At 55.5% G+C, this 70,116-nt stretch overlaps 1 protein-coding gene and 1 long non-coding RNA gene across 3 annotated transcripts in view; one reads left to right on the top strand and one right to left on the bottom strand.

Annotated features, from left to right (window-relative positions):
* The window catches only part of LOC135978396 (fibrinogen-like protein 1-like protein), a 14,561-nt gene extending 9,774 nt beyond the window's left edge, over nt 1-4,787 (top strand). The window contains exons 3-5 of one of the 2 annotated variants that reach the window (XR_010595796.1): nt 1-438; nt 3,408-3,503; nt 4,674-4,787. The exon at nt 1-438 is cut by the window's left edge and continues 2,852 nt beyond it. The gene's annotated coding sequence lies outside the window, so the exon portion shown is untranslated. Of the gene's footprint in view, nt 682-3,407; nt 3,504-4,673 lie in introns of those variants that run through there. The other variant, XM_065579341.1, reaches the window with a different exon arrangement.
* A 32,263-nt stretch (nt 4,788-37,050) lies between these two features.
* LOC135978395 (uncharacterized) lies at nt 37,051-67,564 on the bottom strand. The gene is made up of 3 exons (XR_010595795.1): nt 67,386-67,564; nt 56,251-56,405; nt 37,051-37,248 (listed from the first exon to the last, which is right to left on the bottom strand). It is a non-coding gene; the product is annotated as an uncharacterized LOC135978395 (long non-coding RNA).
* Nucleotides 67,565-70,116: the final 2,552 nt, after the last annotated feature.

Below are 70,116 nucleotides of genomic sequence, written 5' to 3'. Positions count from 1 at the left end.
ACCAAACTGCTCTCCATGTCGCCCTCCCACCCCCACCCCCCAGGGCCAGGCTGGCGCTCTCTGGGGCTGGACCCCGGCTGTGACTGGGGTTTCAGCACTCCTGCTTCACAGATGTATACAGAGCACTGTATAACCAGAGTTGTCATAACTATAAAGGGAAGGGTAACAGCTCTGCTGTGTACAGTACTATAAAATCCCTCCTGGCCAGAGACTCCAAAATCCTTTTACCTGTAAAGGGTTAAGAAGCTCGGATAACCTGGCTGACACCTGACCCAAAGGACCAATAAGGGGACAAGATACTTTCAAATCTTGGTGGGGGGGAAGGCTTTTGTTTGTGCTCTTTGTTTGGGAAGTTATTCGCTCTTGGGACTGAGAGGGACCAGACATCAATCCAGGTTCTCCACGTCTTTCTGAACAAGTCTCTCAGATTTCAGACTTGTAAGTAAACAGCCAGGCAAGGCGTGTTAGTTTTTACTTTGTTTTCTCAACATGTAAATGTACCTTTTACTAGAGTGTTTACCTCTGTTTGCTGTACTTTGAATCCGATTTCTAACGCAGCGTTTTGCTCTGGCCTATTGCTCTTTAAGTTTGATTACCCTGTAAAGTTATTTTCCATCCTGATTTTACAGAGATTTTTTTACCTTTTTTCTTTAATTAAAAGCCTTCTTTTTAAGAACCTGATTGATTTCTCCTTGTTTTAAGATCCAAGAGGTTTGGAACTTGATCCACCAGGAGTTGGTGGGAGGAAGGAGGGGGATGGTTAATTTCTCCTTGTTTTTAGATCCAAGGGGGTTGGATCTGTATTCACCAGGGAATTGGTGAAAGGTTTCTCAAGGCTTCCCAGGGAAGGGAATCCACTTGGGAATGGTGGCAGTGGACCAGATCTAAGCTGGTAGTTAAGCTTAGCAGTTTTCATGCAGGCCCCCACATTTGTACCCTAAAGTTCAGAGTGGGGAAGCAGCCTTGACAAGAGTCTAGTGACTCTCTCACCCTGGGCTCTCCCCAGTATAGACTCTTGTTCACACTAGTCAAATGATGTTCAAATGCTGAGAAGGAGCAGGGAAGAGGCACAGAAATGACTTGTGGCCTGGCCAGCCACCTTCGAGCAGGCAACCCGAGGGGCTGCAGCTAGTCAGCTTGACGAAGCAGTTCCGAGCTCTGTCATTAAGGTCTATAGTCACCCAGCAGGAGGAGGTAGCTGCATTTCAGGTTTTTGCTCTAGCAGACAAAGGTGTAAGGAGAGCTGGCAAAGCTGATGTTAGAAACATTGACACTGGAAATCCATGTAAGTGTAGAAGAGTGACGGAACCAATCGTGCGGGGACGTGGGAATTCACTCTCACCTGGCCTCTGGGGATGGAGGCAGCACGTGGCTGGCACTTCTCGCTCCTGCCGTACGAGGGGCAGGTGCTGCTACCGACTGCTCCCCCTAACCCCGCCCTGCTGCGCTCTGGGGATGCTGCCCTGCTGTGGAGCTCTCAGGTGTCTTGAACTGGAATTTGTTTGGAGAGAAACTGCTAAGGAGCCTTATCAGCCCCGAGCAGAGAGTACCTGGGAGCCTGCCTGGGTCGGGCGGGTCTGGTACAGCCTCCCCCCAGATAAGGCTCTTCCCTGGACCTGCCACCCATTGGAATCTGGAACGATTCCCTCCGAGGTAACACCCGGGGCAGCCAGGGCAGGGCAGGGCACGGCCTGCTCCCCGGGAGCGTTAGGGCTTTCAGGAGTCAGAGGTGTCAGCGGAGCAGGTTGTACGTTAAAGCAGCGAAGGCAGTTGGGGGGCAGAGGAATTGGGTGCTTTGCCATTGCACTTGATCAGCTCAATTGGAAAATTCTTTCAAAGGAAATCCAGATGTATACATCTGACTGGGGTACATGTACACACATACACACGCACACTCACATGTGCACACACTCATGTGCACATACACGTACACACATACATAAACACATGTACACATACACATATATACAGACATACACATACACGCACACACGCTGTCCCTGGAGCGCCCCAGGATGCGACTGACGGGGTGGCTGGCTATTATGGAGGCAGAAGGGGGTTGGGAGAAAATAATCAAGAAGAACTTTTGCTGAAAATGCAAACCTAAGCTGGAAATCTGTGCAGGGCTGGGCTCAGCGAAAATGATCTTTTGAGCTGCTCTTATTAACCGTGGTCCTGTACTTCCTGGTTTGCGTCGGACCCAGGCAGGAGACTGGGCTGCTCTCAGCTGTAGAAGCCATTGGAATGAGCCAGGTCGGAATGAGCCAGGCCCTCAGAGCCTTCTGCCACCAATCGCCCCAGCAGTCACTGATCCACACCAAACCACGTCCTTCCAGTCAGGCAGTTTCATATGCACACGTCAAACCCTTGGTTTGCCACTCAGACACCACGGTGATGGGCACAGTAAGGACCGAGAGACGCTAAACAGGCAGACAGACAAGGAAATAGTGGCCCTGCCTACAGGTGTGTGTGTGGTGCAAACGGATGAACACCAGTTGCTGGCTGAAGGCACAACCTTAATACCTGCATCTCCTGTCTGTCAGCTATCGTTCGCTTGGCAGCCTGAGCTCCGATTTCTAACGCAGCGTTTTGCTCTGGCCTATTGTGGTTCTCATGTCGGGGGGCGCCTTGGCCCCTGGTATCAGGAGCGGTGCTAAGGAGACTGCTTTTCAAAGGTCCTTAGGTAGGGTTGTCAACTTTCTACTTGCACAAAACCAAACGCCCTTGACCCAACCCCTTTCATGCCCTTCCCCAAGGCCCCACCCCCACTCACTCCAGCCCAGCCCACCTCCCTCAGTCGCTCGCTCTCACACCCTCACTCACTTTCACTGGGCTGGGGCTGGGGGATGGAGTGCAGGGAGGGGTGAGGGCTCCGGTGGGGATGCGGGCTCTGGGATTGGGCTGGAGATTAGGGGTTTGGGGTGCCAGAGGGGGATCCGGGCTGGGGCAGAGGGTTGGGGTGCGGACTCTGGGGGGAGTTTGGGTGCGGGAGGGGGCTCAGGGCTGGGGTAGGGGATTGGGGTGCGGGTGGGGGTGTGGGGTCTGGGAGGGATTAGGGTACAGGAGGGGGTTCCGACCTGGGGCAGGGGGTTGGGGTGCCGGGTGTGAGGTCTAGGAGGGAATTTGGGTGTGGGAGGGGGTTCCGACCTGGGGCAGGGGGTTGGGGTGCCAGGTGTGAGGTCTGGGAGGGAATTTGGGTGCGGGAGGGGGTTCCGACCTGGGGCAGGGGGTTGGGGTTCCGGGTGTGAGGTCTGGGAGGGAATTTGGGTGTGGGAGGGGGTTCCGACCTGGGGCAGGGTTTCTGGGTGCGAGCTCCGGCCAGGCAGCGCTTATCTCAGCCAGCTCCTGGACAATGGCACACCGGTGCTAATGCAGGCTCCTGACCCCTGGTCTCCCTCCGCTGGCAGGCTCTGAGCAAGGCCTGCCCAGAGAACATGGATGACGAGCTCTCGATCCTGCTGACAGCACCCCCCAGCACAGACAAACTCCAGCACATCTTGGAGGTGAGCAGAATGGGGAGGGGCAGCAGGGATTTTACCGTAGCCCTGGGGACTCCTAGAAAGAAGAGACTGGAAAATCCATGTTTCTATTGGATCCTTCCGAGTATGCATTTGTGATATAAACTCACTGGGTGACCTTGGGGTAACTCACTTCCCCCTTACGGCATCAGTCTTCTCCACTATCAAATCTACACTGGGGAAGAAGGACAGAAGCCCCGACAATCACCGTCACCTCTGGGTGTCTGGTCCTGGGAGCCGAAACCAACTGGACTATCTGCCCCATCTCCTAAACTGCCCTGTCTTTCCCTCCTAGGGCCTAGTCCTTAGTGCTCAGCCTGGCCCCTTCCCAGCTTGTCCCTGACCTTTAAAGGACGCTCCAAGCCCCTCCCATGCCTGCTTCCCTTGGGGTCTCTCTCCTGGCTGAGCACAGGCTGCCCTTCTATCTCTCAGCAGGCCTGGGTCCTAGTCACAGGCTGCGTCTTGTCACGTGACCCCCACACTTATTCCCTTCACCCTAGGGAGCTGCATCACCTGGGCCAGGTGCAGTTGAGCTCCAACCCCTTTCCTGGCCATCTCACCCAGGCACAGGTTGAAACTGGTAACCTGTGGGTAACAGTAACTGGTTGCTCCCAAAGGTGCTGAAGACACAATGGAAGAGGAAATCCTTTGGCCTGGATTGAAATTATTCCGACTGAAAGTGAATGAGAGAAAATAGGTCCAGAGTTCTCTTCCTAGCAGCAGAAAATGTAGCGATTGATAGAGGTTCAGGTTAGAAAAGACCATTATGTGCATCTAGTCGCCCCTCCTGTATAACTCAGGGCCTAGAATGTGACCAAGTGGTTCCTTCAGCCAACCATAGCATGGGACTGAGCCAGAGCACGTCTTTTGGAACGACATCCACATGCAGGAGAGCCAGCTGGCTACCAGAAAATCTCTCTTCTGCAGTGACGTGGGATTAAGGGACATGGGGGAAAAGACATGGAGGCTGTGACTAAACTTAGAGCAGCAAGGTCAGGAAAACCAGGGTTAGGTCCCAGGCCTGGCTATCAGATCTGCTGTTTTCTATTCCTGGCTTTGGGACCATGAGCGAGTCTCTGCACCGCTGTGTGCCTCGGTTTCCCCAGCTATCAAATGGAGCTAATCAAGGTTTTGTTTGTTCTCCCCATTTTACAGGGTGCGAAACCGAGACACAGTTGGGACCTGTCTACACTACAGGTCTGTCGTGCGTTTGTAATCTGCTGACCCCCACATGTTGTTCAGAGCCTATGGACAACACAGCTCCTAAAGGTACGTTTGTTCTGTGCTTATCCCCTATGTACCAGCAGGGCTGGACAGCATTTCTCACTGTGATGTGGGGAGCAGGTACTAAGGGTCTGAAGAAGCTCTCAAGGACTAATTTTTTAAAATAATTGTTATCAATGACTTGGGAGAAAACATACAATCACTGCGGATAAGATTGGGGGGTGACAAAATACAGGCAGAGTGGTAATTCCTGATGGGGAGAGGGCAGTGATACAGAGCGATCTGGCTCATTCGGCCAGCTGGACCCATTCAAAGAAAACAAGTTTGAGCAGAGCCCAATGCAAGGTCCTATACGTAGCCACAAGACACGCCGGCCACACCTCCAGAATGGGGACGTGTATCCAGGAAAGCAGTGACTCTGAAAAGGATTTAGGGGCCAGAGTGGAGAAGCCACTCAACATGAGCTCCCAGTGTGATGCTGTGGTGAACAGGGCTAAAGCCATCATTAGACGAAGGAGCAGAGCCGTGAGTAGGATAGGGAGTTGACACAGAAGCAGTGAGACTGCTATTGGAATCCTTCCTCCGGTCTTGGTGTCCTCCTTTGAAAAAGATGGTCCTAGAAATTGGAGCTGGGGCAGCAAAGAGCCACCAAATGTTCTGAGGGCTGGAGAAAAATGCCTTCTAGTGAGCTATTGAAAGAGCTCAACCTGTTTAGCTTATCAAAAGAAGATTGAAGGGGACTTCACTGAAGTGTTGAAGTGCCTTAATGGAGAGAAAATACTGGGTATTAAAGGGCTCTCTAGTCTAGCAGAGAAAGGCAGAACGAGACCCAGTGGCTGGAAGGTGAAAAGAGACAAATTCCTATGACAAATAAGGCACAAATATTCAACAGCGAGGATGATTGACCACAGGAAGAAGCTACCAAGGAAAGTGGTGGATTCTCCATCTCTTGATGTCATTAATCAAGACTAGATGCCTTTCCGGAATGTGTTTGCCCCAAAAGTAGCTATTGTGGTAGACAGGAGGCCTGTGATATGCAGGGGGTCAGATTAGATGCTCTAACTGTCTCTTCTGGCCATAAAGTCTACTCATTTCTGAGAAACCAAGTGTAGCATTGGGAGCAGCTTGTGATGTTTTACTGTCTGGCCGGCTTGCTTCCTAGAATGAACACTCATTGACCGGGGTGATCCACAGGGACTAACTCAAACCTCCAAAGTGTCTGGCCTGTGGCAGGACATTAGCACTGCAGGGGAGGGGTGGGTGTGGCAGTGACATCACAAAGGCTTTTTGCAGGACCTCAGCCTATTGGCCAAAGGTGCAGGGGAGGTGGTGACCTCACAGAGAGATGCTGACATCAGCCAGGCAGGACAGGGGCGCAGGGCCAGGGAAACCTCAGAGACCCCTGTGGCTTTGCTTCAGCAAGTCTCCTTCTCGAGGTCTCTCTTTGAGGTCTGAGAGAGTATTTGGGTTCATATATGTGAGCACCAGGAGGAACCTCTTTTGAGTTTTCTCCTTTCTTTTTCCTGATTTCACTAGAAAACTGACGTCCCTGTTTAGAAGGTAAGAGCCTCCGAGAGGTTTGGAACCTGTTCAGTCTGCTGCATCTGGCGCCAGCTGAATTTTAGGCATGGAAAACACTAGCTTAAGGTGGTCAAATTTTATTCCCCACCTGGGATTTTGTCCCTTAGAATCTCTGAGGACATTAAGGTTTGTCCTTTTTCTTTTACCTTTTCCTCCATCCCTCCCTCCTTTCTTTTCATCTCTTACTTCTTTCGTCCTTTCCCCGTTCCCCTCCCACCACCAGGAGGGGGGTGTGTGTGTCGTGGGGGATGCTCTACAACTCCCATTGTGGGAGGTCCACCGAAAAATGTGGGGCTGAAATAGTGCTCAGACAGTGATCCCCAGCGATGACCTGGGCCATCCTTTGGGCTCTCTGGTGAGAACCCTCATCCTCCCGCCCCTCGGTCTATACCCTGATTGGCTGAGCAGGGGGTTATTGACAGGGAGGAGACTCAGGTCCCTGTTGTTTTCTTTTAAGACCAAGTAAATAGTCATAACCAGTCATATGTTCGACAAATTTTGCTGCTTCTCTGCAGTTCATTATTTTCTCTACCATTCCAGTTCTCCTAAAATACTTGCTGAATAATTACTATGAACTCTTGCTGGTCTGGAACTCACTTGAGAGCACTTTATTCAGGTCATTCAATGTCTGAAATTCAAGATCCAATGGTTAGTTTGAAAATCGGGGCTCTTGGGTCCTATTCCCAACTCTGCCACGGACTGGCTGTGTGACCTAAGAGAAGTTAATTCTCCTTTCTCAGCCTTAGCTTCTCCCTCTTTCAAGTAGGGATAACAATCCGCCCCTACCTACCTCCCGGCCGGTGGAGGATGGGGATCTATTGGAGAGTGTCACTAGGAGCAGTGCATAAGATGAGGTGTCCTATCATGTTTACGCAGATCAGATTATGACATAATAGAATGGCTGAAATAGTCTATTTTATTTGTATTTTATTATGTTGCAATTGTTAAGAGCAGCAACTACTTAGCTCAGACTGAAACATCTCATCTAATTTTTGAGATCTAAGTGTCTCCTCTTTGTGTAGCTCAAACCTCCAAAGTGTCTGCCCTGTGGCAGGACATTAGCACTGCAGGGGAGGAGTGGGTGTGACAGTGACATCACAAAGGCCTTTTTCAGGACCTCAGCCTATTGGTCAAAGGTGCTGGGGAGGTGGTGACCTCACAGAGAGATGCTGACATCAGCCAGGCAGCACAGGGGCGCAGGGCCAGGGAAACCTCAGAGTCACCTGTAGCTTTGCTTCAGCAAGTCTCCTTCTCGAGGTCTGTCTTTGAGGACTGAGAGAGTATTTAGGTTCATGTACATGAGCGCCAGGAGGAACCTCTTTTGAGTTTTATCTTTTCTTTTTCCTGATTTTATTAGAAAACAGACGTCCCTGTTCAGAAGGTAAGAGCCTCCGAGAGGTTTGGAACCTGTTCAGTCTGATCCATCTGGCGCCAGCTGAATTTTAGGTATGGAAAACAAAAGCTTAAGGTGGCCAAATTTTATTCCCCACCTGGGATTTTGTCCCTTAGAATCACTGGGGACATTAGGGTTTGTCCTTTTTGTTTTACCTTTTCCTCCATCCCTCCCTCCTTTCTCTTCATCTCTTACGTCTTCTGTCCTTTCCTCTCTTCCCCTCCCACCACCAGGAGGACTCTGTGTGTGTGTCGTGGGGGGTGCTCTGCAGTGGGAACAGGGACAATTCTCCAACTTTGGGCCGTCGAGAGCCTGGGTGAGATAAGGGGCGTTAAAGCCCTTTGTTAAGGAGAAAGGGGAGTTTCACGGTGTTCAGCACCAAGGAATTCTAAACTTTGCTAAAACATCTAGTCTGCAGAAACCAGAAATGGTCGGGGCGAAGAGACGGGAGAAATTCGGAGAGTGGTCACTATTGGGCAGGAATCGGAGGAGCGGGAGGCAGGTGGGGGGATCCTGCTGGCTGTGTGGGGCCCTGGCTGTGTAATCTCCTCACTGGGAAGTGTCAGTGTGGCCCGAATCTCACACGCTCCTTTGTCTCCTTTGGGTCTCACAGGAGCTCATTGAGGAGCTGCCTGATAACTCTCCACCCGGCGCCGTCCTCGCTAACTCCCTGATTGCTGTGGGCAACCTCAGGTACCGAGACCCTCCGGCCCGGTTCCCCTAACCACAGTGCTGCTCAGGCCCAGGGCGGGGAGTCACTGCCCCTCCCACTCCCAGGTCACCGCCCAAGGGTGGCTCCTCTGGCAGAGGTGCGGGGAAGGGTCACTCTCTCCTGGCTTGGCTGTTCTTTTCACTCCAGTAACATTGCAACGGCTTTGGGAGAGGCTCACTCCCAGGATCAGATACAGGAGGGGCAGCAGGGTCCAGGGAACAGGGGCTATTCCTGCCCTGCCACTGTCTGTCTGAGAAACCTTGGCCTTGTCATTCCCTGGCTCGGTGCCTCAGTTTCCATTCTTGCCAGCCTGTGCCCATTTCGCGGCAGTTTCACCTGCGTGATGGTGCCAGTCCCATCCCTGCACTGCACAGTCTAATGCCGGCTCCTTTCTCTTGCCAGCACCATGACGCCTGCCCTGGAGCCAGAGCTGGAGACCCACCTCCTCCGAGCTGCCCTGCACGCCGTCTTCACCCTGGGCATGGAGAAGGACACCACCCAAGTGCAGGTAGATCATGCTAAAGTCATGGATTGAAGAGCCAGCTGTCATCCTGCCATGAATCCTTGCTAATTGCCTGCAGTGGAACGTGAATGAGAGAGGCCAGGAAATGTGTTTGGGGTCTCACCAGTGCTTCCCAGAGACCCCACTTCCCATCCTGTGGCAGATGTAGCCCCAGTTTCCCTAACTCTGACCCATGGCTCTCCCTTGCTTTCAGGATCTGCCTAGTGTCTTGCCAGACCTCCTGGACGCCATGCTGGGGAACCTGCTGGCAGAGTCCCCAGACACCGACAGGCTCCAGTACATCTTGGAGGTGAGCCCGATGAGAGGGGTGGGGGCAATTTTACCTTCACTCTTAGATCCATTTTCCAGTCTGTCCTCCTAGCCGGGTCCCCAGTGGGCATCCTTGGTCAGGGCAGTCAGTGCAATGTCTCCTTTCCCCACAGCACATTAACTACTGGATCGTGTCCAGGGTGCCGCGAGAGAGAGCCAGGGCCGTTAAGAGCAGCACGGCCCTGCTCAGATCCACCATCACCCTCCCTGAGTTTGACGTAAGTGACCTCTGACCCCAGCTTCCTGACTCCAGGGGTAGGTGGGCTGGCTCCGACGGGCTGTAGGATCTGCTGCTGCAGGGGCTGTGGGTTAGGAGTGTTCCTCTTGGGGAGGCAGAGTCAGAGCAGAGAGTGAGCCTGGCTTGAGTCAAGTTCTTCTTGTCTAGTTAAGTGGTGACTCTGGGCTTTTAAGGGGACTGTGCTCCAGGTTCATGCCTCCCTGTCATCCTGGAGCAGCTGGGGAAGCAAGTCCTCATGGAGGGCCCTGCCCACAGCCCTGTGCTCCAGGCTTCCTTGGGGGCAGAGGAAATTAAGGGTCTGGCTCTAGCTCCTATCCTCTAGCATCTCCTGCAGAGGGGCTGAGGGGAAGGAGAGTCCTGGCCCGGGGGGGACGGGGAGCTGACAGGAAAATGCTGATGGAGTCCCCTCTCTCTCTCCCGTCCATTAGAACTCAGCGGAATTCCCCAGGATGGGTCACCACATGGCACAGCTGGCTCTGTCCGTCAGTGACCCAGCCAAGGACATCAGCCGGCAGGCCAGGGAGGGGGTTTACCGGCTCTACCAGCTGCTGCTGCACCAGAGGGGTAAGGAACCCAGCTGGGAAATGGCACCTGCTAGAAGAGTGAGACTGGGACCCCAGCCAATTTCTCTCAGACTGACCCCGGCTGGAGGATGAGTCTCTCTATCTCTTTCTGTCTTCCACACCACGCCCTGCAATTCTGTTGGGCCGGGCACGCAGCGAGGACTCTGCCCACTGTGCAGCCACCAATGGGATTGGAAGGACACAAGCCCTGCAACCAGAAGGACAAATGTGTGTGTGTCTCTCTCCCTGTCACCTACTCCCTCCTGGGGGAAACCCAGCAGCTGATGGGGGACAAGGTGAGCAGCTGCATTAGACTCAGGAGATTGGGGCGGGGCCCAGGCCTCATTCCCATCCTGTGGCCATTCGCTGGCCTGGCACAAGGAGCCTGGTGGGGAATGAAAGGGAGAGCAGGTGCTCCTGGGAAGGGAGATGAATTCATCTCCATGAGCAGGAGCGAGCCAGCTTGTCCCCGGAGCAGCTCCACCCAGCTCTTTAGCCAGGCTAATTAATGACAAGCTTTGCCTCATCCCAGACTTATGTTCTCAGGACACGGTGCTATCGCTCTTGGGAAAGGCAGGAGAGTCCCCCAAGTGCCCTCTGCGAGACTCTCCTGTCCCACAGGGCCGCACCCAATTCCTAGTGGTCTGGTGTCTGTGTCACCCGAGCCACCACCCAGAGTTGCTCCCATCACTGGCAGACTGGGAGGCCAAGGACTGACGGGTGATGGCGTCTGACCAGGCAGGGCTGAGGCACATGGGCAGGGGACGCTTGTCCTGCTGCTGGCAAGGCTGGACCCGTTCTGGAGAGAACAGGAGGATTCAGTCAGCAGTCGGGTTACCATGTCTAATAAATAAAAAAAGAGGACCCTCCACGGGCCCTGGCCCCGCCCATTTCCCCTCCCCCGGCCCCGCCCCAACTCCACCCCTTCCCCCGCCCTAACTCCGCCCCCTCCTCCCTCCCACTCCCAGCCATGGGGAAAGGGCTGCCCCAGCGCTACCGGCTTCACGGTTTGCCGGGCAGCCCCCAGACCCTGCGCCCCCGGCCGGCGCTTCCCCAGCGCAGCTGGAACCTTAAAGTCTGAGAGGGGAGGAGCGGAGCAGCTCAGCTGGAGCCGGGGAGGAGAAGTGCCTGGCCCGTGGCTCGGGGTCCAGAGGCGGGGGGGCTGCCTGAAGCCAGTAGCGCTGGCTCGGGCAGCTCGGCTCTTAAAGTCTGAGAGGGGAGGAGCGGAGCAGAGCAGCCACGGGAGGGGAAGTGCCTGGCCGGCATTTTCCCGGACATGTTTGGCTTTTCGGCAATTCCCCCCGGACCGGGGTTTGATTGCCGAAAAGCAGGACATGTCCGGGAAAAACCGGACATATGGTAACCCTAGTCAGCAGGGGCTGCCGATCCGTCCCATTCACCAGGGCTGCCATCCTGCGGCTTCCGCATTAGTGGCTGGGGAAAGGGAAATGGGATGGGGGTGACTTGGGGAAAGGTCTCAACCTCCCCACATCCCACTTCACTGCTGCCAGAATCCCTCCTGCCCACCCCCCCGCTACAGTCCCCTCCCTACCCAACCTGGGTGGGGCTGGAGGAGAGGGGTCTGAGAACTTGAGCTGTGGATTGGAGGTGGAACAGCTGTCAGGGGCACTGAGGGGGACGTGGCAGGAGCTCCCCGTACAAGGAGGGGGGTTGCCACTGGAGGTCACTAGGAAGGACCAGAAGACTCCATCCTCGGAGTCAGGAGGGGGAATCCATCCCTCAGAGGTGGGCAGGGGCTGGGTGGAAATGCTGCTGGTTCCAGGGGCCGTTAATCCCCCCTGATTCCTCGGAGGCATCTGAGTCTCAGACAGGTTCTCGTTCCCTTGCAGCAGGAGGATCACGGCCAATGTGATGCGCCAGCTCCGTATCATGCGGCACTTGCGCCAGGTGCCCGAGGCGCTGCAGAGCCTGTGCCTCTGAGGCCACCAGCAACTCCCGCTCCCTGCTGCAGGTACTGCTCTGGCTCTCTGTAAATGGGGAGCTAGTGGAAGGGGAAGTGGAGCCCCCTGGCACTCACAGAAACCCTCTCCCCTCTCTGTGGAGCAGGGTCCTTTCCTCTGCCCCCAAATTCCTTCATCTGGGACAGGAGCTCTTTCCCTCACACCCATTCCCCTCTCCCCTTTCCTTGATCTACCCCCATCCCATTCCCCTTGCGCCCAGGCAGAGCTCTGATTGCCCCATATGGTGCAGAAAGGCCTGTGATATGCAGGGGGTCAGATTAGATGCTCTAACTGACTCTTCTGCCCATAAAGTCTACTCATTTCTGAGAAACCGAGTGTAGCATTGGGAGCAGCCTCTGCTGTTTTACTGTCTAGCCGGCTTGCTTCCTAGAATGAACACTCATTGAGCGGGGTGATCGACAGGGAGTAGCTCAAACCTCCAAAGGGTCTGGCCTGCGGCAGGACATTAGCACTGCAGGGTTGGGGTGGGTGTGACAGTGACATCACAAAGGCCTTTTGCAGAACCTGAGCCCATTGGTCAAAGGTGCTGGGGAGGTGGTGACCTCACTGAGAGGTGCTGACATCAGCGAGGCAGGACAGGGGCGCAGGGCCAGGGAAACCTCTGAGTCCCCTGTAGCTTTCCTTCAGCAAGTCTCCTTCTCGAGGTCTCTCTTTGAGGACTGAGAGAGTATTAGGGGTCACGTACATGAGCGCCAGGAGGAATCTCTTTTGAGTTTTCTCCTTTCTTTTTCCTGATTTTACTAGAAAACAGATGTCCCTGTTTAGAAGGTAGGAGCCTCCGAGAGGTTTGGAACCTGTTCAGTCTGATCCATCTGTTCCACAAGTCCTTCAGTCCAATCCACTTCCCTAACTAATTTCCTTAATTTTTTAAAGTTAGCCCTTTTGAAAAAAAAAAACCCTAGTCACAGATCTATTTTTGTTTACCCTTCCATTTAGTTTAAACTGAATTAGCTCATGGTCGCTCAAACCAAGGCTGTCCACTACAACCATTTCTTCTAAGAGATCCTCACTACTCACCAAAACCAAATCTAAAATGGCATCCCCTCTTGTTGGTTCAGCAACTACTTGGTGAAGGAATCCATCAGCTATCACATCTAGGAAAATCTGAGCCCTATTATATTACTAGCACTTGTCCTCCACTCTATATCTGGGAAGTTAAAGTCTCCCATGATCACACAATTCCCATTAGTATTTACTTCATTAAAAACATTGAAGAGGTCTCTATCCCTATCCAAATCAGACTCCTGTTCTAACAGACAGCAACACCCCCCCCACACACACCCCGAAAGGCAGAGATAGAGCCCAGGAATCGAGATGGTGGGGAAATTTTATTGAAACCGTTTCTGACCGAAAATCCTATTCAAACTAAACCAGTTTGTTTCTTGAAATCATAACAAGTGGCAATGAAAATTCTTTGTCACAATGTGTTAAATTGTCTCGTCGCACTCAAAGAGGAGACACTTAGATCTCAAAAATTAGATAAGATGCTTCAGTCTGAGTTAAGTAGTTGCTGCTCTTAACAATTGCAAAATAATACAATACAAATAAAATAAACTATTTCAGCCATTCTATTATGTCCTAATCTGATCTGAGTAAACATGATAGGACACCTCATCTTATACACTGCTCCTAGTGACACTCTCCAATAGACCCAGCAGTCCTTATTTCCAGGCCCCTTCACTAACCACTGCTGCACACTCCCTCCCACAGCTGGCAATTACAACCAGGCCCTCATGTCCGGTCCCCCTGCTTTGAGAGGGAGTGTGCTCCTCTGGAGTGATTGGAGGAGGGAACTGGGAGTCAGGACTCCTGGGTTCCATTGCTGGTTTCCTATTGACCTGTGGGACTTGGGGTAAGTTGCTGCCCCCTCTAGGCTCTGTCCACAGCAGTCAAATGGGGATTTCATACTTTCCCACTATTGGAAAGTGCTGGGAGAATCCCCCAGCAAAAGCTGCTCTGACAGTGCTAAGCAGCATCTGTTTGCTTGTGAGAATGTCCTATGGGACTGTGTCAAAAGCCTTATTAACACCAAGATAGATCACATCTACTGTTTACCCACCTCCACTAGGCCCCTAACCCTGCCAAAGAAGGAGCTAGGATTGGTCTGGAATGATTTGTTCTTGACAAGTCCATGCTCACTAGTCCTAACAACCAAATTGTCCTGCAGGTGCTGACAAACTGATTGTTTAAAAAACAGAGGCTGCTCCCAATGCTACACTCGGTTTCTCAGAAATGAGTAGACTTTATGGGCAGCAGAGACCGTTAGAGCATCTAATCTGACCCCCTGCATATCACAGGCCTCCTGTCTACCACAATAGCTACTTTTGGGGCAAACACATTCCGGAAAGGCATCTAGTCTTTATTAACTGACATCAAGAGATGGAAAATCCACCACTTTCCATGGTAGCTTCTTCCTGGGTTCAATCATCCTCGCTGTTGAATATTTGTGCCTTATTTGTCATAGGAATTTGTCTCTTTTCACCTTCCAGCCATTGGGTCTTGTTCTGCCTTTCTCTGCTCGATTAAAGAGCCCTTTAATACCCAATATTTTCTCTCCATTAAGGCATTTCAACACTTCAGTGAAGTCACCTTTCAATCTTCTTTTGATAAGCTAAACAGGTTAAGCTCTTTCAATAGCTCACTAGAAGGCATTTTTCTCCAGCCCTCGGAACATTTGGTGGCTCTTTGCTGCCCCAGCTCCAATTTCTAGGACCATCTTTTTCAAAGGAGGACACCAAGACTGGAGGCAGTATTCCAATAGCAGTCTCACTGCTGCTGTGTCACCTCCCTATCCTACTCACGGCTCTGCTCCTTCGTCTAATGATGGCTTTAGCCCTGTTCACCACAGCATCACACTGGGAGCTCATGTTGAGTGGCTTCTCCACTATGGCCCCTAAATCCTTTTCAGAGTCACTGCTTTCCTGGATACACGTCCCCATTCTCGAGGTGTGGCCGACGTGCCTTGTTGCCACGCATAGGACCTTGCATTGGGAGAAATGCCGTCCAGGCCTGCTGGTACATAGGGGATAAGCACAGAACAAACGTACCTTTAGGAGCCGTGTTGTCCATAGGCTCTGAACAACATGTGGGGGTCAGCAGATTACAAATGCACGACAGACCTGTAGTGTAGACAGGTCCCAACTGCGTCTCCGTTTCCCACCCTGCTCTAAGTTTAGTCACAGCCGCCATGTCTTTTCCCCCACGTCCCTTAACCCCACGTCACTGCAGAAGAGAGATTTTCTGGTAGCCAGCTGGCTCTCCTGCATGTGGATGTCGTTCCAAAAGACGTGCTCTCTTTATGCCCGAGGGGCCGGAGCCTCCTACTGGAAACGCTCTCAGGAGTCCAGGTTCGAGGACGTCTCTGGGGAGCCTCTTCCTAGGAATAAAACCAGGGTGGCACGATGATGGAGGCGTCTCTCTCCCAGAGCTGGGAGCCAGGGACAGGGGAAGCTCCCAGCCAGGCTGTGCATCGAGGATCCCATTTCTCCCCCAAGAGACCCACACGCCCCAAGGAGTAAATGGCTCTTACCTCCATGAGAGAGCAGGGTCTCCCATCTAAGCCTCTCTGACACCCAGCATTGCTTGCTTGGATGGGACGAGGTGACCTGTCCCCACTGCTCCCTGACGGGGCTCAGCTGCAGGCTGTGCCCGTCTGGGAGGCTGTGCCAGATCCCAGGGCCTGGCAGACAGCTGGGAATGAGGCTCCAATTCCTGTCACGCCCAGAGACCCCATAGAAGGGCCAAGGGGAGAATAAAGGGCAGGAGGTGAAACTAGCCCTGAGCCTCTGTCCCACCCCCACCTCCTCAAAAGTGGAGCTTTCCGAGCTTCAGTGGGGCTAGGGGTGGGGCCTGACACAACGGCCTTTCTGCACCATATGGGGCAGGCAGAGCTCTGCCTGGGCGCAGGGGGAATGGGATGGGGGTAGATCAAGGAAAGGGGGGAGGGGAATGGGTGTGAGGGAAAGAGCTCCTGTCCCAGATGAAGGAATTTGGGGGCAGAGGAAAGGACCCTGCTCCACAGAGAGGGGAGAGGGTTTCTGTGAGTGCCAGGGGGCTCCATTTCCCCTTCCACTAGCTCCCCATTTACAGAGAGCCAGAGCAGTACCTGCAGCAGGGAGCAGGAGTTGCTGGTGGCCTCAGAGGCACAGGCCCTGCAGCGCCTCGGGCACCTGGCGAAAGTGCCGCATGATACGGAGCTGGCGCATCACATTGGCCGTGACTTCCTCCTGCTGCAAGGGAACGAGAACCTGTCTGAGACTCAGACGCCTCCGAGGAATCGGGGAGATTAACGGCCCCTGGAAACAGCAGCATTTCCACCCAGCCCCTGCCCACCTCTGAGGGATGGATTCCCCCTCCTGACCCCCATTTTGGAGTCTTGTAGTCCTTCCTAGTGACCTCCAGTGGCAACCCCCCTCCTTGTACGGGGAGCTCCTGCCACGTCCCCCTCAGTGCCCCTGACAGCTGTTCCACCTCCAATCCACAGCTCAAGTTCTCAGACCCCTCTCCTCCAGCCCCACCCAGGTTGGGTAGGGAGGGGACTGTAGCGGGGGGGAGGAGGGATTCTGGCAGCAGTGAAGTGGGATGTGGGGAGGTTGAGACCTTTCCCCAAGTCACCCCAGCCACTAATGCGGAAGCCGCAGGATGGCAGCCCTGGTGAATGGGACGGATCGGCAGCCCCTGCTGACTGAATCCTCCTGTTCTCTCCAGCAGGGCCGGCTTTAGGAAGGGCGGGGCCCAATTTGAACATTTTTGGCGGGGCCCCGGCAGGGATGACTAACAAAAAAAATAATGTAAAAAAAAGCCTTTCATTTCTTCCATGTATTATTTACTTTCCATAACTATATAAATAATAAAATTATATATTATGTACATTGCATCATATATGCTGTTGATCGGTTATTAATGAGCTCCGCTTCACGTGTGTGGGTCCCCGCCACTCCCTGGGGGTGTGCTAGGGTGACCAGATGTCCTGATTTTATAGGGACAGTCCCGATTTTTGGGTCTTTTTCTTATAGGATCCTATTATCCCCTACCCCCTGTCCCGATTTTTCACACTTGCTGTCTGGTCACCCTAGTGGTGTGCACATGTGTGGGTCCCAGCTGCTCCCTGCCCCCCTCATTGAAGCAGGTGTGCAGGGTTACTGCCCTGGGAACTGCAGGGCACCAGTGGACATGGGACTAGCTGGAGGCAGGGCAGGGGCTCACTGGAGGTAGGGTCTGGCTGCAGGCAGGGCAAGGGGTGCGGGGCTGGCTGGAGACAGGGGTGTGTGGGGCTGGCTGGCTTTGGGCAGGGCCGTAGGGGGGTGCGGCTGGGATTGCCTGGAGACAGGGCAGGGGGTGCGGCAGAGGCTGGCTGTGGGCAGGGGGTGCAGGGCTGGCTGCAGGCAGGGCAGGGGGGCGGGGCTGGTGCGGGCAGAACACGGGGGGCGGGGCTGGAGGTAGGGCAGGGGTACAGCAGGGGCTGGCTGCGGACAGGGGGTGCAGGGCTGGCTGGAGACAGGGGCTGGCTGCGGGTAGAGCAGGGGGTGCGGGGCTGGTGCGGGGACGGGGTGCAGCAGAGGCAGCTGGAGCCCCGGCCCTTTAAATAGCCCCCGAGCCCCCCGCTATCCCAGGGCTCTGGGGGCTATTTAAAGGGCCCAGGGCTCCCCTGCTTCTACCGCCCCGGCCCTTTAAATAGCCGCGAGAGCCCTGGGGAAGCAGCGGGGCTCCAGTGGCTATTTAAAGGGCCGGGGCGGTAGAGGCAGCGGGAGCCCCAGACTTTTTAAATAGCCCCCAGAGCCCCGCAGCCCTACCCCAGGGCTCCAGCAGTGGGGGTCTGGTGGCAATTTAAAGGGCCTGGGGCTCCGGCCCCTGCTGGGAGCCCTAGGTCCTTTAAATTGCCCCCTGGGGAAGCCGGGCCACCCTGGTACAGCGCACCGGCTCTTGCCGGTACACCGTACCGGGGCTTGGGCCCGGGGCCCGATTCAGGGGAATTGGTTGAATTGGCCTAAAGCCGGCCCTGGTGGGGGGATGGCCACAGAGCCGCAGGGAGGGGAACCCTGAGGTGTGGGGGCTGGGTGGGTACTGGGAGTTCCTCCTGAAGGGACAGGGGTTGGCCAAGGTCACTCAGCCCCGGGGTGTGGGAGGGGGACTGGCTGAGGGCACTCAGAGCCCCAGGAAGTGGGGGGGGCTGAGGGGAGGGACTGGCCAGGGGCACTAAGAGCCCTGGGGGGGGGAGCTATCCCGGGGGGGGCACTCAGAGCCCCAGGAAGTGGGGGGGGGGCTGAGGGGAGGGACTGGCCAGGGGCACTCAGAGCTCGGGGGGGGGGCTGTCCAGGGGGGGCACTCACAGCCCCAGGAGGTGGGTGGGGGAGGGGCACACAGGATTTCAGGAATTCCCTGGCAGTGAAGAGCTGCTGGCGGCAGGGAGGAGCCAGCCGTGACAATCCCCACTTGGGATCCCTGGCTGGGCTAGTGGCTATGGGGGCCCGTGGCCAAGCTGCAGCGGAAGGTGACCTGAAGGAAATGCCTCGGCCTCGGCCTCCGGCTAGGAAGGGCTTGGGCCAGACAATGACCCACCGCGCAGTGTCCCAGCTCCCTGCCCCACACCTGCGGGGCACGGCCCCTCCTCTGTAGGGAGGTTGGCATGTACCTTAGTGCTGCTTCCTCCATCCCCAAAGGCCTCTCCCAGCCAGTCTCTGGCAACCCTGCCGTTCAATACGCACATTACCCTGCTGTGACATACCGGGGGGGGACACCTCGGGGATGGGGGGGCTGTCACACAGCTGGGCAATTTAAGCCGGCTGGGCCGGGGTGTCTGTCTCCCTGGAGCTGGGGTCTCAGCCCAGGTGTCTCTTTGCCCTTACCCACAGTCGCCCCCGGGCGAGGTGGGAGCGCCCCACGTTGCGTTCCAGCCCCACATTCGCACCCACAAGTGCTGGTGGGTTTCAATCCCAGCTGAACACGCCCACCTGGCCCTAGTGCAGAGCAGAAGGGCCCAGCGCTGCCCCACAGACCCTCTGGCTCTCCGAGCCCGCTCTTACCCATCACCGCAGCACGTCTGGCCCAGGCTGAATGCTGCTGCTCTGTCCAGAGAGGCTGGCACTTCTCGCTCCTGCCGTACGAGGGGCAGGTGCTGCTACTGACTGCTCCCCCTAACCCCCGCCCTGCTGCGCTCTGGGGATGCTGCCCTGCTGTGGAGCTCTCAGGTGTCTTGAACTGGAATTTGTTTGGAGAGAAACTGCTAAGGAGCCTTATCAGCCCCGAGCAGAGAGTACCTGGGAGCCTGCCTGGGTCGGGCGGGTCTGGTACAGCCTCCCCCCAGATAAGGCTCTTCCCTGGACCTGCCACCCATTGGAATCTGGAACGATTCCCTCCGAGGTAACACCCGGGACAGCCAGGGCAGGGCAGAACTCGGGGCTGGTAGTGCCCGGGCCAGGCCAAGGCCCTATCATTCAACCATTATTCCTGCCAATGTGTGACACGAACAGGCCAAATGGGTGCCACACGCCTGCAAACAGCTGGGCTTTGGTGCTCCCCCTGCCGTAGCTGACGGGTACTAACGGGCTGAAGGATGTTCTCTTGCTGGGTGCTTTAAATAAACAAAACTAGAGCTGCACATTCCAGCCCACAGAGGTGCCACTGCCCATCCCCTATGGCCTGCAGACCCCAGAAGTTGTGTTACAAGCCCTACGCAGTCAGGCCCCAGCGGGAGCCACGGTCTCCCAGCACCCTGCATGCTTTGGGCCAGGTCCCTACTGCAGATGCACCCTGCCACCGCCAGCTTCCCCGGGCCCCCGTTTCTCTGCCTGGCCCACAGCTGACCCCCACATGGTCAGGAAAAGCCATCAAGTGCCCCAGACACATTCAGGCTTCTTCTCACCAATGAGTCCCAGAGATGGGGCACCGGCTGATTCATCACCTGCCTGAGAGCAGGCAAACGTGCGAGATTTGTGTGTCCTGGTGACATTAAAGCTCACAGTGTAACGTGCCTCTGCTTGGCAACTCCCTCCCCTCTCGGTCAGAGATGGGTCGCCCTTCCCGGCCCTTTGCGAAGCCCCTCTATATGCGCAGCGTTCGGGGAGGGCTGAGGCAGGAGCGGGGGTGCTTGGCGGAGTCTATTTTGGGAGATTAGGGGTGGCAGAGTTGTGCTTTATTTGCAGTTTTCTTTCTTTCTTCCACTGCCTGGGGACTGTAGCAGGGAAGGCAGTATCAGATACTAGGGTGGTGGGCACCCTGATCAAAGCCTGGACAGACAGACAGACAGACGTGCTGCAGTTCCGTATTTACCTGGGTTTGGTGTTGGAGTTGAAGGCCAGAGCGCCTAGAGTCTGGGATCGACGTCCTAGCCTGGCTCACGGTTGCAGTCCAGATAACCACTGCAGCCGGTCCTTGGACCGTTCATCTGAGCCTCTCGTGGCATTTGTGCAGAACTCCTCACCCCCAGGAACACCGCCAGGCTCAATAAGGGATCGGATATTTGTGTGCCCAGCCAGAACCTCCAGGGTTGGACGCGTTACTGCTGCACATCCTGGAAGGGACATTGACCCTCCAGCTCCGGGGCGTTAGCTGGTCTCTGGCTAGGACCTCCCTGTACCTTCCTATGCAGCATCCGGCCGTTGTCAGACACCAGAAGGATCCCAGCTCAGCTGTGGTCTGGCGTTTCCCCTGCTCCTCCTGGGTCAGGGCATTACCCAGCTCTAACTAAAGGGCCTGAGATGGGGCAGATCATCCCACATCTGTTCCTGTGGGGTTCTCACCCCTTCCGGTGCAGCAACCAGTGCTGGTTGCTGTCTGAGAAGGTCACTGGCCCAGGTGGACTTTGGGTCACAGCCAGGCTGGCAATTGCCACATCTCTACGTGTGCTTTTCTGGGAAAACCCCTTTCCTTGTACGCTTGGGATGCGCTGCCCGATGGGGGAGGTGGCATGTGGGAGGGAAAGTAGCCTGGGCCCAGATGCTGCCAGGAGCTCAGGGTGGGCACTGGGGATCCCATACTGCTGCCTGCAGTGACAGCCTGACCCCTAGTGGCTGCAGTTCATTGCTGCAGCGTGTGCTGAGAGTGGGAGACAGGCGCACCCAAAGCATGAGGCAGGAGAGGAGAGGAGTCGGGGAAGGGGCAGCCTTTCCCAGCTCTGGTTCTGCTGATCGCTGTGGCTATCATCCCAGCAGAGGACAAAGTGGCCAGTTTAGTCCCTTTGGGACTTGGTTCATTGCTTACTGGTAAGGGACTTGCGTGAGTCTCACTGCTCCAGCCCAAATTTGAGCTTCTGTTTGCATTGCTCCTTTGTGTCTGTGGCATAATTTTATTCTTTCTTTGCTCTTGTGTTCTCATTAGCTCACGGGCTGAACTCTGGTGCTGTTGACGGGACCAGTATCATTTATCTGAAATATTTATCAGCTACTTCTCTCACTGTTGGAAATTGTCATTGGAATCAACAACACTAGAATTTGTTTTTTCTGTTCTGAAAATGAAACAAGTTATGTTTAAACAAATTTTAAAATATCCAAATATCGGTAAGTCATTTCCCATAGTACAGCCGTTGGCTATGAAGTGGTTTTAAATTCAATGTTTAAGACGCAGGACATTTTAATACAGGACATATCAGTATGCAATATTTAAAGAGTGAAAGCTGCATATGGTCAATCATTTAATTTTGCCATAACAAGAAATAACAACTGTTTTGTTACCACAGATATACACAAACATATAGACTGAATCTTGAATATGTTCCTTTTTTATTTTCCAGAATTTAGACCTTGGGTGCAGAATTGGTAGAATGAAAAGAGATGCAAAAAAATTATGTTAAGAGGAAACAGACACAGTTTAATGAAAGTTAATCATAAAAAGACCCTTCTTGCCCATGTCAAAGTTAGAATCAGGACTCACAATTTTGTCAAGACCACTCTGTTTATTAGCACAGCGCTCTGCTAATACATTCAGATAATGTGAGCCCCCATGCAAGACCCAAACGGTCTTATTTATACAGATAAAAGGGTGCGAACTAAACAAAGGGACAGAGAGAGCAAAATTGTAAAATTTGTATGGGGCACAATATGCATATCCTGTTTCCTTATTAACTCTTATCGATCTAAGGCTAATGCTTCACCAATTGCCCTTACGTGGGGCAATTCATTAAGCAGTTAATGTCTGCTTTCCTGCTCCCTGGCTTGCAGCATTTCTCATTTCTACTTAAAGGTACATACAGCATTCTTTAATTCTATTTCTTTAATAGAATTCATTTCACTTTCACAATCCCTCCTTTTGGTCAAGTTTACGCAAAGACCAACAATTACTGGGTTCCACATATTAATCATTCTTTATCTCTTCGTTCATCAGTGATATTTAACATCATCATATTAGCACTCTATTTTGGGGCCATCACCTGGGTGGCATACCTTACACAATTCTGGATGCAAACAGGAGATTAACTGAAAACATACAAAAATCATTAGGATTCCAAACAGGATAGTCAGGGCTCCCTGAAACAACCAGTTTCCTATGCCAGAGACATTGAACAGGTTACTTAGCCACTTCCATAAAGAATTCAGCTCTTCATGGGGAAGATATGCGATTTGTTCTAAGTGACTAGCGCGATCTATTACCTCATTAGTGTCATCAGGTATGAATCATAGAATCATAGAATATCAGGGTTGGAAGGGACCTCAGGAGGTCATCTAGTCCAACCCCCTGCTCAAAGCAGGACCAATTCCCAGCTAAATCATCCCAGCCAGGGCTTTGTCAAGCCTGACCTTAAAAACCTCTAAGGAAGGAGCAACAGAGGGTCCTGTGGCACCTTTGAGATTAACAGAAGTATTGGGAGCATAAGCTTTCGTGGGTAAGAACCTCACTTCTTCAGATGCAAGTAATGGAAATCTCCAGAGGCAGGTATAAATCAGTGTGGAGATAAGGAGGTTAGTTCAATCAGGGAGGGTGAGGTGCTCTGCTAGCAGTTGAGGTGTGAACACCAAGGGAGGAGAAACTGCTTCTGTAGTTGGATAGCCATTCACAGTCTTTGTTTAATCCTGATCTGATGGTGTCAAATTTGCAAATGAACTGGAGCTCAGCAGTTTCTCTTTGGAGTCTGGTCCTGAAGTTTTTTTGCTGTAAGATGGCTACCTTTACATCTGCTATTGTGTGGCCAGGGAGGTTGAAGTGTTCTCCTACAGGTTTTTGGCGTACGTCAGCAGCAGATGCCAACACCTGACAATATGCAATCAGTTCAGAAAGAACTCGGAGTTTTATGGATCTGTCAACATTTCTTCCACGCCTCGGATATGTACGTGAGCCCGAGATGACTACGGGACAAAGCTGCAGGCTGGACATGGGCGCTTTAGCATGATGTAGCCTGCAACGTATCAAGGAGCAGGTGACCAACTATCCCACCCTGAAATACTAGGATGTGAATGGAGAGACAGCCTGACAGTGGGATGGGGCTGAAGGCTGAGAGTTTACACAAATCCCCTTTTGCCAGCAGCCGGCTCTCCTGCCAGCAGCTCCCGCCCTGCCCCAGCTCAGGGCTCCTGTCCTGCAGCTTCTCTGTTTTCTTTCCAAATTTCCCAGGCTGCCCCACACCATTCGTTCAACCTCCCAGGGTCAGAGTTAATGCTGTGTGTTTGAGTGGTACTCCCCCAGCCAATCAGGTTTTTTCAGTGTAGCCTGGGGGGCGGGAGCGCTCTCCCAGCTTCACACCAGAAAGTGTCTACACACCAGCTGGTGGCCCCCAAGGGCCTGCCCTACATGCGGCTGATACCGCGATGCCACAGCTCTTAGCCATCAGCTATGAGAAAGGGGCTGGGATGTGCATCACTGACTTCTTACCCAGAGCATTTATTCTGGCACTTTCCGCTCAGAACCACCTCCATTCCCTGCAGCCTGGCTGGGGGGGGTGGGGGAGGAAGGAGGAGAACAGCTGCACTGCACTGCACAGCTGGAAAGGCACCCCCTGGTGGGTGCCTGGGGCAAGGCCCCTCCAGCTAGAAGACCTGCTCTTCACCAGAGGAAGCTGGGTTGGGATCCCTCCCACAGCTCTGCCCCAGGGGCCTTGGCAGGTCTCTGACTTACAACAGGTCTGGATGGGAACTGCAAGGAGACAATCTCCCCAGAGGAAAAGATTCAGTGTTAACGTCCCAGAGACTGGGGAGACCTTGGTGCCTCTGTCGGCGATGGGGCCATCCATGGGCCAGAGTGCCCAGGGCTGGGGAGCTCAGGGACAGGGGGGCAAGTGTATCGGGCTGGGAGGACCCACTGGTGGACATCACACTTCTGAACAGGGGTTCGGGTCCCTTGGGACCGGAATTGGAGGTGGGGTTGGGTGCAGGTGGCACAGTTACGCGGCATTGGCTGGGGTTGGCATGAGTTACGCCTTGAGAGGCTTTTGTTGATTTGGTGTCTCTTTAGGGGACAGCTAGATCCTGGTGGGAGTCTCAGAGGCCTCCGGGGGGAGGAAGAAAAGCAGCCAGGAGCCACCATCAGACACTCCTGACTAGGGTACACTTGCCCCCCATCTCTTCCTCCCCACATGGAGCCTGCAGCTCTATTTGTGGGGTCAGGGTGGGGTGAATGGTGGCACAGCAAGGAGGCCTGCCTGGGGCACGTGGGCAGCGGGGAGTGGTGGTTTGGAGGATTAAAACGGGCTGGGGAAGGCATCTCAAAGGAGCTCTGTGCTGGGGCTGGGCTGTGTACGGTGTGCTGGGTTCAGACTCCTGTCTATTTCTGTTTGTCTGTTTAGACTGGCAGCCCTTCTGGGTGTGGGCAGCACCCAGCAATGGCCCTGGTCCTGACTGGGCCTCTTGGCGCTACCGTAACCCAAATCAACAGGAATATGAATGGTCCTGCTCGTCAGTCTGTGCCAGCACAAAGCCAGAGGCTATGGCTCCACCCTCCCTGATCGGACCCCGGATGGGCCCGCCCGGGCCTTGTGCAGCATAGACCCAGCTGAGTGGTTTGGCTGGGACCTCATGAACTCGGCCCTCCATGGACGGGACACGAGGAGGGTCGGCTGGACCCGAGAGCAGCTCGCACAGAACTGAGCAGTGTCATCCCAGCCGGCAATGACCTCACCCAGCTCAGAACTTCTGAGCCGTTTGGATCCAAACAGCCTGATGCCGTTGGGACCAGAACATTCCAGGACGATTTAAACCACAACCGTCTGGTGCCACTTGGATCAAACCCTTGGCTCAGGTCAATCGTGATCCTGTCTCTGCTGCCTGCACTGTGAGATCTGGGGATTTAGCTGAAGAATTGGACCAGAACCACCATCCCTTCCCCAGCAGAGACCCGGACCTTCGGGCTGGTGCTGGGACAGAGAATCCAGGAGGTTTCGAGGACTGTGACAGGCACCAGCCTTGACCCCAGTCCCCAGAGCCAGGACCATGGCGCACAGCCAGGGGCTTCCTGCTGACGCCCCAGAGACGAATCCTGGAGCTGCCCAGGAGGGGTCAGGTGAGCAGGACGTTCCCTGGGGCCACAGGACACTCGGGGGAGAGGCTGGCAGGGGTCCTAGGTCAAGGATGAACTCAAATTCTCTCTCTGCCTGGCCCAGGGAGGTCTCAGAGGGGGAGGGGGAGAGAAACAGAGACTCCACCAGGGCACAGTGGGGGAAACAGACTCCAAGTGGGGAGAGACAGAGCCCTCCAAATGGTTAAATGGAAAAGAGGAAGGGGGAGACACAGACACCCGCCCCCCCAGGGGTGAAGGAGACACCAGGAAGAGGAGATATCTGGGGGCACAAAATGGCTCTTCCATGTAGAGACGCCAGTGCAGAGTCCTGGGCCCTTGGGGTAAGAGCCTAAGCCAGGGGCCTTGGAGATGGGCACAGCCAGGTCTCAGGCTGCTCTTGGTAACCTTGCCAGGGTCAGATGTCAGGGCTGGGGCAGACCAATGGGGCAGAGTGTCCATCTCCCCCAGGCCAGGGCAGCATCGGCACCGACAGGACGTTGTCTAGGGCTCTGTCCAACCTAGTTGCCAGTGTGTCAAGCGAGGGGGATGTGGCCCTTCCCTGGGCACAGCGTGTCAGATCCCTGACTGGTCCCTCCCCTGATATTCGTACTCAGTGAGTCCCCTTCCCGACCCCCTCCCCCTGCCCACGGGGGGCCCTTTGGGCCTGGGACACAGGGCTGGGAGCCGGAGGGGGATGTGCCGCTGGGGGCGATGGCCGCAGGAGTTGCGCTTTCATTCTGCTTTCAGAGTCACAGAGATCAGGAGAGTCGCCCCCTCGTCAGGGGGTCTCTGCCGGGAGCCCCGTTCCTGAGGAAATGGCGGAGCAGAGGGTCTCTGCCTCTGCAGGCCCCAGGGACCCAAGCCAGCAGACCACCACGGCCACATCCGTCACCAGCCACCCCTCCGCCCGCGGTGTGCAGCCTACGGCCTCCAACCGCCTGTGTGCGCAGCCCCCAGATCCACCCGGCGCCGGAATGAAGAGAAAGCGCTCGGCACGTGTCAGAGAGGCTGAGGGTGAGGGAGAAGAAAAGACCCTTTTTTACATGCAGGTCAGGGTCGTGAACGGCGTCTCGGTGGCCTGGGAGACGGGGGCCGGCTTTGCAGCCATTAGGAAGCGCCCCCGCATCTTTAAGGCCAATTACAGCGGAGGAGAAAGCTTTGCCGGGTCGGACCTGAGCAGCTCCCACACCAGGTCCGACCTGGGGGACGTGGACCCCGAGGCGGGGGACGTGGACCCCGAGGCAGAGAGCGACGCTGGGGGACCAGCGGAGGAGGCTCCGAAGCAGCCGATGGGAGCGCCCCCTGAGTGGCTCCTCACCCCCGAGCAGGGCCTGCGCTGCCTGGCCTGCTGCCGAGTCTTCCCCAGCCTGGAGGCCCTGACCCAGCATGTCAAGCAGGGGCTGCGCGAAGGCTTCAGCTGCCGCGTCTACTACCGGGTGCTGGGGCAGCTCAGGGCGGGAGAGCCGCCCCGGAAGAGACGGCGACGTGGGGGCCGGGAGTGCAGCAAGTGTGGGGGAGAGATACGGCGCCCACACAAGGCTGCCAGATAGGCCTGGCAAGGACGCACCAGGGGAGCCAGCTGCTGGCTGAGACCAGAGACGACTCTGCCAGGAGAGCCCTGAATACACAGAGTGGCGACCACAGCCAGCAGCGGGTCCGGGCACACACGCCAGTCGCTGCCCCCGGCTAGGAAGCCCTGCCCGCTGCCGGCTTGCCAGCCAGACGCGATCTCCACGTGAGGCCAGGACAACGAGCTCTGGGACTCGCCGTGATACGCCCGGGCCCCTGCTTGGGAAACGCCAGCCCTACGAGCATCAGGGCTGAGAACTGGCAGCTCCAGCAGTGCCAGGCCAACGGCATCCCAGCCCAGCGCGCCAGATCCGCACCAGGCTCCCCCCCGGGGCCAACAGGCCGAACCGGAGCTGCCAGGCTCCCTCCCCTCCCCCAGCCCGGCCGGAGGAGCAACCTGCAGCTCCCGCAGCAAGGCCCTGCCGGATGCCAGCAGAGCCCCAGACAGCAACGCCGAGCCCCACCCCTCCATAGGGCCGTGGCCGCACCCGACCCAGCCACCAGGGACGGGGAAAGAACTGACGACATCAGCCAGCCTTCTCCCTGCCTGGACCCACCTAAAGCCTTGGCCACTGCCCAGAGGGCTGGAGGTTAGGTAGCAGAGACACATCCTTAGAGACGCACACGGACTCCGGCCCATCGACGGGAGGCAGGTGATGAGAAGACGTCTCTCTGCAGCATCCCCAGAGACGGACGCACAGGGCGGCTACGACACACATCCCCTGAAGGCTGAGCCGTGGCCTCTGCCGCCACGGAGCAAGGAGCTGGGAGCGCGCCACGCCGGCACAGACATCAGCTAAGTGACTTACTGCAGGGTTCTCGTCGGGGCGGGGGGGTGGGGGGGGGCCTAGGTTCCCGGAGAGACTCAGGGGCTTGTGAGCTAGGGCAGGTAGCTAAAGGGTCTGGGCAGGGGGCTGGAGGTCAGGAAGGCAGATGGGGGCAAGGGCTGGGTGAGAAAAAGGGGGGGGTGGGCGGGGGGCAAGGATGTGAGGAAGGGGGTGTGGGCGGGGGCAAGGATGGGAGGAAGGGGTGTGTGGGCGGGGGCCACACCTCGACCAGCCACAAGGGAGCTAAAGCTCTTACCTGTATCTTCACTAGGAGCAGGTTTAGCTGACCCACAGTAGATCCACCTGACCTAAACCCCAGCCCGTGTCTTAGTCCAGGCAAAGGGCCGGTGTCCTCCTCAGCGCCTGGCCCAGCTCGGTCAGGTGCTAAATTGAGCGAGAGGGACATAAAAATCTGCTAGGAGGCTTTGACATGCTCAGGCTGGCGCTCAGATCCCAGCTGTAAAGCAGGGGAAACATTCTGTGCTCCCACGTGCACCAAACGCCACAGCCGCCCGCCCGCCCTTCAGCTGAGGGGACGAAAGGCTTTCACCAACATTCATTAATGAAGCTTCACGCCCCTTGGCAGGAGTGGTAGCATCCAGAGCCTTGTGCTGCTGACCGGGAAACTGAGGCACAAAGAGGCAAAATGACTCAACCGAGATCACACAGTGACTCTGGGAATCTGACATTTCTTTGTGCCAGACAAAGGCAGAACCCCTTCCATGCAAAACAGCAACTAACCTGGGAAGGGAAGCAGCGTGTGTGACCATCAGAGCATCCCCCGTTTAGTTTGGCTACTAAGGAGCACAGCCCTAAAGTCACCATATAACCCCCTGTTCATATGTTACATTCCATGCAGCTATCCATTCTTATCAAGGGCACGAAGCCCTGTCGGAGGCAGTGGGGGCTGCCCGGCAAACCCTGAAGCCGGTAGCGCTTGGGCAGCTGTTTCGTGTGGCTGGGAGGGAGGAGGGGGAATGCGGGGCGCTCAAGGGAGGGGGCGGAGTTGGGGGCGGGGACTTTGCGGGAGGGGCGGAGTTGGGGCAGGGCCGGGGCAGGGAAGGGGCGGAGTTGGGGCGGGGACTTTGGGGGAGGAGAGGGGTTGGAGCAGGGCCGGGGCGGGGCAGGGAAGGGGCGGAGTTGGGGCGGGGACTTTGGGGGAGGGGTGGAGTTTGTACAAAGGGGACACTGACCTGCACTGTAAAGAGCTTAGCGATCTATGGATGAAAAGTGCTATATCACAGCGAGGGATTAGTATTAATTCCTTTTCTCTTCCTCCCCGTTGTGAGCCCCAGCTACTGCCATGAAGACCCCTGTGTTCCAGAAAGAACGTCAACCAGATGCTTCCCGAGTGACCTACTCAGGCTGCCACTTGCCCCCATCCGGCCAGGAGGTAAATATCAGAGTGTGGCCGACCTACCGGGTTGACCAAAACAATCGCTTGCCCTTTAGCCACAAACCTGATGATTCTCAGACCCAGTTTTTGGTCTCCACCAACCGTCCCGCTTGGTAGCAGAGTTTTAGTAGCAGAGGCTGTAGTGAGGACTCGCAGGGCTAAGATCATGCTAAAAACACTGTGGAACATTCATATATCAACCTAAAGGAACAGAATGCATTGTGGGATATGTTGGCCTTGCCTATTTTTATCATGTGTGCAACTTGCTGGGGGATAGGGTGACCAGACAGCAAATGTGAAACATCGGGACTGTCCCTATAAACCTATGTAAGAAAAAGACCCCAAAATTGGGACTGTCCCTATAAAATCGGGACAACTGGTCACCCTACTGGGGGAGGGAGCGGGGGTTGTTTGCAAATTAGCAAATAACCAAACAACATTAGTCACTCCCCGAATTAACGAGGTTTGGCTAGACAGTTACTAAGGGGCAGATGGCGCTAGGTGCTGCTGTTGGCTAATGGTGATATCTGTAGCAGTGAGACGTTTCTGTACTTCCACAGGGCTGGGCTAGCAAGGACTTGGCCCTGCAGGCAGCAGGCAGGTGCTTTGGCAGAGCTGGGGCCGGGAGGAGGGAGCAGAATTGGACTGCCAGGGGATACTCCAACCTCGGACAGCAGTGCATTGGCAGAGCGGGTGGGAGCTGTGCTGGAGTGGCTGGGAGCGTGGCAGGCCATGCTCATGGTGTATGGACCGGTCCGTGTGGGGGGACCACAGATTGCAATAGCACAAGATGTTGCAGGTCCGATTGAGGTGTGTTGTCAGAGCTGGGGGAGGCAAGTGCCCACAGCAGCAGCCCCGCAGCATCGTGCCTGGGCCCAGGCAGCTCTGTCAGCCTCCTGCGTTCAAGAGACCCGATTTCACTCCAAAGAGGAGAGCATTTCCAGAACAAGCGCCTTCGTTCCCAGCCCGCTCACAGTAACTGCCCCGGCCGCATGGCTGCCTGCCATGAGCAGAGTCTGGGTGTGACGCTGCATTTCTTAAGGGAACCTGCCTCACAGCTCTCTCTCTGTTTACAGAGTGACACTCGCACAGGGGAAGGGCCCGGAAGGAAGTCTGCCTTGATACGGTTTGCGTCCAGGTTGCGGGGCAGACACATCAGGAGCTGACCACATCCCCAGCTTAACACTCCCCATTCTTATAGCAGCGCCGGGTCCTTTGTTAAGGTCAGACGTCGGCAGCCGAAAAGGAGCTTTACATCTTCTATCACCAGAATCTCATTCAAAAAGGAAAACAACCAAAGGCAGAAGGCCTAGAGGCCAGCCAGGCCTGGACTCCAACAGACAGAGCTAGTGTCTTCCTAGATGCCAACCACACATGCCCATGGGCTGAAATCAGAGCACATGGAAAAAGCTAACGTTAGCGTGGTATCAAAGCATCACTCCAACTGGTAGAGACATTGTCTACACCCAGTGGTCTCTGGTACCCATTTGTGATACACTGCATGCACAGAAGGGAAGAAGGGAGGTTAGTTCTGTGGGACAGTGAAGAACAGAGGAGATATGTGGATTTTTTTCATGAATTGTCTCTTTGATTGCAATCATGAAATCTGCCACATGGATGCAAGGAGTTAACTCAGTCCTAGGTGGCTTTGTTGTGCGGGGGGTCCTCACAGTGTTTTTGTTTCGTTTTCTTGTTCGGCTGGGCAGCGCTCGAGGGTTTGGGGTTTTTTGTTTTTATGTTGTTGTTGTTGTTTCGGCCGGGCAGCGCGGGGGCGTTTTCGGCGGCACGACACTGGGGGGGTTGGGGCTTTCGGTGGCCCGGCCCAGTGCTCCGGAGGTTTGGGCGGCCTGGCCCGGCCCTGCGCCCCAGGGGTTTGGGCAGCCTGGCGCAACGGTAGGGGGCGGGGGTTGGGGCGGCCCGGCATGGCGCTCAGGGGCGGGCGGGGGTTTGGGCGGCGTGGCGCTGTCGGGTGGGCGGGGGTTTGAGCGGCCCGGTGCGGCGCCAGGGGGGGGGGGCGCGGGGGTTTCAGCAAACCAGCGAGGTGCTTGGGGGGGACGGGGGTTTGGGCGGCCCGGTGCAATGCTCGGGGGGGTGGGGGGTTGTGCGGCGAGCTGCTCGGGGGGGGCGGGGGGTTGAGCGGCCCGGTGCAGAGGCTGGGGGCGGGGCAGGGGGTTTGGGCGGCCCGGCGTGGCGCTGGGGGTGGGGCACGGGGGTTTGGGCAACCCAGAGAGGCGCTCGGGGGGGAGCGGGGGTTTGGCCGGCCCGGCGCAACGCTCGGGGGGAGCGGGGGTTTGTGTGGCGAGCTGCTCGGGTGGGGGCGGGGATTTCGGCGGGCTGACGCTCGGGGGGGGGGTTCGGCGGCCCCGCAATCGGGGGGGGGGAGTGGGGGTTAAGGCGGCCCGGCGCGGCACTCGGGGGGGTGTTGGGCGGCGTGGCACATGGGGGGGCTGGGTTTGGGCGGCCCAGCGCAGTGCTGGGGGGTGTTACGACAGGGCGGCGCTCTTCTTTTTTGCCTGGGGCGGCAAAAAAGTTCGAGCCGGCCCTGCTTGAAGCTCACAGAGAAGCAGGATCTGCAGAGAAAGAGACTGTTAGTGGCCCCAGAAGAGCTGGGGTACGAGGACTAAGTCGGGCCTACCTAATTCTGGAGGGAAATTGTCTACATGGTCAGTTAGTGCGCAGCAAGTTAGCGTGCTCTAGATTCACACCCTGGCTTGCTGTGCACTAACTCGCCCTGTGGACAAGCCCTGAGAGAGGTGCAGCTCATCCCTGAACCGGGACAGGAACAAACCATCAACTTCCACCCTTTCAGTTTACGGACACTGGTCCAAAATTTTCCATTGCAAGATTTTTCCTGTTGAGAGAAAATGGCCTTTTTGTAGCAAAAAAATCCATTTTCACCTGCACTGTTTGGGGGAGTGTAGCAATGTGGGACTCACCCCTGCGGCACCTCCTGCTGGTCATCTCAGGGAATTACCTCGCCAGCCTCCGGAACGCCCTCTGCAGGCCAGTGATCCCCCTTACCGCTGGCCCCGTGTCCCTCCCAGACCCCGGTGCCCTTTTATCTGGGGTGCTGCCCCCTGGCAATGCCCCCACACTCTGCCTCTGGGTCTCCCCTCTCTGGGGAACCCCCAACCCTCTAATCCCCACCTTGCCTCACTCTGGGCTACTGCCAGTCACCGACTAGCCCCCGCGCCGTGGGGCGGGCTGCAGGGTCAGCCACTCATCATAGGCAAGGTCAGGTCTGGACCTGCTGCCTCTCTCTGCAACCCAGTGCCTCTATGGGGCCTTGGATAATGTTACCATACGTCCGGTTTTTCCCGGACATGTCCGGTTTTTTGGTAATCAAACCCCCGTCTGGGGGGAATTTCCAAAAAACCGAACGTGTCCGGGAAAAATACTCCCAGCTTTGCCGGCATCCCCGGCTTACCCTAGAGCAGGCTCCGGCTATTACTGCTGCTCCCTGACTCCTCAGCTCTGTGCAGCTGAAGAGCGGAGTTGTCCAAGTGCTACCGGCTTCACGGTTTGCCGGGCAGCCCCCAGACCTCCAGACCCTGCCCCCGGCCGGGCGCTTCCCCTCACGGACTCCGGCTGCGCTGGGGAAGTGCCCGGCCGGGGGCGCAGTGGGTCTGGAGGTCTGGGGGCTGCCCAGCAAACCGTGAAGCCGGTAGCGCTCGGGCAGCTGTTTCGTGTGGCTGGGAGGGAGGAGGGGGAATGCGGGGCGCTCAAAGGAGGGGGCGGAGTTGGGGCGGGGACTTTGGGGGAGGGGTGGAGTTGGGGAGGGGAAGGAGCGGGGCCAGAGCCCCATGGAGTATCCTCTTTTTTAAAACCTTAAGTATGGTAACCCTAGCCTTGGACAAGGCCCTGCAGCCTGGGGAGTTGTCAGCCTGGAGCCCCCCAGCCCCTCTGGCCTTTCCCCAGCCCTGCCTCACTCTAGGCACCTCTAGGTAGGCCCCCTCCCTCGAGGCAGAGAGAGTCTGTCTGCTCCTGGCCCACGGTCCTCTTATAAGGGCAGGCTGTCTCTGCTACACTCCTGCATTTCTCATCCAACCTCTGGCTTCTCTTGAGAGCCTGCTGCTCCCGGCAGGTGCCGTGGAGATTATGACGCTAGCAGACCAGGTGCCATCTCATGCCAAGGTCCCCCTGTCTCCGCTGAAAACAGCCAAATACAGAGCTGGAAACAGTCTTGCTCCCCTGTGTATTAGTGTTGTTAAAACAGTTATTCGAATTATAAGAATGTGTTTAGCGTTTAGACTGCATTAAATGCATGTGAGTTGCTGCAGCTTTAATCTAATGTATAACATCTGTATCCTATATGGCAAGGTAGTATTTGAGCAGTTATATTGTAAGCCTCTGTAACTGTATAAATCACCCGACTGGAGAGAGAGATTAACTCGTGTGATGGACGGATCTGCAACTGAAGGTGTTACATCATGCTTAGCAAGAAAGGCCCATGGACACCAGATGGACTATTGTGGAACATTAAAAAGGACAAAAGACTTTGTTGCTCTGCTCTTCCCCCCCCCCCCCGCCCCAATGAAGATGAGTCATGCAATTGGATTCCTCACATCAGTAGAGTTTGCAGCTCAGAGCACATGAGAGGAGGAGGATAAAACCCCTAACAAGGAGGCGCTGATTATCTTTGTGCTGCTTGGAGTCTGGGGGGCAAGGTTTGTTAGGCATAAGCAAGAGATCCCCAGTTGCTTAGTCTTAAAGGACATATAGAGCTTGCTTATTATAGACTTCTATTACCTTTTGAAACTTATGATTGTAACTCATTTGTGCGTGTATGTTTACCTGCTTTAACCTTGTAAATAACCTTCTAGTTTCCTTTTCCTATTAATAAATCCCTATATAGTTTATTATAGGATTGTCTACAAATGTTGTCTTTGGTATGAGATTTAAGGTACAATTGACATGGGGTAAGTGACTGATCCTTTGGGACTGGGATTAGCCTGAATATTGCTGCGTCTGACGAAGTGGGTATTCACCCACGAAAGCTTATGCTCCAATACATTTGTTAGTCTTAAAGGTACTACAGGATTCTCTGTTGCTTTTTACGGAATATTGCTGTGATTCTTGGTGTAAAGGACCATCTATCACAAGGGTGGCTCACCTGCGTGGCAAGACAGATTGGAGTACCCACGGGGACTGTCTGTGACTCCATGGTTAGGCTTTTTTAGCGCCTGAGGAGTTTGCACTTGATGATTGGTTGGTGAAATCTAAGTGGAGACCTCACAGCCAGTTTGGGGTTTGTGCCCTGGGGTTGGTACGCATGCTCTTGGGGCCCGGCAGGCAGCATGACAGAGATTAGCTGTAGGGGTAACAGTTGACAGAGGTGCTGAGACAGGTTTTCTAACCTTAGCAGTAGATGGGGCTGTGACCGCAACATGGCTCAGCCCAGGCATTCGAGCACCACTAGTCAGCCTGGCTTCAAAACCATGAGATTTTTTTCCTAATGTTACACCTGTCTCCCATCCCGTAGTATTGGAGCATCCCCCAGTCTCTACAGTATTTACCCTCACAGCACCTCGTGCGGCAGGGCTGGTATCCCCATTGGACAGCTGGGGAGCTGAGGCTGAGAGAGACTAAGGCCCAGACGCTCAAAGGTGTTTAGACTCAATGGAAATTAGGTCCCACAGGGAGTCTGCGGCAGCGCAGGGACCTGAAGCCGGTCTCCCTGTGTCCCAGGCTGGAGCGCTGACCTAGGCCCACCACCGCTGTCTTTTATTTCCCTTCTGCTTTTTGAACCTCGAGGGGTCACGTTTCAAAGAAAAACGACAGCCGAGAGTCCCCTGGGATCACAGGAGTCTGGGAGCTGGGACTTTAAGCAAAAACACTAAAATCATGAGCTGCCCATGCTGTGACACTGGTTTTGTAAACGAATAGACCCTCTGGTGACGTCTTCAGTTGGATTCTCACCTAAGCTTTGCCCCTGTTACGATCCCGCGTCCCAGCGATGTTCTTACACTACGTCATTGCACGGCTGCCCCAGGGATCTTCTTTAAAGGGTTAAAAAAGCCATTGCCACTTTGAGCTGAACCGCCCCCTTCATTGCTTGGCTGCAGGGCTGTGCGCCACAAACCCTGCCGGTGCCCGTCCCGCTGCAGCCTTGTCTGCACTATTGCTACCGTAACCCACGGTCACATGGTGTCTCTGTCCCCCTTTAGTGGCCAGGCCATAGACAGCGGTTTGTGTCCCCTCCGGCGCTTGGGTTCACACAGCTGGTCCTTTAACATGAGCAGCGGCCGATCCTGCTTTTAGATCCAGAGTCTCAAGTCCCTACCAATGGTCCCCGTCCATTACATTGGCACTGCTCTGATCTACCTCTCTCGGACGTCAGCTGTGGACGCTGTTTTAAGCGCCCGATCCATGATACCTACTCTGAGCAGGGACAGCTAACACGGTGTCTAAAAAAAGCCAGCAGCCCAGATTCCCTCAGGCTCCCACGGCCGCTATGACCCATGGGGTTGGCCCGGTGCTGGTGCTGGTGGGAAGTGTTTGCAAACTTTCCCTGGCTTAGACAGAGTTAAGGAAGTTCAGAAACCAGGATCCTGACATGAACGTAAATCCCGACCCATTGTGACTTAAACACACTCCTTGGTGACTGGGGGAGCGGAAAAGCCCCCGACAGCTCGTGCCCTCACAGCTAACGGCTGGTGCATACGGACCACAAAAGCAGCAGGCCCGGAAAGAATTTGTACCACCAGTGTCAGAGGTCATTGCCTCTGGGAGGCAGCAATGCCAGCAGACGCGCTGTATTTACACAGGCAGTCACTAGAGGGCGCTGGCGCCATTGTATTGTTGCCTTGAACCTGTTGCCCAAAGCACCTTGCGCTTAGGCTGAGATTCATTTTTACCATTGCCACCGGCTGGGTCCTGCCATTTGGGCCCTGTGCTGCGTCGGGGCTGTGCGGGGCCGTGCGGGGCTGTGCGGGGCTGTGGTGACTGTGATGACTGTGATGCCGGAAGCAAACCCCTCCCACACAGCCTGGCACGCAGCCCGCTCCCTGCACCATCCAGTGCCCACAGTGCCCCTCTGCAGACCAGCGGGTACAGCCAGGACCCTGCCCCTCCCGCACGCTAGGTGGGGGCTGTCTACTACGTCCATGTGCCTCTAGGGGAACAATCTGCTGCCCTAAGCCATTGTTCCTGGCAGCCTCCTCCTCCAGGAGAAGCCAGTGGGCAGCTAGTGACCCTGTGCTGGAGGAGCTGAGCTGGCCGCTGGCGGCAATGCTGCGGAGAGGCAGGGATGGGGCTCTCAGAGTCTGCTGCTCTGCTGGTCAGTCTCTCCAGGGGAGCAGAGCCGTGGACTGGGGACCTGGCTAGCAGGGGCGTAGCCAGGTTCTAGGAGCAGGGGGAGCGAACACACACAAAACGGCGCCACCCGCTGCCAAATGCTTCAAGATGCTCAGAGAGAAGCATACGTACAAAGTACTATCATGAAGGACCCGTGTCATGTCCTTGTAAGTGCCCCCTGCTGGCCACCCGCTAACATTGCTGTGAGGGGCATTCCAGCCTATGAACTCTTTATCCCTGGGATAAAGAACAGAATCCAGCCACTGCCCCAATCTCGGGATCCCTGGGCCCACCCTTAGGGTACAGACTTCGGTGCATGTTGGAAGCTGCTATCCAGCTACCTAGTCCCTCTGGTTGCATCCCTGACCCCCCTGAGTTCCTGATATTTAAACACACCTCTCTCCCAGAACTCCAAACGGTGTAATGCGTCAGTTTTAGCATTGAACCCCTCGGGGGCATGCAGTAGTGGTGAAGAGCAAGACACTTTCCTGAGACTCTAACACATTAACGCACTTTTATACTTCATCACGTAGAGCACAGGAGAGCGCAGATCATACAGAACAATCAACACTAAACGCATGTTCCTCACCGCTCCAGGGCATTCTCTGGGCTGGGGTCCAAGTCCCTCGGGTTGTCTGCAGGCCTTGGGCTCAGGAACGTGGGCATGAGGCTGCTACATACTGAGGAGTGCTCCAGTCCTTTCAAAAAAAAAAAAAAGGACTGGAACGTGCTCCAAGTCCACCGCTAAGTGATACTGGCAGCACCCAACTGCCATTGCAGCTCCTCCAGAAGGTGCTAGAATGGCGTTCCGGAGTGTTCCGGCACAATTCCAGCCCCGGTGCTGAGTGAGCTCTCTGCTCCCCCCAGCTACGCTCCTGTGGCTAGCACTTCCCGGCCAACATTGGGTCAGTCATGCCCCCACTTCTCCACAGGGACAGGCACCTCTGTGCATGGGGTTCGCCCCTCCTCCATGCAGCGCTATCGTCCCACAAACCCCTTGAAAGGGGTGCTGAAGACAGTCTTCTGTGGAAGTGGGGGTGCTGGCGCCCCAGAGCCGGTGCCCGTGCACAGAGCCCAATGCTGATGACCCCAGTGTCCCACAGGACCCCATGACCTGCTGGGACTGTCCCATGGAGGGCGCTACATATCAATCATGTACCCTTATCAAAGTGACAGACTCAAGGCTCAGTGTTTCTAACATTGCTTCTTTTTGTTTTGTGCACCACACCCCTGCTCTTGCGTCAGAGGGGCACTGTCTTTATTCTTTTACTACAGCTCTCATCTGCTATTTTGTTACAAAAAAAACAAACAAAAAAGAATCCAGAATCTCTCCCTAGTCGCCTGATTTTGACGGCCCTGCTGCAGCCATGACGTGGTCTTTATTTAAAAACATTTTACATTTTGTAAAAGAATCAAGTTACCCCGTAAGGGTTAAATGCCAAATCCCAAAGCCAAACAACACTGACTACCTGTGTCTGGCAAAAGGTCTTGTCAGTTTTGCAACTTTGAATTCAAGAGTCAAATGGATTTTTAGTGGCATTATTCAAAATAAAACAAAACCAATTTATCTTAAACCTACAAAGCAGGAGTTTTACAAACCAGGTGAGTTGGTTTAGGTTCTTAGAACCTCACATATTTCCACAGATAGATACATACACATTTTCTTTTCCTTAACATTCCTTCTACACTACTCTGGTTTTCCATAGCTGTATATAGATGATATTCCCTTTCTTCATTTGGGTCAGTTAAGTTCCAGTAGACCCCCCCCCCCCCCATGTTTTAGCAAATTTGACTAAATTGTCCATAGTCAAATGATTTCAACCAGAGTCTCTCTTTATTTGGATTATTTACAGACATTCTTTTGGAAAAGGGCCCATTTTCCCTTCAGAATGGCTGCAAAGAAAGCATGATTTTTTTTTATTATTTTATTTTTTTTAAAACATGGTCCTTAACCTTTTTACAAGGTTTAACTGCTTAATTCTTTCCAGCCTCTGTTAACTTTTCACTCTCTTTCCTTAAATCACTTGTTTATCTCCCAAAATGACACCTTTACCAACGCAGATTTCACCATTTTAAGTATTGTTCCAGGGATTCATGCCTTTTCTTACTCCTGACACTATGCCCTTAGGGCTTCCAACCTGTTTCAGTTTCTTTATCTGTTGCTTGTCTGGGCCCGATCCTGCTTTTTCCAATGAACCGTTTTTGTGAGGGATATTGTGCTCACCTCACAATTCCGAAAGAAACGTCCAAGGAAAGGGACCAGGAAGGATGGGGGCCAGCCGAGGAGCCCACCCTCCCTGCTGAACCGGTAGTGGAACAGTAAAGAATCAGTTTCTGAGGCAGACAACAAAGGGGAACAGAACAAGGGGCTTTTTTTCTTCTTTCTTTCTTTTCACAATGAGATGGGAGTATGAAGGGGGTTGGGATCGATCCGGGGTGTTATTTTTGTTTTGTTTTTGGAGAACAGGGTAAAGGGGAGCGCTCGGTCTGGTGGTGGGAGAGGAGGCTTTTAATAAAGCTTTTAACTTATTATTTGAATCTTTGAGAGAGGCGAGTTTCAATTCTGTCCACCTACGATTTGCCTCTTCCCACCATTGCATGAAACAATCAACCTCTCCTTTAGCCGAGTTTGTCTTTTAAGACGTCCACTCGGTCCTTGTCCCAAGATCCTAACAGTGGCCACTGAGTTTTGCGATCTCCCTGAGTTAGCCTAGACCATTTCTCCAGAAATTTACAGGAGTCTGGACCCTTCCTAAAATACATAAAATGAGCCGGCGTTCCTTTAGGGAACTGTCCCGACTTAGACATCTGGTTACCCATACAGGAGGACTTCACACACACCAATCACACAAGAAGGAAATTCGGGTTCGTCAGAGCGATGCCCGGTGCAACACACAAAAGGAGCCCACAGGCTACTGCCTCAATCGCCCTTGCCTTCACACCAAGGGTTTTACCAAAGGTGTTGTGCACCTGCGATTGTGAAGATTTCACTCACTCAGACCGTGGGGACAGGAACCCCTTGGTTGGCCGATACCCGGACGGAGACGGCATCCAGACTCAAACACTCCACGGGAGGACTGATAGACACAGAGACAGGACAGTCCTCAATCCGGATAAAACACAGAAATAATTACCTGACCAGATTCCTGATGTCAGATCCCGGGATCCCTACCAGAACAGAGTGGGAACCAACAGGATCAATGGCGTAGACTTCACTGTGGTCGTGCGCCCTTCCATTCAGGAGGAGGGCCGCTTGGGCAAAATGCCCAGGTGCCGGCTGCCACGGTCGTCCTACAGAAACGGTCAGGAATCACACGGCCCCAGTGAAGATGGTTGCCATCTCAGTGGGACCTCCAAATTGTCAAAGTCAGACTGAGGACTCACAATTTGTCAGACCATTCTGTTTATTAGCACAGCGCTTTGCTAATACATTCAGATAATGTGAACCCCTATGCAAGACCCAAACACTCTTATTTATACCGATAATAGGGAGTGAACTAAACAAAGGGACAAAGAGAGCAAAATTGTAAAAATTTACCTGGGGCACAATATGCATATCCTGCTTCCTTACTAACGCTTATTCATCTAAGGCTAATGCTTCACCAATTGCCCTTAAGTGGAGCAATTGTTCTATCTTAATGTCTGCTTTCCTGACACCTGGATCGCAGCATTTCTCATTTCTACTTAAAGGTACATACAGCATTCTTTAATTCAGTCTATTTCTTTAATAGAATTCATTTCACTTTCACAGGCCCCACCCCTCAGCGCGGACAGAGGAGCCCCTGGCCACCCTGCGCCAGCTGCCCCAAGCCCCAGGCCACTGATCCGAGCTGAGCCCCCCACCAGCTTATACCCGCCTCCCCTACATAGAAATCTACCAGACAGACCCACATGGCACCTGCTTTGTCAGGACGAGGACACTGCTCAAAGACACCTAGAAACCTGGCAGGACCCATCAGTTTGAAAGACACCTTTGATTTTCCCAACAGATGCAGGAATTGGCAAGGAGCAGAACCCGCCCCCCACCTGCCACACGCAAGCAGAAACCTTTCCACTGCTACAAATACACCAGGCCGATGCGCATGGCGTACGTCAGCAGCAGATGCCAACACCTGACGGTATGCAATCAGTTCAGAGAGAACTAGGAGTTTTATGGATCTGTCAACATTTCTTCCACGCCTCGGATATGTACGTGAGCCCGAGACGACTACAGGACAAAGCTGCAGGCTGGACATGGGCGCTTTAGCATGATGTAGCCTGCAACGTATCAAGGACCAGGTGACCAACTATCCCGCCCTGAAATACTAGGATGTGAATGGAGAGACAGCCTGACAGTGGGATGGGGCTGAAGGCTGAGAGTTTACACAAATCCCCTTTTGCCAGCAGCCGGCTCTCCTGCCAGCAGCTCCCACCCTGCCCCAGCTCGGGGCTCCTGTCCTGCAGCTTCTCTGTTTTCTTTCCAAATTTCCCAGGCTGCCCCACACCATTCGTTCAACCTCCCAGGGTCAGAGTTAATGCTGTGTGTTTGAGTGGCACTCCCCCATCCAATCAGGTTTTTTCAGTGTAGCCTGGGGGGCGGGAGCTCTCGCCCAGCTTCACACCAGAAAGTGTCTACACACCAGCTGGTGGCCCCCAAGCGCCTGCCCTACATGTGGCTGATACCGCGATGCCACAGCTCTTAGCCATCAGCTACGAAAAAGGGGCTGGGATGTGCATCACTGACTTCTTACCCAGAGCATTTATTCTGGCACTTTCCGCTCAGAACCACGTCCATTCCCTGACTTACAACAGGGCTGGATGGGAATTGCAAGGAGAGAATCTCCACAGAGGAAAAGATTCAGTATTAATGTCCCAGAGACTGGGGAGACCTTGGTGCCTCTGTTGGCGATGGGGCCATCAATGGGCCAGAGTGCCCAGGGCTGGGGAGCTCAGGGACAGGGGGGCAGGTGTATCGGGGTGGGAGGACCCACTGGTGGGCATCACACTTCTGAACAGGGGTTCAGGTCCCTTGGGACCGGAATTGGAGGTGGGGTTGGGTGCAGGTGGCACAGTTACGCAGCATTGGCTGGGGTTGGCATGAGTTAAGCCTTGAGAGGCCTTTGTTGATTTGGTGTCTCTTTAGGGGACAGCTAGATCCTGGTGGGGGCCTCAGAGACCTCCAGGGGGAGGAAGAAAAGCAGCCAGGAGCCACCATTAGACACTCCTGACCAGGGTACGCTTGCCCTCCATCTCTTCCTCCCAACATGGAGCCTGCAGCTCTATTTGTGGGGTCAGGGTGGGGTGAATGGCGGCACAGCAAGGAGGCCTGCCTGGGGCACGTGGGCAGCGGGGAGTGGTGGTTTGGAGGATTAAAATGGGCTGGGGAAGGCATCTCAAAGGAGCTCTGTGCTGGGGCCGGGCTGTGTACGGTGTGATGGGTTCAGACTCTCTGTCTATTTCTATTTGTCTGTTTAGACTGGCAGCCCTTCTGGTGTGGGCAGCACCCACCAATGGCCCTGGTCCCGACTGGGCCTCTTGGCGCTACCGTAACCCAAATCAACACGAATATGAATGGTCCTGCTCGTCAGTCTGTGCCAGCACAAAGCCAGAGGCTATGGCTCCACCCTCCCCGATCGGACCCCGGATGGGCCCGCCCGGGCCTTGTGCAGCATAGACCCAGCTGAGTGGTTTGGCTGGGACCTCATTAACTCGGCCCTCCCTGGACGGGACTCGAGGAGGGTCGGCTGGACCCGAGAGCAGCTCGCACAGAACTGAGCAGTGTCATCCCAGCTGGCAATGACCTCACCCAGCTCAGAACTTCTGAGCCGTTTGGATCCAAACAGCCTGATGCCGTTGGGACCAGAACATTCCAGGACGATTTAAACCACAACCGTCTGGTGCCCCTTGGATCAAACCCTTGGCTCAGGTCAATCGTGATCCTGTCTCTGCTGCCTGCACTGTGAGATCTGGGGATTTAGCTGAGAATTGGACCAGAACCGCTATCCCTTCCCCAGCAGAGACCCGGACCTTCTGGCTGGTGCTGGGACAGAGAATCCAGGAGGTTTCGAGGACTGTGACAGGCACCAGCCTTGACCCCAGTCCCCAGAGCCAGGACCATGGCGCACAGCCAGGGGCTTCCTGCTGACGCCCCAGAGACAAATCCTGGAGCTGCCCAGGAGGGGTCAGGTGAGCAGGACGTTCCCTGGGCCCACAGGACACTCGGGGGAGAGGCTGGCAGGGGTCCTAGGTCAAGGATGAACTCAAATTCTCTCTCTGCCTGGCCCAGGGAGGTCTCAGAGGGGGAGGGGGAGAGAAACAGAGACTCCACCAGGGCACAGTGGGGGAAACAGACTCCAAGTGGGGAGAGACAGAGCCCTCTAAATGGTTAAATGGAAAAGAGGAAGGGGGAGACACAGACCCCCCCCCCCCAGGGGTGAAGGAGACACCAGGAAGAGGAGATATCTGGGGGCACAAAATGGCTCTTCCATGTAGAGACGCCAGTGCAGAGTCCTGGGCCCTTGGGGTAACGAGCCTAAGCCAGGGGCCTAGGCCGATGGGCACAGCCAGGTCTCAGGCTGCTCCTGGTAACCATGCCAGGGTCAGATGTCAGGGCTGGGGCAGACCAATGGGGCAGAGTGTCCATCTCCCCCAGGCCAGGGCAGCATCGGCACTGACAGGATGTTGTCTAGGGCTCTGTCCAACCTAGTTGCCAGTGTGTCAAGCGAGGGGGATGTGGTCCTTCCCTGGGCACAGCGCGTCAGATCCCTGACTGGTCGCTCCCCTGATATTTGTACTCAGTGAGTCCCCTTCCCCACCCCCTCCACCTGCCCACGGGGGGCCCCTTTGGGCCTGGGACACAGGGCTGGGAGCCGGAGGGGGATGCGCCGCTGGGGGCGATGGCCGCAGGAGTTGGGTTTTCATTCTGCTTTCAGAGTCACAGAGATCAGGGGAGTCGCCCCCTCGTCAGGGGGTCTCTGCCAGGAGCCCCGTTCCTGGGGAAACGGCGGAGCAGAGGGTCTCTGCCTCTGCAGGCCCCAGGGACCCAAGCCAGCAGACCACCACGGCCAAATCCGTCACCAGCCACCCCTCTGCCCGCGGTGTGCAGCCTGCGGCCCCCAACCGCCTGTGTGCGCAGCCCCCAGGGGATCCACCCGGCGCCGGCGTGAAGAGAAAGCGCTCGGCACGTGTCAGAGAGGCCGAGGGGGAGGGAGAAGAAAAGACCCTTTTTTACATGCAGGTCAGGGTCGTGAACGGCGTCTCGGTGGCCTGGGAGACGGGGGCCGGCTTTGAAGCCATTAGGAAGCGCCCCCGTATCTTTAAGGCCAATTACAGTGGAGGAGAAAGCTTTGCCGGGTCGGACCTGAGCAGCTCCCACACCAGGTCTGAGCTGGGGGACGTGGACCCCGAGGCGGGGGACGTGGACCCCGAGGCAGAGAGCGACGCTGGGGGACCAGCAGAGGAGGCTCCACAGCAGCCGATGGGAGCGCCCCCTGAGTGGCTTCTCACCCCCGAGCAGGGCCTGCGCTGCCTGGCCTGCTGCCGAGTCTTCCCCAGCCTGGAGGCCCTGACCCAGCATGTCAAGCAGGGGCTGCGCGAAGGCTTCAGCTGCCACGTCTACTACCGGGTGCTGGGGCAGCTCAGGGCGGGAGAGCCGCCCCGGAAGAGACGGCGACGTGGGGCCCGGGAGTGCAGCAAGTGTGGGGGAGAGATACGGCGCCCACACAAGGCTGCCAGATAGGCCTGGCAAGGACACACCGGGGGAGCCCAGCTGCTGGCTGAGACCGGAGACGACTCTGCCAGCGGGTCCGGGCACACACGCCAGTCCCTGCCCCCGGCTAGGAAGCCCTGCCCGCTGCCGGCTTGCCAGCCAGACCCGATCACCACGTGAGGCCAGGACAACGAGCTCTGGGACTCGCCGTGATACGCCCAGGCCCCTGCTTGGGAACTGCCAGCGCTACGAGCATCAGGGCTGAGAACTGGCAGCTCCAGCAGTGCCAGGCCAACGGCATCCCAGCCCAGCGCGCCAGATCCACACCAGGCTCCCCGCTGGGGCCAACAGGCCGAACCGGAGCTGCCAGGCTCCCTCCCCTCCCCCAGCCCGGCCGGAGGAGCAACCTGCAGCTCCCGCAGCAAGGCCCTGCCGGATGCCAGCAGAGCCCCAGACAGCAACGCCGAGCCCCACCCCTCCATAGGGCCGTGGCCGCACCCGACCCAGCCACCAGGGACGGGGAAAGAACTGACGACATCAGCCAGCCTTCTCCCTGCCGGGACCCACCTAAAGCCTTGGCCACCGCCCAGAGGGCTGGAGGGTTGGTAGCAGAGACACCTGCTTAGAGACGCACACGGACTCCGGCCCATCGACGGGAGGCAGGTGGTGAGAAGACGTATCTCTGCAACATCCCCAGAGACGGACGCACAGGGCGGCTACGACCAACAGCCCCTGAAGGCTGAGCCGTGGCCTCTGCCGCCACGGAGCAAGGAGCTGGGAGCACGCCCCGCCGGCACAGACATCAGCTAAGTGACTTACTGCAGGGTTCTCGTCGGGGGCGGGGGGGGCCTAGGCTCCCGCAGCGACTCAGGGGCTTGTGAGCTAGGGCAGGTAGCTAAAGGGTCTGGGCAGGGGGCTGGAGGTCAGGAAGGCAGATGGGGACAAGGGCTGGGTGAGAAAAAGGGGGGTGTGGGCGGGGGCAAAGATGGGAGGAAGGGGGCGTGGGCGGGGGCCACACCTCGACCAGCCACAACTGAGCTAAAGCTCTTACCTGTATCTTCACTAGGAGCAGGTTTAGCTGACCCACAGTAGATCCACCTGACCTAAACCCCAGCCCGTGTCTTAGTCCAGGCAAAGGGCCAGTGTCCTCCTCAGCGCCTGGCCCAGCTTGGTCAGGTGCTAAATTGAGCGAGAGGGACATAAAAATCTGCTAGGCGGCTTTGACATGCTCAGGCTGGCGCTCAGATCCCAGCTGTAAAGCAGGGGAAACATTCTGTGCTCCCAAGTGCACCAAACGCCACAGCCGCCCGCCCGCCCTTCAGCTGAGGGGACGAAAGGCTTTCACCAACATTCATTAATGAAGCTTCACGCCCCTTGGCAGGAGTGGTAGCATCCAGAGCCTTGTGCGGCTGACCGGGAAACTGAGGCACAAAGAGGCAAAATGACTCAACCGAGATCACACAGTGACTCTGGGAATCTGACATTTCTTTGTGCCAGACAAAGGCAGAACCCCTTCCATGCAAAACAGCAACTAACCTGGGAAGGGAAGCAGCGTGTGTGACCATCAGAGCATCCCCCGTTTAGTTTGGCTACTAAGGAGCACAGCCCTAAAGTCACCATATAACCCCCTGTTCATATGTTACATTCCATGCAGCTATCCATTCTTATCAAGGGCACGAAGCCATGTCGGAGGCAGTGGGGGCTGCCCGGCAAACCCTGAAGCCGGTAGCGCTCGGGCAGCTGTTTCGTGTGGCTGGGAGGGAGGAGGGGGAATGCAGGGCGCTCAAGGGAGGGGGCGGAGTTGGGGCGGGGACTTTGTGGGAGGGGCGGAGTTGGGGCAGGGCCGGGGCAGGGAAGGGGCGGAGTTGGGGCGGGGACTTTGGGGGAGGGGCGGAGTTGGGGCAGAGCCGGGGCAGGGAAGGGGTGGAGTTGGGGCGGGGACTTTGGGGGAGGGGTGGAGTTTGTACAAAGGGGACACTGACCTGCACTGTGAAGCGCTTAGCGATCTATGGAGGAAAAGTGCTATATCACAGCGAGGGATTAGTATTAATTCCTTTTCTCTTCCTCCCCGTTGTGAGCCCCAGCTACTGCCATGAAGACCCCTGTGTTCCAGAAAGAACGTCAACCAAATGCTTCCCGAGTGACCTACGTGCCACTTGCCCCCATCCGGCCAGGAGGTAAATATCAGAGTGTGGCCGACCTACCGGGTTGACCAAAACAATCGCTTGCCCTTTATCCACAAACCTGATGATTCTCAGACCCAGTTTTTGGTCTCCACCAACCGTCCCGCTTGGTAGCAGAGTTTTAGTAGCAGAGGCTGTAGTGAGGACTCGCAGGGCTAAGATCATGCTAAAAACACTGTGGAACATTCATAGATCAACCTAAAGGAACAGAATGCATTGTGGGATATGTTGGCCTTGCCTATCTTTATCATGTGTGCAACTTCCTGGGGGATAGGGTGACCAGACAGCAAATGTGAAACATCGGGACTGTCCCTATAAACCTATGTAAGAAAAAGGCCCAAAAATTGGGACTGTCCCTATAAAATCGGGACATCTGGTCACCCTACTGGGGGAGGGAGCGGGGGTTGTTTGCAAATTAGCAAATAACCAAACAACAATAGTCACTCCCCGAATTAACGAGGTTTGGCTAGACAGTTACTAAGGGGTAGATGGCGCTAGGTGCCGCTGTTGGCTAATGGTGATATCTGTAGCAGTGAGACATTTCTGTACTTCCACAGGGCTGGGCTAGCAAGGACTTGGCCCTGCAGGCAGCAGGTAGGTGTTTTGGCAGAGCTGGGGCAGGGAGGAGGGAGCAGAATTGGACTGGCAGGGGATACTCCAACCTTGGACAGCAGTGCATTGGCAGAGCGGGTGGGAGCTGTGCTGGAGTGGCTGGGAGCGTGGCAGGCCATGCTCATGGTGTATGGACCGGTCTCTGTGGGTGGACCACAGATTGCAATAGCACAAGATGTTGCAGGTCCGATTGAGGTGTGTTGTCAGAGCTGGGGGAGGCAAGTGCCCACAGCAGCAGCCCCGCAGCATCGTGCCTGGGCCCAGGCAGCTCTGTCAGCCTCCTGCGTTCAAGAGACCCGATTTCACTCCAAAGAGGAGAGCATTTCCGGAACAAGCGCCTTCGTTCCCAGCCCACTCACAGTAACTGCCCCGGCCGCATGGCTGCCTGCCATGAGCAGAGTCTGGGTGTGACGCTGCATTTCTTAAGGGAACCTGCCTCACAGCTCTCTCTCTGTTCACAGAGTGACACTCGCACAGGGGAAGGGCCCGGAAGGAAGTCTGCCTTGATACGGTTTGCGTCCAGGTTGCGGGGCAGACACAGCAGGAGCTGACCACATCCCCAGCTTCACACTCCCCATTCTTATAGCACCGCCGGGTCCTTTGTTAAGGTCAGACGTCGGCAGCCGAAAAGGAGCTTTACATCTTCTATCACCAGAATCTCATTCAAAAAGGAAAACAACCAAAGGCAGAAGGCCTAGAGGCCAGCCAGGCCTGGGGCCAGTTGTGCTGGGGACTCCAACAGACAGAGCTAGTGTCTTCCTAGATGCCAACCACACATGCCCATGGGCTGAAATCAGAGCACATGGAAAAAGCTAACGTTAGCGTGGTATCAAAGCATCACTCCAACTAGTAGAAACATTGTCTACACCCAGTGGTCTCTGGTACCCATTTGTGATACGCTGCATGCACAGAAGGGAAGAAGGGAGGTTAGTTCTGTGGGACAGTGAAGAACAGAGGAGATATGTGGATTTTTTTCATGAATTGTCTCTTTGATTGCAATCATGAAATCTGCCACATGGATGCAAGGAGTTAACTCAGTCCTAGGTGGTTTTGTTGTGCGGGGGGCCCTCACAGTGTTTTTGTTTCATTTTCTTGTTCGGCTGGGCAGCGCTCGAGGGTTTGGGGTTTTTTGTTTTTATGTTGTTGTTGTTGTTTCGGCCGGGCAGCGCGGGGGCGTTTTCGGCGGCACGACACTGGGGGGGTTGGGGCTTTCGGTGGCCCGGCCCAGTGCTCCGGAGGTTTGGGCGGCCTGGCCCGGCCCTGCGCCCCAGGGGTTTGGGCAGCCTGGCGCAACGGTAGGGGGCGGGGGTTGGGGCGGCCCGGCATGGCGCTCAGGGGCGGGCGGGGGTTTGGGCGGCGTGGCGCTGGCGGGTGGGCGGGGGGTTTGAGCGGCCCCGGTGCGGCGCCGGGGGGGGTGCAAGTGTTTGGGCGGCCCGGCGCGGCGCTGGGGGGGGCGCGGGGGGTTTCGGCAAACCAGCGAGGTGCTTGGGGGGGACGGGGGTTTGGGCGGCCCGGTGCAACGCTCGGGGGGGTGGGGGGTTGTGCGGCGAGCTGCTCGGGGGGGGGGGCGGGGGGTTGAGTGGCCCGGTGCAGCGGCTGGGGGCGGGGCAGGGGGTTTGGGGCGGACCGGCGTGGCGCTGGGGGTGGGGCACGGGGGTTTGGGCAACCCAGAGAGGCGCTCGGGGGGGGAGCGGGGGGTTTTGGCCGGCCCGACGCAACGCTCGGGGGGGAGCGGGGGGTTTTGTGTGGCGAGCTGCTCGGGTGGGGGCGGGGGATTTCGGCGGGCTGACGCTCGGGGGGGGGCGGGGGTTTCGGCGGCCCCGCACTCGGGGGGGGAGTGGGGGTTAAGGCGGCCCGGCGCGGCACTCGGGGGGGGTGTTGGGCGGCATGGCACATGGGGGGGGCTGGGTTTGAGCGGCCCAGCGCAGTGCTGGGGTCGGGGGTGTTACGGCATGGCGGCGCTCTTCTTTTTTTGCCTGGGGCGGCAAAAAAGTTCGAGCCGGCCCTGCCTGAAGCTCACAGAGAAGCAGGGCCTGCAGAGAAAGAGACTGTTAGTGGCCCCAGAAGAGCTGGGGTACGAGGGCTAAGTCGGGCCTACCTAATTCTGGAGGGAAATTGTCTACATGGTCAGTTAGTGCGCAGCAAGTTAGCGTGCTCTAGATTCACACCCTGGCTTGCTGTGCACTAACTCGCCCTGTGGATAAGCCCTGAGAGAGGTGCAGCTCATCCCTGAACCGGGACAGGAACAAACCATCAACTTCCACCCTTTCAGTTTACGGACACTGGTCCAAAATTTTCCATTGCAAGATTTTTCCTGTTGAGAGAAAATGGCCTTTTTGTAGCAAAAAAATCCATTTTCACCTGCACTGTTTGGGGGAGTGTAGCAATGTGGGACTCACCCCTGCGGCACCTCCTGCTGGTCATCTCAGGGAATTACCTCGCCAGCCTCCGGAATGCCCTCTGCAGGCCAGTGATCCCCCTTACCGCTGGCCCCGTGTCCCTCCCAGACCCCGGTGCCCTTTTATCTGGGGTGCTGCCCCCTGGCAATGCCCCCACACTCTGCCTCTGGGTCTCCCCTCTCTGGGGAACCCCCAACCCTCTAATCCCCACCTTGCCTCACTCTGGGCTACTGCCAGTCACCGACTAGCCCCCGCGCCGTGGGGCGGGCTGCAGGGTCAGCCACTCATCATAGGCAAGGTCAGGTCTGGACCTGCTGCCTCTCTCTGCAACCCAGTGCCTCTATGGGGCCTTGGATAATGTTACCATACGTCCGGTTTTTCCCGGACATGTCCGGTTTTTTGGTAATCAAACCCCCGTCCGGGGGGAATTTCCAAAAAGCCGAACGTGTCCGGGAAAAATACTCCCAGCTTTGCCGGCATCCCTGGTTTACCGTAGAGCAGGCTCTGGCGACTGCTGCTGCTCCCTGACTCCTCAGCTCTGTGCAGCTGAAGAGCGGAGTTGTCCAAGTGCTACCGGCTTCACGGTTTGCCGGGCAGCCCCCAGACCTCCAGACCCTGCCCCCGGCCGGGCACTTCCCCTCACGGACTCTGGCTGCGCTGGGGAAGTGCCCGGCCGGGGGCGCAGTGGGTCTGGAGGTCTGGGGGCTGCCCAGCAAACCGTGAAGCCAGTAGCGCTCGGGCAGCTGTTTCGTGTGGCTGGGAGGGAGGAGGGGGAATGCGGGGCGCTCAAAGGAGGGGGCGGAGTTGGGGTGGGGACTTTGGGGGAGGGGTGGAGTTGGGGAGGGGAAGGAGCGGGGCCAGAGCCCCGTGGAGTATCCTCTTTTTTAAAACCTTAAGTATGGTAACCCTAGCCTTGGACAAGGCCCTGCAGCCTGGGGAGTTGTCAGCCTGGAGCCCCCCAGCCCCTCTGGCCTTTCCCCAGCCCTGCCTCACTCTAGGCACCTCTAGGTAGGCCCCCTCCCTCGAGGCAGAGAGAGTCTGTCTGCTCCTGGCCCACGGTCCTCTTATAAGGGCAGTCTGTCTCTGCTACACTCCTGCATTTCTCATCCAACCTCTGGCTTCTCTTGAGAGCCTGCTGCTCTCGGCAGGTGCCGTGTGAGATTATGACGCTAGCAGACCAGGTGCCATCTCATGCCAAGGTCCCCCTGTCTCCGCTGAAAACAGCCAAATACAGAGCTGGAAACAGTCTTGCTCCCCTGTGTATTAGTGTTGTTAAAACAGTTATTCGAATTATAAGAATGTGTTTAGCGTTTAGACTGCATTAAATGCATGTGAGTTGCTGCAGCTTTAATCTAATGTATAACATCTGTATCCTATATGGCAAGGTAGTATTTGAGCAGTTATATTGTAAGCCTCTGTAACTGTATAAATCACCCGACTGGAGAGAGAGATTAACTCGTGTGATGGACGGATCTGCAACTGAAGGTGTTACATCATGCTTAGCAAGAAAGGCCCATGGACACCAGATGGACTATTGTGGAACATTAAAAAGGACAAAAGACTTTGTTGCTCTGCTCTTCCCCCCCCCCCCGCCCCAATGAAGATGAGTCATGCAATTGGATTCCTCACATCAGTAGAGTTTGCAGCTCAGAGCACATGAGAGGAGGAGGATAAAACCCCTAACAAGGAGGCGCTGATTATCTTTGTGCTGCTTGGAGTCTGGGGGGGCAAGGTTTGTTAGGCATAAGCAAGAGATCCCCAGTTGCTTAGTCTTAAAGGACATATAGAGCTTGCTTATTATAGACTTCTATTACCTTTTGAAACTTATGATTGTAACTCATTTGTGCGTGTATGTTTACCTGCTTTAACCTTGTAAATAACCTTCTAGTTTCCTTTTCCTATTAATAAATCCCTATATAGTTTATTATAGGATTGTCTACAAATGTTGTCTTTGGTATGAGATTTAAGATACAATTGACCTGGGGTAAGTGACTGATCCTTTGGGACTGGGATTAGCCTGAATATTGCTGCGTCTGACGAAGTGGGTATTCACCCACGAAAGCTTATGCTCCAATACATCTGTTAGTCTTAAAGGCAGCACAGGACTCTCTGTTGCTTTTTACGGAATATTGCTGTGATTCTTGGTGTAAGGGACCATCTATCACAAGAGTGGCTCACCTGCGTGGCAAGACAGATTGGAGTACCCACGGGGACTGTCTGTGACTCCATGGTTAGGCTTTTTTAGCGCCTGAGGAGTTTGCACTTGATGATTGGTTGGTGAAATCTAAGTGGAGACCTCACAGCCAGTTTGGGGTTTGTGCCCTGGGGTTGGTACGCACGCTCTTGGGGCCCGGCAGGCAGCATGACAGAGATTAGCTGTAGGGGTAACAGTTGACAGAGGTGCTGAGACAGGTTTTCTAACCCTAACAGTAGATGGGGCTGTGACCGCAGCATGGCTCAGCCCAGGCATTCGAGCACCACTAGTCAGCCTGGCTTCAAAACCATGAGATTTTTTTCCTAAAGTTACACCTGTCTCCCATCCCGTAGTATTGGAGCATCCCCCAGTCTCTACAGTATTTACCCTCACAGCACCTCGTGCGGCAGGGCTGGTATCCCCATTGGACAGCTGGGGAGCTGAGGCTGAGAGAGACTAAGGCCCAGACGCTCAAAGGTGTTTAGACTCAATGGAAATTAGGTCCCACAGGGAGTCTGTGGCAGCGCAGGGGCCTGAAGCCGGTCTCCCTGTGTCCCAGGCTGGAGCGCTGACCTAGGCCCACCACCGCTGTCTTTTATTTGCCTTCTGCTTTTTGAACCTCGAGGGGTCACGTTTCAAAGAAAAACGACAGCCGAGAGTCCCCTGGGATCACAGGAGTCTGGGTCCTGGGGCTTTAAGCAAAAACACCAAAATCATGAGCTGCCCGTGCTGTGACACTGGTTTTGTAAACGAATAGACCCTCTGGTGACGTCTTCAGTTGGATTCTCACCTAAGCTTTGCCCCTGTTATGATCCCGCGTCCCAGCAATTTTCTTACACTACGTCATTGCACGGCAAGGGTTAAAAAAGCCATTGCCACTTTGAGCTGAACCGCCCCCTTCATTGCTTGGCTGCAGGGCTGTGCGCCACAAACCCTGCCGGTGCCCGTCCCCCTGCAGCCTTGTCTGCACTATTGCTACCGTAACCCACGGTCACATGGTGTCTCTGTCCCCCTTTAGTGGCCAGGCCATAGACAGCGGTTTGCGTCCCCTCCAGCGCTTGGGTTCACACAGCTGGTCCTTTAACATGAGCAGCGGCCGATCCTGCTTTTAGAGCCAGAGTCTCAAGTCCCTACCAATGGTGCCCCATCCATTACATTGGCCCTGCTCTGATCTACCTCTCTCGGACATCAGCTGCGGACGCTGTTTTAAACGCCCGATCCATGATACCTACTCTGAGCAGGGACAGCTAACACGGTGTCTAAAAAAAGCCAGCAGCCCAGATTCCCTCAGGCTCTCATGGCCGCTATGACCCATGGGGCTGGCCCGGTGCTGGTGCTGGTGGGAAGTGTTTGCAAACTTTCCCTGGCTTAGACAGAGTTAAGGAAGTTCAGAAACCAGGATCCTGACATGAACGTAAATCCCGACCCATTGCGACTTAAACACACTCCTTGGTGACTGGGGGAGCGGAAAAGCCCCCGACAGCTCGTGCCCTCACAGCTAACGGCTGGTGCATACGGACCACAAAGGCAGCAGGCCCGGAAAGAATTTGTACCACCAGTGTCAGAGGTCATTGCCTCTGGGAGGCAGCAATGCCAGCAGACGCGCTGTATTTACACAGGCAGTCACTAGAGGGCGCTGGCGCCATTGTATTGTTGCCTTGAACCTGTTGCCCAAAGCACCTTGCGCTTAGGCTGAGATTCATTTTTACCATTGCCACCGGCTGGGTCCTGCCATTTGGGCCCTGTGCTGCGTCGGGGCCGTGCGGGGCTGTGCGGGGCTGTGATGCCGGAAGCAAACCCCTCCCACACAGCCTGGCACGCAGCACGCTCCCTGCACCATCCTGTGCCCACAGTGCCCCTCTGCAGACCAGCGGGTACAGCCAGGACCCTGTCCCTCCCCCACACTAGGTGGGGGCTGTCTACTACGTCCATGTGCCTCTAGGGGAACAATCTACTGCTCTAAGCCATTGTTCCTGGCAGCCTCCTCCTCTCCCACCCCCCGGGGGCGGACCCCAATCCAGCCCCTAATTAGCAGCTATAAATCAGTCCCCTTTCTAGCAGACAACTCCACTGGTGCTCCCGGGGGGATCTGCGGCACACTGAGGTGATCACCTGAGCGGGCGACACCGTTCTCACTCCTGCTGGCGTCGCTCAGGCTGTGAGAGCTCGCGGGGACATTTCTGTAACACACAACAGCCCATCCGTTAGTCCAGTAGCAATCCACGTGAGGCTAACGCGGCTAAGCCACTGGGCCACTCTTCAGCATCAAAGATTTGAAAAGGACGTCCCGAAGCCTTGAAAACCGCCGCTGGGACTGGGTCGCGTTAACCAACGGCTGGCAAAAGGCCAGTGAGAGGAACCACGTGGAAGCTGGATTACATATGAATCAGCATGTCTGGCCAGGGCAGCGCGGCATGTTTAGAGATTAGCTACTGACTTTACCAACCCAATGGCACGTGGCTTTGAAAAGCCACAGGGGAACTAAAGTCCCAGAGCTTGTCTGCAGGGGGAGATTCACTGGCATTATCATACCAGTATACTTATAGTGGATCAGGATGTGAACTGAACTAAACTTGAATTAAAGCCAATTTTATTCCAAATTAGAGTGTGAACATAGGGGATTAATCCAGTTTAACTAATCCAGTTTTAATTCACACCTTTACTGGATCCAGATTAATGTTCCTGTGTAGACGAGGCCCCAGATAGAAGCAAATGAGCTGCCAGGCTTCAAATACAGTAATGAGAGATCCTTAAAGTCCCTCCTGGAAAATCTAGCTTTGATTTTGAGTAAGATAATGGCAGAAATAATGCGCGGAGGCCTCAAGGATGATGGGACCATGAGCAAACGACAGCACTGGGGTTAGGTGAGACAGGCTGTGGCCACAGCTGAGGAGGCGGTCAAGATTTCATCCAGTGACGTGATTTTGAGGGCCCATCTTCAGACACATGCAAGAGGCCTTATTTTCAGTGCTTATTTTCACCCTCGGAAAATCGGGCCTCTTTAAACTGTGTCCAGTTGGGGCCCAAAAGTCAAGGGACCCAAAATCGCTGGGCACTTTTAAAAGTCTTGGCTGGGAGTCTGAGCCAATCGTGCCCAGGGATTAAAAACGGCGCTGGGCCCTGTGCTAAGAGGTGCCACAGCAGGCTGATGGGACTCAGAGGTGGCATCGCGGGAACCTCTGAACCGCGGGGAAGTGCTGCATGGTGACTTGCTCTCCCTCTCAGATACCACTGGCAACATTAGCCATCCCGAGCGAGTTCATAGTGTTCTACAGGGATGTGTACTGTACACCTCCCCTAGTGACATAGGGCAGGGGATAAACGGTAGGACACCACAGCAGCAGCGGGGGCCAAGCTGGGAGGGGTGGGTAGCCCCAGGGAGGAGAGAGAGCGGAAGGAGAGCTGGAGCCATGGGCAGAGAACTGAGATCCCGCCTGAGACAGTGAGGAAACGCAGGACGCGCTCTCAGGAGTTGCCCTGTCTCTCGAGGGACATCCACGCCTTGGCAGCTGTAGATCTACCTTCTGTCAAAGCAGGTGAGCCCGTGGGTGCCAGGGAGAGCCCGGACGGCAGAGGTGGGAGAGGAGAGCGCTGGCGGAGGGGGTGGGGGGGTTGCATTGAAATAAACCACCAGGGAATGACAAGCTCACAGACCTGTAGGTAGCAGAGCCAGGGACCGGGACAGTGAAGGGTCTTCACGTGCAGGGACGGGAGAGTCTGGCTGTTGGGGTGAGTGTGGTGGGTCCTGGCCTCCTGCCCCTGGTTCCACGCGCAGCCTGGCTGGTTGCTGATCTCCCTGGGGCGGGGAGCTGGCGGGATGCTGGAATCAGAGGCAGATGGGTGACCGTCACCACCCGGCAGCCCCCTGCACAGCCCCAGGAAAGCCAGCAGTGCCCGGCCCTAGGGCAGGAGAGGCCAATGGGCAGCTAGTGACCCTGTGCTGGAGGAGCTGAGCTGGCCGGTGGCGGCAATGCTGCGGAGAGGCAGGGATGGGGCTCTCAGAGTCTGCTGCTCTGCTGGTCAGTCTCTCCAGGGGAGCAGAGCCGTGGACTGGGGACCTGGCTAGCAGGGGCGTAGCCAGGTTCTAGGAGCAGGGGGAGCGAACACACACAAAACGGTGCCACCCACTGCCAAATGCTTCAAGATGCTCAGAGAGAAGCATACGTACAAAATACTATCATGAAGGACCCGTGTCATATCCTTGTAAGTGCCCCCTGCTGGTCACCCGCTAACATTGCTGTGAGGGGCATTCCAGGCTATGAGCGCGTTATCCCTGGGATAAAGAACAGAATCCAGCCACTGCCCCAAACTCGGGATCCCTGGGCCCACCCTTAGGGCCCAGACTTTGGTGCATGTTGGAAGCTGCTATCCAGCTACCTAGTCCCTCTGGTTGCATCCCTGACCCCCCTGAGTTCCTGATATTTAAACACACCTCTCTCCCAGAACTGCAAAAAGTGTGATGCGTCAGTTTTAGCATTGAACCCCTCGGGGGCATGCAGTAGTGGTGAAGAGCGAGACACTTTCCTGAGACTCTAACACATTAATGCACTTTTATACTTCATCACGTAGAGCACAGGAGAGCGCAGATCATACAAAACAATCAACACTAAACTCATGTTCCTCACCGCTCCAGGGCATTCTCTGGGCTGGGGTCCAAGTCCCTCGGGTTGTCTGCAGGCCTTGGTCTCAGGAACGTGGGTAACAGTAACTGGTTGCTCCCAAAGGTGCTGAAGACACAATGGAAGAGAAAATCCTTTGGCCTGGATTGAAATTATTCCGACTGAAAGTGAATGAGAGAAAATAAATCCAGAGTTCTCTTCCTAGCAGCAGAAAATGTAGCGATTGATAGAGGTTCAGGTCAGAAAGAACCATTATGTGCATCTAGTCGCCCGTCCTGTATAACTCAGGGCTAGAATATCACCAAGTGGTTCCTTCAGCCAACCATAGCATGGGACTGAGCCAGAGCACGTCTTTTGGAATGACATCCACATGCAGGAGAGCCAGCTGGCTACCAGAAAATCTCTCTTCTGCAGTGACGTGGGGTTAAGGGACATGGTGGAAAAGACATGGAGGCTGTGACTAAACTTAGAGCAGGGTGGGAAACGGAGACGCAGTTGGGACCTGTCTACACTACAGGTCTGTCGTGCGTTTGTAATCTGCTGACCCCCACATGTTGTTCAGAACCTATGGACAACACAGCTCCTAAAGGTACGTTTGTTCTGTGCTTATCCCCTATGTACCAGCAGGGCTGGACAGCATTTCTCACTGTGTTTTGGGGAGCAGGTCCTGGGTACTGAGGGTCTGAAGAAGCTCTCAAGGACTAATTTTTTAAAATAATTGTTATCAATGACTTGGGAGAAAACATACAATCACTGCGGATAAGATTGGGGGGTGACAAAATACAGGCAGAGTGGTAATTCCTGATGGGGAGAGGGCAGTGATACAGAGCGATCTGGCTCATTCGGCCAGCTGGACTCATTCAAAGAAAACAAGTTTGAGCAGAGCCCAATGCAAGGTCCTATACGTGGCAACAAGGCACGCCGGCCACACCTCCAGAATGGGGACGTGGATCCAGGAAAGCAGTGACTCTGAAAAGGATTTAGGGGCCATAGTGGAGAAGCCACTCAACATGAGCTCCCAGTGTGATGCTGTGGTGAACAGGGCTAAAGCCATCATTAGACGAAGGAGCAGAGCCGTGAGTAGGATAGGGAGGTGACACAGCAGCAGTGAGACTGCTATTGGAATACTGCCTCCAGTCTTGGTGTCCTCCTTTGAAAAAGATGGTCCTAGAAATTGGAGCTGGGGCAGCAAAGAGCCACCAAATGTTCTGAGGGCTGGAGAAAAATGCCTTCTAGTGAGCTATTGAAAGAGCTCAACCTGTTTAGCTTATCAAAAGAAGATTGAAAGGTGACTTCACTGAAGTGTTGAAATGCCTTAATGGAGAGAAAATACTGGGTATTAAAGGGCTCTTTAATCGAGCAGAGAAAGGCAGAACAAGACCCAATGGCTGGAAGGTGAAAAGAGACAAATTCCTATGACAAATAAGGCACAAATATTCAACAGCGAGGATGATTGAACACAGGAAGAAGCTACCAAGGAAAGTGGTGGATTCTCCATCTCTTGATGTCATTAATAAAGACTAGATGCCTTTCCGGAATGTGTTTGCCCCAAAAGTACCTATTGTGGTAGACAGGAGGCCTGTGATATGCAGGGGGTCAAATTAGATGCTCTAACTGTCTCTTCTGGCCATAAAGTCTACTCATTTCTGAAAAACCGAGTGTGGCATTGGGAGCAGCTTGTGATGTTTTACTGTCTGGCCGGCTTAGTTCCTAGAATGAACATGCATTGAGCGGGGTGATCCACAGGGAGTAGCTCAAACCTCCAAAGGGTCTGGCCTGCGGCAGGACATTAGCACTGCAGGGGAGGGGTGGGTGTGGCAGTGACATCACAAAGGCCTTTTGCAGGACCTCAGCCTATTGGTCAAAGGTGCTGGGGAGGTGGTGACCTCACAGAGAGATGCTGACATCAGCCAGGCAGGACAGGGGCGCAGGGCCAGGGAAACCTCAGAGACCCCTGTGGCTTTCCTTCAGCAAGTCTCCTTCTCGAGGTCTCTCTTTGAGGTCTGAGAGAGTATTTGGGTTCATGTATGTGAGCACCAGGAGGAACCTCTTTTGAGTTTTCTCCTTTCTTTTTCCTGATTTCACGAGAAAACTGACGTCCCTGTTTAGAAGGTAAGAGCATCCGAGAGGTTTGGAACCTGTTCAGTCTGCTGCATCTGGCGCCAGCTGAATTTTAGGCATGGAAAACACTAGCTTAAGGTGGCCAAATTTTATTCCCCACCTGGGATTTTGTCCCTTAGAATCTCTGGGGACATTAAGGTTTGTCCTTTTTCTTTTACCTTTTCCTCCATTCCTCCCTCCTTTCTCTTCATCTCTTACTTCTTTTGTCCTTTCCCCTGTTCCCCTCCCACCACCAGGAGGGGTGTGTGTGTCGTGGGGGGTGCTCTACAACTCCCATTGTGGGAGGTCCACCGAAAAATGTGGGGCTGAAATAGTGCTCAGACAGTGATCCCCAGCGATGACCTGGGCCATCCTTTGGGCTCTCTGGGGAGAACCCTCATCCTCCCGCCCCTCGGTCTCTACCCTGATTGGCTGAGCAGGGGGTTATTGACAGGGAGGAGACTCAGGTCCCTGTTGTTTTCTTTTAAGACCGAGTAAATAGTCATAACCAGTCATATGTTCGACAAATTTTGCTGCTTCTCTGCAGTTCATTGTTTTCTCTACCATTCCAGTTCTCCTAAAATACTTGCTGAATAATTACTATGAACTCTTGCTGGTCTGGAACTCACTTGAGAGCACTTTATTCAGGTCATTCAATGTCTGAAATTCAAGATCCGATGGTTAGTTTGAAAATCAGGGCTCTTGGGTCCTATTCCCAACTCTGCCACGGACTGGCTGTGTGACCTAAGACAAGTCAATTCTCCTTTCTCAGCCTTAGCTTCTCCCTCTTTCAAGTAGGGATAACAATCGGCCCCTACCTACCTCCCGGCAGGTGGAGGATGGGGATCTATTGGAGAGTGTCACTAGGAGCAGTGCATAAGATGAGGTGTCCTATCATGTTTACTCAGATCAGATTAGGACATAATAGAATGGCTGAAATAGTCTATTTTATTTGTATTTTATTATGTTGCAATTGTTAAGAGCAGCAACTACTTAGCTCAGACTGAAACATCTCATCTAATTTTTGAGATCGAAGTGTCTCCTCTTTGTGTAGCTCAAACCTCCAAAGTGTCTGCCCCGTGGCAGGACATTAACACTGCAGGGGAGGAGTGGGTGTGGCAGTGACATCACAAAGGCCTTAAGGTGGTCGAATTTTATTCCCCACCTGGGATTTTGTCCCTTAGAATCACTGGGGACATTAGGGTTTGTCCTTTTTGTTTTACCTTTTCCTCCATCCCTCCCTCCTTTCTCTTCATCTCTTACGTCTTCTGTCCTTTCCTCTCTTCCCCTCCCACCACCAGGAGGACTCTGTGTGTGTGTCGTGGGGGGTGCTCTGCAGTGGGAACAGGGACAATTCTCCAACTTTGGGCAGTCGAGAGGCTGGGTGAGATAAGGGGCGTTAAACCCCTTTGTGAAGGAGAAAGGGGAGTTTCACGGTGTTGAGCACCAAGGAATTCTAAACTTTGATAAAACATCTAGTCTGCAGAAACCAGAAATGGTCGGGGCGAAGAGACGGGAGAAATTCGGAGAGTGGTCACTATTGGGCAGGAATCGGAGGAGCGGGAGGCAGGTGGGGGGGGTCCTGCTGGCTGTGTGGGGCCCTGGCTGTGTAATCTCCTCACTGGGAAGTGTCAGTGTGGCCCGAATCTCACACGCTCCTTTGTCTCCTTTGGGTCTCACAGGAGCTCATTGAGGAGCTGCCTGATAACTCTCCACCCGGCGCTGTCCTCGCCAACTCCCTGATTGCTGTGGGCAACCTCAGGTACCGAGACCCTCCCGCCCGGTTCCCCTAACCCCAGTGCTGCTCAGGCCCAGGGCTGGGAGTCACTCCCCCTCCCACTCCCAGGTCACCGCCCAAGGGTGGCTCCTCTGGCAGAGGTGCGGGGAAGGGTCACTCTCTCCTGGCTGGGCTGTTCTTTTCACTCCAGTAAAATTGCAATGGCTTTGGGAGAGGCTCACTCCCAGGATCAGATACAGGAGGGGCAGCAGGGTGTAGGGAACAGGGGCTATTCCTGCCCTGCCACTGTCTGTCTGAGAAACCTTGGCCTTGTCATTCCCTGGCTCGGTGCCTCAGTTTCCCTTCTTGCCAGCCTGTGCCTATTTCGCTGCAGTTTCACCGGAGTGTTGGTGCCAGTCCCATCCCCGCACTGCACAGTCTAATATCGGCTCCTCTCTCTTGCCAGCACCATGAAGCCTGCCCTGAAGCCAGAGCTGGAGACCCACCTCCTCCGAGCTGCCCTGCACGCCGTCTTCACCCTGGGCATGGAGAAGGACACCACCCAAGTGCAGGTAGATCATGATAAAGTCATGGATTGAAGAGCCAGCTGTCATCCTGCCATGAATCCTTGCTAATTGCCTGCAGTGGGATGTGAATGAGAGAAGCCAGGATATGTGTTTGGGGTCTCACCAGTGCTTCCCAGAGACCCCACTTCCCATCCTGTGGCAGATGTAGCCCCAGTTTCCCTAACTCTGACCCATGGCTCTCCCTTGCTTTCAGGATCTGCCTAGGGTCTTGCCAGACCTCCTGGACGCCATGCTGGGGAACCTGCTGGCAGAGTCCCCAGACACCGACAGGCTCCAGTACATCTTGGAGGTGAGCCCGATGAGAGGGGTGGGGGCAATTTTACCTTCACTCTTAGATCCATTTTCCAGTCTGTCCTCCTAGCCGGGACCCCAGTGGGTGTCCTTGGTCAGGGCAGTCAGTGCAATGCCTCCTTTCCCCACAGCACATTAACTACTGGATCGTGTCCAGGGTGCCGTGAGAGAGAGCCAGGGCCGTTAAGAGCAGCACGGCCCTGCTCAGATCCACCATCACCCTCCCTGAGTTTGACGTAAGTGACCTCTGACCCCAGCTTCCTGACTCCAGGGGTAGGTGTGCTGGCTCCGACGGGCTGTAGGATCTGCTGCTGCAGGGGCTGTGGGTTAGGAGTGTTCCTCTTGGGGAGGCAGAGTCAGAGCAGAGAGTGAGCCTGGCTTGAGTCAAGTTCTTCTTGTCCTAGTTAAGTGGTGACTCTGGGCTTTTAAGGGGACTGTGCTCCAGGTTCATGCCTCCCTGTCATCCTGGAGCAGCTGGGGAAGCAAGTCCTCATGGAGGGCCCTGCCCACAGCCCTGTGCTCCAGGCTTCCTTGGGGGCAGAGGAAATTAAGGGTCTGGCTCTAGCTCCTATCCTCTAGCATCTCCTGCAGAGGGGCTGAGGGGAAGGAGAGTCCTGGCCCGGGGGGGACGGGGAGCTGACAGGAAAATGCTGATGGAGTCCCCTCTCTCTCTCCCGTCCATTAGAACTCAGCGGAATTCCCCAGGATGGGTCACCACATGGCACAGCTGGCTCTGTCCGTCAGTGACCCAGCCAAGGACATCAGCCGGCAGGCCAGGGAGGGGGTTTACCGGCTCTACCAGCTGCTGCTGCACCAGAGGGGTAAGGAACCCAGCTGGGAAATGGCACCCGCTAGAAGAGTGAGACTGGGACCCCAGCCAATTTCTCTCAGACTGACCCCGGCTGGAGGATGAGTCTCTCTATCTCTTTCTGTCTTCCACACCACGCCCTGCAATTCTGTTGGGCCGGGCACGCAGCGAGGACTCTGCCCACTGTGCAGCCACCAATGGGATTGGAAGGACACAAGCCCTGCAACCAGAAGGACAAATGTGTGTGTGTCTCTCTCCCTGTCACCTACTCCCTCCTGGGGGAAACCCAGCAGCTGATGGGGGACAAGGTGAGCAGCTGCATTAGACTCAGGAGATTGGGGCGGGGCCCAGGCCTCATTCCCATCCTGTGGCCATTCGCTGGCCTGGCACAAGGAGCCTGGTGGGGAATGAAAGGGAGAGCAGGTGCTCCTGGGAAGGGAGATGAATTCACCTCCATGAGCAGGAGCGAGCCAGCTTGTCCCCGGAGCAGCTCCACCCAGCTCTTTAGCCAGGCTAATTAATGACAAGCTTTGCCTCATCCCAGACTTATGTTCTCAGGACACGGTGCTATCGCTCTTGGGAAAGGCAGGAGAGTCCCCCAAGTGCCCTCTGCGAGACTCTCCTGTCCCACAGGGCTGCACCCAATTCCTAGTGGTCTGGTGTCTGTGTCACCCGAGCCACCACCCAGAGTTGCTCCCATCACTGGCAGCCTGGGAGGCCAAGGACTGACGGGTGATGGCGTCTGACCAGGCAGGGCTGAGGCACATGGGCAGGGGACGCTTGTCCTGCTGCTGGCAAGGCTGGACCCGTTCTGGAGAGAACAGGAGGATTCAGTCAGCAGTAGGGTTACCATGTCTAATAAATAAAAAAAGAGGACCCTCCACGGGCCCTGGCCCCGCCCATTTCCCACCCCTAGCCCCGCCCAACTCCGCCCCTTCCCCGCCCTAACTCCGCCCGCTCCTCCCTCCCACTGCCAGCCATGGGGAAAGGGCTGCCCCAGCGCTACCGGCTTCACGGTTTGCCGGGCAGCCCCCAGACCCTGCACCCCCGGCTGGCGCTTCCCCCGAGCCGCCGGAGCAGAGCAGCTGGAACCGGCAAGGGAAGTTCCTGGCCGGCAGCTCGGGGTCCGGAGGCGGGGGGGCTGCCCGAAGCCGGTAGCGCTGGCTCGGGCAGCTCGGCTCTTAAAGTCTGAGAGGGGAGGAGCGGAGCAGCTCAGCTGGAGCCCGGGAAGGGAAGTTCCTGGCCGGCGGCTTGGGGTCCGGAGGCGGGGGGGCTGCCCGAAGCCAGTAGCGCTGGCTCGGGCAGCTCGGCTCTTAAAGTCTGAGAGGGGAGGAACGGAGCAGAGCAGCCGCGGGAGGGGAAATGCCCGGCCGGCATTTTCCCGGACATGTTTGGCTTTTCGGCAATTCCCCCCGGACGGGGGTTTGATTGCCGAAAAGCAGGACATGTCCGGGAAAAAAACGGACGTATGGTAACCCTAGTCAGCAGGGGCTGCCGATCCGTCCCATTCACCAGGGCTGCCATCGTGCGGCTTCCGCATTAGTGGCTGGGGAAAGGGAAATGGGATGGGGGTGACTTGGGGAAAGGTCTCAACCTCCCCACATCCCACTTCACTGCTGCCAGAATCCCCCCTGCTCCCCCGCTACAGTCCCCTCCCTACCCAACCTGGGTGGGGCTGGAGGAGAGGGGTCTGAGAACTTGAGCTGTGGATTGGAGGTGGAACAGCTGTCAGGGGCACTGAGGGGGAAGTGGCAGGAGCTCCCCGTACAAGGAGGGGGGTTGCCACTGGAGGTCACTAGAAAGGACAACAAGACTCCATCCTGGGGGTCAGGAGGGGAAATCCATCCCTCAGAGGTGGGCAGGGGCTGGGTGGAAATGCTGTTGGTTCCAGGGGCCGTTAATCCCCCCTGATTCCTCGGAGGCGTCTGAGTCTCAGACAGGTTCTCGTTCCCTTGCAGCAGGAGGACGTCACAGCCAATGTGATGCGCCAGCTCCGTATCATGCGCCAGCTCCGTATCATGCGGCACTTGCGCCAGGTGCCCGAGGCACTGCAGGGCCTGTGCCTCTGAGGCCACCAGCAACTCCCGCTCTCTGCTGCAGGTACTGCTCTGGCTCTCTGTAAATGGGGAGCTAGTGGAAGGGGAAATGGAGCCCCCTGGCACTCACAGAAACCCTCTCCCCTCTCTGTGGAGCAGGGTGCTTTCCTCTGCCCCCAAATTCCTTCATCTGGGACAGGAGCTCTTTCCCTTACACCCATTCCCCTCCCCACTTTCCTTGATCTACCCCCATCCCATTCCCCCTGCGCCCAGGCAGAGCTCTGCCTGCCCCATATGGTGCAGAAAGGCCTGTGATATGCAGGGGGTCAGATTAGATGCTCTAACGGTCTCTTCTACCCATAAAGTCTACTCATTTCTGAGAAACCGAGTGTAGCATTGGGAGCAGCCTCTGCTGTTTTACTGTCTAGCCGGCTTGCTTCCTAGAACGAACACTCATTGAGCGGGGTGATCCACAGGGAGTAGCTCAAACCTCCAAAGGGTCTGGCCTGCGGCAGGACATTAGCACTGCAGGGGAGGGGTGGGTGTGGCAGTGACATCACAAAGGCCTTTTGCAGGACCTCAGCCTATTGGTCAAAGGTGCTGGGGAGGTGGTGACCTCACTGAGAGATGCTGACATCAGCCAGGCAGGACAGGGGCGCAGGGCCAGGGAAACCTCAGAGACCCCTGTAGCTTTCCTTCAGCAAGTCTCCTTCTCGAGGTCTCTCTTTGAGGACTGAGAGAGTATTAGGGGTCACGTACGTGAGCGCCAGGAGGAACCTCTTTTGAGTTTTCTCCTTTCTTTTTCCTGATTTTACTAGAAAACAGACGCCCCTGTTTAGAAGGTAGGAGCCTCCGAGAGGTTTGGAACCTGTTCAGTCTGATCCATCTGTTCCACAAGTCCTTCAGTCCAATCCACTTCCCTAACTAATTTCCTTAATTTTTTTAAAGTTAGCACTTTTGAAAAAAAAAAAACCCTAGTCACAGATCTATTTTTGTTTACCCTTCCATTTAGTTTAAACTGAATTAGCTCATGATCGCTCAAACCAAGGCTGTCCCCTACAACCATTTCTTCTAAGAGATCCTCACTACTCACCAAAACCAAATCTAAAATGGCATCCCCTCTTTTTGGTTCAGCAACTACTTGGTGAAGGAATCCATCAGCTATCACATCTAGGAAAATCTGAGCCCTATTATATTAATAGCACTTGTCCTCCAGTCTATATCTGGGAAGTTAAAGTCTCCCATGATCACACAATTCCCATTAGTATTTACTTCATTAAAAACATTGAAGAGGTCTCTATCCCTATCCAAATCAGACTCCTGTTCTAACAGACAGCAACCCCTCCCCCCCCCCCCCCGAAAGGCAGAGATAGAACCCAGGAATCGAGATGGTGGGGAAATTTCATTGAAACCGTTTCTGACCGAAAATCCTATTCAAACTAAACCAGTTTGTTTCTTGAAATCATAACAAGTGGCAATGAAAATTCTTTGTCACAATGTGTTAAATTGTCTTGTCGCACTCAAAGAGGAGACACTTAGATCTCAAAAATTAGATAAGATGCTTCAGTCTGAGTTAAGTGGTTGCTGCTCTTAACAATTGCAAAATAATACAATACAAATAAAATAAACTATTTCAGCCATTCTATTATGTCCTAATCTGATCTGAGTAAACATGATAGGACACCTCATCTTATACACTGCTCCTAGTGACACTCTCCAATAGACCCAGCAGTCCTTATTTCCAGGCCCCTTCACTAACCACTGCTGCACACTCCCTCCCACAGCTGGCAATTACAACCAGGCCCTCATGTCCGGTCCCCCTGCTTTGAGAGGGAGTGTGCTCCGCTGGAGTGATTGGAGGAGGGAACTGGGAGTCAGGACTCCTGGGTTCCATTGCTGGTTTCCTATTGACCTGTGGGACTTGGGGTAAGTTGCTGCCCCCTCTAGGTTCTGTCCCCAGCAGTCAAATGGGGATTTCATACTTTCCCACTATTGGAAAGTGCTGGGAGAATCCCCCAGCAAAAGCTGCTCTGACAGTCCTAAGCAGCATCTGTTTGCTTGTGAGAATGTCCTATGGGACTGTGTCAAAAGCCTTATTAACACCAAGATAGATCACATCTACTGTTTACCCACCTCCACTAGGCCCCTAACCCTGCCAAAGAAGGAGCTAGGATTGGTCTGGAATGATTTGTTCTTGACAAGTCCATGCTCACTAGTCCTAACAACCAAATTGTCCTGCAGGTGCTGACAAACTGATTGTTTAAAAAACAGAGGCTGCTCCGAATGCTACACTCGGTTTCTCAGAAATGAGTAGACTTTATGGGCAGCAGAGACCGTTAGAGCATCTAATCTGACCCCCTGCATATCACAGGCCTCCTGTCTACCACAATAGCTACTTTTGGGGCAAACACATTCCGGAAAGGCATCTAGTCTTTATTAAATGACATCAAGAGATGGAGAATCCACCACTTTCCATGGTAGCTTCTTCCTGGGTTCAATCATCCTCGCTGTTGAATATTTGTGCCTTATTTGTCATAGGAATTTGTCTCTTTTCACCTTCCAGCCATTGGGTCTTGCTCTACCTTTCTCTGCTCGATTAAAGAGCCCTTTAATACCCAATATTTTCTCTCCATTAAGGCATTTCAACACTTCAGTGAAGTCACCTTTCAATCTCCTTTTGATAAGCTAAACAGGTTGAGCTCTTTCAATAGCTCACTAGAAGGCATTTTTCTCCAGCCCTCGGAACATTTGGTGGCTCTTTGCTGCCCCAGCTCCAATTTCTAGGACCATCTTTTTCAAAGGAGGACACCAAGACTGGAGGCAGTATTCCAATAGCAGTCTCACTGCTGCTGTGTCACCTCCCTATCCTACTCGCAGCTCTGCTCCTTTGTCTAATGATGGCTTTAGCCCTGTTCACCACAGCATCACACTGGGAGCTCATGTTGAGTGGCTTCTCCACTATGGCCCCTAAATCCTTTTCAGAGTCACTGCTTTCCTGGATCCACGTCCCCATTCTGGAGGTGTGGCCGGCGTGCCTTGTTGCCACGCATAGGACCTTGCATTGGGAGAAATGCCGTCCAGCCCTGCTGGTACATACGGGATAAGCACAGAACAAACACACTTTAGGAGCTGTGTTGTCCATAGGCTCTGAACAACATGTGGGGGTCAGCAGATTACAAATGCACGACAGACCTGTAGTGTAGACAGGTCCCAACTGCGTCTCCGTTTCCCACCCTGCTCTAAGTTTAGTCACAGCCGCCATGTCTTTTCCCCCACGTCCCTTAACCCCACGTCACTGCAGAATAGAGATTTTCTGGTAGCCAGCTGGTTCTCCTGCATGTGGATGTCGTTCCAAAAGACGTGCTCTCTTTATGCCCGAGGGGCCGGAGCCTCCTACTGGAAACGCTCTCAGGAGTCCAGGTTCGAGGACGTCTCTGGGGAGCCTCTTCTTAGGAACAAAACCAGAGTGGCACGATGATGGAGGTGTCTCTCTCCCAGAGCTGGGAGCCAGGGACAGGGGAAGCTCCCAGCCAGGCTGTGCATCGAGGATCCCATTTCTCCCCCAAGAGACCCACACGCCCCAAGGAGTAAATGGCTCTTACCTCCATGAGAGAGCAGGGTCTCCCATCTAAGCCTCTCTGACACCCAGCATTGCTTGCTTGGATGGGACGAGGTGACCTGTCCCCACTGCTCCCTGACGTGGCTCAGCTGCAGGCTGCGCCCGTCTGGGAGGCTGTGCCAGATCCCAGGGCCTGGCAGACAGCTGGGAATGAGGCTCCAATTCCTGTCACGCCCAGAAGGGCCAAGTGGAGAATAAAGGGCAGGAGGTGAAGCTAGCCCTGAGCCTCTGTCCCACCCCCACCTCCTCAAAAGTGGAGCTTTCCGAGCTTCAGTGGGGCTAGGGGTGGGGCCTGACACAACGGCCTTTCTGCACCATATGGGGCAGGCAGAGCTCTGCCTGGGCGCAGGGGGATTGGGATGGGGGTAGATCAAGGAAAGGGGGGAGGGGAATGGGTGTGAGGGAAAGAGCTCCTGTCCCAGATGAAGGAATTTGGGAGCAGAGGAAAGGACCCTGCTCCACAGAGAGGGGAGAGGGTTTCTGTGAGTGCCAGGGGGCTCCATTTCCCCTTCCACTAGCTCCCCATTTACAGAGAGCCAGAGCAGTACCTGCAGCAGAGAGCGGGAGTTGCTGGTGGCCTCAGAGGCACAGGCCCTGCAGCGCCTCGGGCACCTGGCGCAAGTGCCGCATGATACGGAGCTGGCGCATCACATTGGCCGTGACATCCTCCTGCTGCAAGGGAACGAGAACCTGTCTGAGACTCAGACGCCTCCGAGGAATCGGGGAGATTAACGGCCCCTGGAACCAGCAGCATTTCCACCCAGCGCCTGCCCACCTCTGAGGGATGGATTCCCCCTCCTGACCCCCAGTTTGGAGTCTTGTTGTCCTTCCTAGTGACCTCCAGTGGCAACCCCCCTCCTTGTACGGGGAGCTCCTGCCACGTCCCCCTCAGTGCCCCTGACAGCTGTTCCACCTCCAATCCACAGCTCAAGTTCTCAGACCCCTCTCCTGCAGCCCCACCCAGGTTGGGTAGGGAGGGGACTGTAGCGGGGGGGGCAGGAGGGACTCTGGCAGCAGTGAAGTGGGATGTGGGGAGGTTGAGACCTTTCCCCAAGTCACCCCAGCCACTAATGCTGAAGCCGCAGGATGGCAGCCCTGGTGAATGGGACGGATCGGCAGCCCCTGCAGACTGAATCCTCCTGTTCTCTCCAGCAGGGCCGGCTTTAGGAAGGGCGGGGCCCAATTTGAACATTTTTGGCGGGGCCCCGGCAGGGATGACTAACAAAAAAAATAATGTAAAAAAAGCCTTTCATTTCTTCCATGTATTATTTACTTTCCATAACTATATAAATAATAAAATTATATATTATGTACATTGCATCATATATGCTGTTGATCTGTTATTAATGAGCTCCGTTTCACGTGTGTGGGTCCCCGCCACTCCCTCGGGGTGTGCTAGGGTGACCAGGTGTCCTGATTTTATAGGGACAGTCCCGATTTTTGGGTCTTTTTCTTATAGGATCCTATTATCCCCCACCCCCTGTCCCGATTTTTCACACTTGCTGTCTGGTCACCCTAGTGGTGTGCACATGTGTGGGTCCCAGCTGCTCCCTGCCCCCCTCATTGAAGCAGGTGTGCAGGGTTATTGCCCTGGGAACTGCAGGGCACCAGTGGACATGGGACTGGCTAGAGGCAGGGCAGGGGCTCACTGGAGGTAGGGTCTGGCTGCAGGCAGGGCAAGGGGTGCGGGGCTGGCTGGAGACAGGGGTGTGTGGGGCTGGCTGGCTTTGGGCAGGGCCGTAGGGGGGTGCGGCAGGGTTTGCCTGAAGACAGGGCAGGGGGTGCGGCAGAGGCTGGCTGTGGGCAGGGGGTGCAGGGCTGGCTGCAGGCAGGGCAGGGAGGCGGGGCTGGTGCGGGCAGAACGGGGGGCGGGGCTGGCTGCAGGCAGGGGGGCGGGGCTGGCTGCAGGCAGGGGGGCGGGGCTGGAGGTAGGGCAGGGGGGCGGGGCTGGAGGTAGGGCAGGGCAGGGGGGCGGGGCTGGCTGCAGGCAGGGCAGGGGTGCAGCAGGGGCTGGCTGCGGACAGGGGGTGCAGGGCTGGCTGGAGACGGGGCTGGCTGCGGGCAGGGCAGGGGGTGCGGGGCTGGTGGGGGGACGGGGTGCAGCAGAGGCAGCTGGAGCCCCGGCCCTTTAAATAGCCCCCGAGCCCCCCGCTATCCCAGTGCTCTGGGGGCTATTTAAAGGGCCCAGGGCTCCCCTGCTTCTACCGCCCCGGCCCTTTAAATAGCCGCGGGAGCCCTGGGGACGCAGCGGGGCTCCAATGGCTATTTAAAGGGCCGGGGTGGTAGAGGAAGCGGGAGCCCCGGACTTTTTAAATAGCCCCCAGAGCCCCGCAGCCCTACCCCAGGGCTCCAGCAGTGGGGGTCTGGTGGCAATTTAAAGGGTCTGGGGCTCCGGCCCCTCCTGGGAGCCCTATGTCCTTTAAATTGCCCCCTGGGGAAGCCGGGCCACCCTGGTACAGCGCACAGGCTCTTGCCGGTACACCGTACCGGGGCTTGGGCCCGGGGCCCGATTCAGGGGAATTGGTTGAATTGGCCTGGTGGGGGTATGGCCACAGAGCCGCAGAGAGGGGAACCCTGAGGTGTGGGGGCTGGGTGGGTACTGGGAGTTCCTCCTGAAGGGACAGGGGTTGGCCAAGGTCACTCAGCCCCGGGGTGTGGGAGGGGGACTGGCTGAGGGCACTCAGAGCCCCAGGAAGTGGGGGGGACTGAGGGGA

This window comes from Chrysemys picta, unplaced genomic scaffold (assembly GCF_011386835.1).
Source record: "Chrysemys picta bellii isolate R12L10 unplaced genomic scaffold, ASM1138683v2 scaf242, whole genome shotgun sequence".
Taxonomy (NCBI): Eukaryota; Metazoa; Chordata; order Testudines; family Emydidae; genus Chrysemys; species Chrysemys picta.
This window is presented reverse-complemented; position numbering and strand designations above follow the sequence as displayed.